At 45.3% G+C, this 72,089-nt stretch overlaps 1 protein-coding gene across 6 annotated transcripts; it reads left to right on the forward strand.

The window, feature by feature from the left end:
- The first annotated feature begins 9,344 nt into the window (after positions 1-9,344).
- On the forward strand, positions 9,345-27,307 carry LOC146517707 (uncharacterized). 6 transcript variants are annotated; one of them, XM_085163576.1, is made up of 10 exons: positions 9,345-9,640; positions 14,907-15,084; positions 17,333-17,583; positions 17,656-17,782; positions 19,355-19,448; positions 19,562-19,644; positions 23,012-23,172; positions 23,766-23,817; positions 24,531-24,615; positions 25,920-27,307. In XM_085163576.1, the coding sequence occupies exons 3-10, from the start codon at positions 17,336-17,338 to the stop codon at positions 26,279-26,281; spliced, it is 1,212 nt and encodes a 403-aa protein (XP_085019702.1). In that variant the 5' UTR covers positions 9,345-9,640; positions 14,907-15,084; positions 17,333-17,335; the 3' UTR covers positions 26,282-27,307. The 6 variants fall into 6 exon arrangements, with proteins under 6 accessions (XP_085019702.1, XP_085019704.1, XP_085019703.1 ...); XM_085163578.1 differs by lacking the exon at positions 14,907-15,084; XM_085163577.1 differs by lacking the exon at positions 9,345-9,640 and having other exon boundaries at positions 9,647-15,084.
- Positions 27,308-72,089: the final 44,782 nt, after the last annotated feature.

Raw genomic sequence — 72,089 nt, forward strand, 5'->3', positions numbered from 1 at the left:
AAATGTAGGGTAGGGTACAGTATTTCCATTGTGACATTTACTCTACCCGGAATGTTTTTTTGTTTGTCTTTTTAAAACCTTAGAATACTTCGATATACTAGATTTTTACCTAACAAAACAAACAAACAAAATAAAATGTTTCAGTCCAGTCACCATCAACCTATACAAGTCTTTGTTACGTGCAGGCTGTGTGCAGGCAGGAGTGGTAGCAGGAGGACCAAATGTGCAGACATTCGGAGGCGGAACGTGAACTCAAAAGGGCAACATAACTAGGAATACAAAATACACTTACGCAGACAGACCACACAGCTAGACCAGGGTAGATCGTGACACCGACAAACTGAAACACAGGGCTTAAATACATAGCGGGAGCAATCAGGGAATGAGTAACAGGAGGAAAACACAGCTGGGGCAAATCAGGCCTAACGAAACAGGGGAAGCAAAACCAGATACATTAACATCAGACATGGACCTTCAAAATAAAACAGGAAACAACACAGACTGAACTAAAGACACAGATTCACATGCAAGCACTGCAACAGAGGGAACCGAGACGTAAACCATAAGACAGAACACAGACAAAGAAACCAAAGACTAGAAATGATAAATAATATAATAAACTCAAACCTCTGGGTCAACGACCCAGGTATCCTAACAGTCTTAACATCAAGATGAGTTTTTGAACCAGATGATTTGAACTACACTTTTTAGCAATCTGTGAACACCATAGTCAGCCTGTCAGTCAGTGTGTCAGTCAGTCTGTGACTGGTTCCCAGAAGATTCATTTTGATAGGTTTTGTTTTGTTACTAATCCTCTTACTCAGTTGGTAGAAAGAGTCACCATGTAACAACAGAGTTGATTGTGCAAGTCAAAATATGGATGCAACCACTCTGATGTTACCTGCTGGTTTTTCGACTTGTGTTATGATCATGACTTTTGTAAAAGTATTCTGGAGCCAGAAGTGATATTATTTGAATGGGAAGGCAGAGTGCTAAGTTTTCAGCTACGCAGGCAAGCTTGGTTAAGAGGACTCTTTCATAAATTGTATAAGTGCAACACAAAGACACATGCTAAAATGTGCTAATAATAATAAGTTCTTTAACTTCACTTACAATAACTGAAGCATGTCTAGACCTCCATACTAAATAATGCCACTAAAAACGGTATGAAGATACAGACAGATGAAAGATGTTGCATGCTGTATGAGTGCATATAGGTATGGGGCTGTGCAAAAGTCTCAACACGTACCTTATTTATTTATATTTTTATTCAGTTCAGTTTACTCAGAAAGTAGAGTAAACTGAACTTAAGTACAAAAATGGTGAGAAAAAGGCAATTAACAGTGGAAGAGAGACAGACCATCATAACACTTATAAATGTTAGTCTGTTCTACAGAGAAATTACAAAGAAAGTCAAGGTGTCAGTGAGTACAGTTTCCTTCACCATCAAAAGGCACTCAGAAACAAACTCTGACAGGAAGAGGTCTGCAAGACTCAAAACCACAACTGAATCAGAGGACAAGTTTCTGAGAGTTAATGGCTTTGTGTGATTAGCGGCTCACAGGACAACAGCTTCAAACACAGCTTAATAGTGGTCGTAGTAAGCAAGTCTCAGTTTCAACTGTGAAGACAAGACTTCAAGCTGCAGGAAGGATGAGTTGCAGCAAGAATGCCATTGCGAAGGCATCAGAATAAGACAAAAAGGCTTGGCTGGGCCATGAAACACCACCATCGGACTACTGAAGACTGGAAGAAGGTATTATGGACTGATTAATCAAAATTTGAAATCTTCGGTTCATCATGCAGGATCTTTGTACGCCGTCGACTAGGTGAAAGGATGGTTCCACAGTGTGTGGCATCAACTGTCAAATATGCAGGAGGAAGTGTGATGGTGTGGGGCTGTTTGCTGGATCCATGTTTGGTGACTTTTACAGAGTGAGGCACCCTGAACCAAAACAGCTACCACAGCATTCTGCAGCACCATGCAGTACCCTCTGGTATGTGTCTAGTTGGCCAGGGGTTCATCATACAGATATGGGAAGAGGCTTCTGAAAAATATTTGATTTCTATTGTAAAAAGAATGTCACAAGTGTGTTCAGCTATTACAGTGGCTTGCAAAAGTATTCAGCCCCCTTGAACCTTTCCACATTTTGTCACATTACAGCCACAAACATGAATCAATTTTATTGGAATTCCACGTGAAAGACCAACACAAAGTGGTGTACACGTGAGAAGTGGAATGAAAATCATACATGATTCCAAACATTTTTTACAAATAAATAACTGAAAAGTGGGGTGTGCATATGTCACGGTCCTGGGTCGGTGACCCAGTGTTTTGAGTTTCTTGTGTCTCTGAGTTTTTGTATTATGACCTTAGTTCTCTTTGTTGCCCCAGTTTATTCTATAGTCTAGCGTCTTAGTTTGGCTTTCTTGTATTCTGTTTAGTTTTCTGAGTATTTAGTAGCTGCCCTCTGTGTCTCTTTGTTGTTGTTCTGTGTTTCTTAGTTGCTCTGTCTCCCCTAGTCAAGTCTGAATCTGTGCTACTTATTGTTTTACCTTAAAGATCTGTGTCTCATGTGAGTTCAATCCCGTTTCTAGTGAGTTTGTGTTTGGGTCCAATTCCTGCCTGCACACAGCCGAAACATGACAGCATAATTATTCAGCCCCCTGAGTCAATACTTTGTAGAACCACCTTTTGCTGCAATTACAGCTGCCAGTCTATTAGGGTATGTCTCTAACAGCTTTGCACATCTAGAGACTGAAATCTTTGCCCACTCTTTGCAAAACAGCTCCAGTTCAGTCAGATTAGATGGACAGCATTTGTGAACAGCAGTTTTCAAATCTTGCCACAGATTCTCGATTGGATTTAGATCTGGACTTTGACTGGGCCATTCTAACACATGGATATGTTTTGTTTTAAACCATCCCATTGTTGCCCTGGCTTTATGTTTAGGGTCGTTGTCCTGCTGGAAGGTGAAGCTCCCCCCCAGTCTCAAGTCTTTTGCAGACTCCAAGAGGTTTTCTTTCAAGATTGCCCTGTATCCATCTTCCCATCAACTCTGACCAGCTTCCCTGTCCCTGCTGAAGAGAAGCACCCCCAGAGCATGATGCTGCCACCACCATATTTGACAGTGGGGATGGTGTGTTCAGAGTGATGTGCAGTGTTAGTTTTCCACCACACATAATGTTTTGCATTTCGGCCAAAAAGTTCCATTTTGGTCTCATCTGACCAGAGCAGCTTCTTCCACATGTTTGCTGTGTCCCTGCAAACTGCAAACGGGACTTCTTATGGTTTTCTGTTAACAATGGCTTTCTTCTTGCCAGTCTTCCATAAAGGCCAACTTTGTGCAGTGCACTAATAGTTGTCCTATGGACAGATTCCCCACCTGAGCTGTCGATCTCTGCAGCTCGCCCAGAGTCACCATGGGCCTCTTGGCTGCATTTCTGATCAGCGCTCTCCTTGTTCAGCCTGTGAGTTTAGGTGGACGGCCTTGTCTTGGTAGGTTTACAGTTGTGCCATACTCCTTCCATTTCTGAATGATCGCTTGAACAGTGCTCCGTGGGATGTTCGAGGCTTGGGAAATCTTTTTGTAGCCAAAGCCTGCTTTAAATTTCTCAATAACTTTATCCCTGACCTGTCTGGTGTGTTCTTTGGACTTCATGGTGTTGTTGCTCCCAATATTCTCTTAGACAACCTCTGCTCACAGAGCAGCTGTATTTGTACTGACATTAGATTTCACACAGGTGCACTCTATTTAGTCATTAGCACTCATCAGGCAATGGTCGTGTCCAAATTCATGGGCTGCATCCTCCTGAGGACCCGGCCTTCGCGGTCTACGTGGGCTGGGTCCTCAGAAGGTCGGGTAGGCCGGGAGTAAACGGCCGGGGAAATTGGACGGTCTAGCCTTCTGATTAGCGTCACCGCTGTCTCGGTGGAGTTTAATAAACTCAGCCGTCTGCTCCTTGCTATCTAAAATATAACAGGACACTGGCGTAAATTCTCGACCGTCTCACACTTCTGTTTAATCAGTTTTCTGTTTGATGTTTATTCAGCTGTGTGAAAACCAAGGAGGCACCCACCCGAGGGATTAATAAAGTTTTATTTTATCTAATCTAATCTAATAACTTTAATCTCAGCCAAACCGATTTACTCATGAACAAACAAAACACCGAAAAAAGCCCAACAATAAAATTTTTAGGTTGTCTAAGTGACTTATATATTACGTTTAACCCGAGTAGCGAAACTCGCGGTGATCTGAAAATGATGTGCTGGGAGTTGTGCCGTTCTCGGGCGCATCAGTGACCCTCGAGCTCCCGGCTAGTTATCGAGCTGGTGGGTAGCAGACGTCTCCGAAAACGTCGAAGCACTTTTGCAAATATGCGATATCTTGATAAATCGAGCAGATATTTGATGTTTACACAGTTACTCTCTCGCCTGAAAATATGTTAAAAGTTTATTTTGTGACCCAGAAAGATTAGTAAGAGTAATTTTAAAACTTAATAGCGCCATTGTTGGAAACTGGAGTTTGGCTGGGCCACGCTATGAATTCTGGGATATGGTAGGCCACGAAGCATACACCCGACCCATCCTTCAAATTCGGGGAAAAGGAGGACGCATTTGTCGGCTGCATTCGGGGGAGTCTACGAATTTGGACAGCCTTCGGTGCGTCGCTGTGACGTAATCGGTCTACAAATGCGGCCTCAGGAGGATGCAGTCCATGAATTTGGACACGACCAATGTCTATGGGCAACTGACTGCACTCAGACCAAAGGGGGCTGAATAACTATGCACACCCCACTTTGCAGTTATTTATTTGTAAAAAATGTTTGGGATTATGTATGATTTTCGTTCCACTTCTCAAGTGTACACCACTTTGTGTTGGTCTTTCACGTGAAATTCCTATTAAATTGATTCATGTTTGTGGCTGTAATGTGACAAAATGTGGAAAAGTTCAAGGGGGCCGAATACTTTCGCAAGCCACTGTATATCTGAAAAAGTGGCTACTGTAGCAATCAGAATTATTGTCTGAAGGCCAAGAAAAATGCCCAACAGATTTATTTTTCCAAATGGATCATTACAGCTTTGCCATACTGGTCCACTGAATTGACCTTCATTATTATTTATACATAAAAAAACCTTTATGTATTTTTTTATTTTTTTATTTATTCATTTATTTTTAACTTTTAAGTTATTACAATCGGAACAGACATGTCTGGGGGATAGGAAGGGGAAAGATGTAGACAAGAGAAGTTCAAGAAAAAAAGAGGTAAAGAAGAGGAAAAGAAAAACAGAAGAGGGAAAGAGAGAAAAAATGCTGAAAATCAGCTGGATCACCTGCTGGAATGAAAAAGAAGAAAAAAAGCAAAAAGAGAACAACACAGTAGGGAGACCACAGCAACAACCTAGATAAGCATAATTAACAGTAAATAATAAATATTAAAGGTTACCTACCACCACGTAAGACTGACAATACACGGTATGCTTTGAGGCAGCAGCCAAGGAAGATAGTGTGTGTCTGTGAACACCTCTGTGTATGAGCGCACTATTCAAAAGGTTTCTCCATGTAACTATGTGATAGTGGGTGTGGGGAGCCGTAGCCCTTCCCCCAAGGACATGAAGCAGGCATGGAGGAGATCCAGGCCGCAGACATCTAAAGGCCCCCCGGAGCACGTGAGCCCAAGGACGGGGCTTTCGGAGAAGAAGCCACACCACCCTTCTGGAAAGAGCTGAGGAGACCCCCTGACAGGGCGTCACCCAGCAGCCACAGAGGGCTGCAGTGACGTGCCTGCAGGCTCCACCAGCAGCCAGTTGTGCCAGGGCAGACTGAGCCCCAGGCCCAAAGGCCCAAGGTCCGAGGGCCCCGCACCCCCTGGAAGGGGTCTGACCAAGCCACGGGCGCCAGCCCCGCCAAGCAGCCACTGGGAGTGAGCCAGTACAACCGGAGTTGATAGTGGACTTCCGGAGGTGCAGAGAAGTACACACACCCATCACCATCAACGACGCTGCTCTGGAGAGAGTGAGCAGCTTCTGGTTCCTTGGTGTACATTTGGCGGAGGATCTTACGTGGTCAGGACACATAAACAAAACAGTGAAAAAGGCGCAGCAGCGCCTCTTCTTTCTCAGGAGACTGAAAAGATTTGGCATGAGCCCCCGCATCCTCAGGACCTTCTATCGCTGTGCCATTGAGAGCATCCTCACTGGATGCATCACCACCTGGTATGGCAACAGCACCGCTTACAACCGCAAAGCTCTCCAGAGAGTATTGCGGTGTTCTGAACGGATAATTGGAGGTGAGCTTCCCTCCCTCCAGGACATCTACAGGAAGTGGTGCCTGAGGAAAGCGGGGAGGATCATCAAGGACTCCAATCCCCCCAGCCATCAACTGTTCAGACTACTTCCATCAGGAAGGAGGTTCTGCAGTATCAGGTCCCAAACCAGCAGACTGAGAGACAGCTTTTTCCATCAGGCCATCAGACTGCTGAACACTTCATAGACACCTCACCTTCACTTACCAGAACTTCAACATTATGCACTCCATAGTGTATATAAATGCCACTTGTTTTCCACATGTCCAACTGCCAAACTCTGTATATTTTATTTTATTGTTTATTCTATTTAATTTAAAATATATATATATATACACACACACACGTAGATATATATAGCTGAATTCTCACTGCAGAAAAGTAATTCTCACCACTCTTCTTGCAGTTTTCAAAACAGTTAAAGAATTTTCAGATCACAGAGTCATCTGTGAAAGAGACACTACAGCAATTAAAGTCTTTTTCACATTTAAAACATGAGTAGTTAGTCAGTCGCTTCAACTCTGTGCTGAATGAGTAAAAACCTATCACCACCCTTTAAAGACTTAGTCATCAATATGTTTATTTTCTTTTCAAAACCTTACTGACTTTGGAAAGAATTTTACAAAAACGTAGGCCTATTGTAATCATTTTTCAGAAACAAAAAATAAATATGAAGGATTTTTGTGAAACTTTACAAAATTGCTGAAATGGAGAAAAGCCAAATACTAGTGAAATTACACGAATCAGGAAAAGACAAAGAAAATACATACAGTCTGAGAACATAGCACCAACTACTGTATAGTCCAGTAAAGTCACGCAGCATACCTTCAGCAACCACTTTATTAGGTACACTTGTTCCACTGCAATGCAATGCTGGACAGTATTCAAGAAAGTGAGCGATCTAGAGCTGTGCCTGACAAAAGTACAAACTTTTCTGACTTTTCTGCTGTGAGCCAGTTGAGCCAAAGCGACATTACATGCTAAAAACAAAAGCACTGACTGAGGTGACAAGCTTCTCTGTGTTGCTAATAATAAAGTATGACCTACAAGAGTTCTATTCCTATTTCTCTCAAACAATGTCTAAATGACCTTGATAGCCTGCATTCATTTTATTTTTGTACATTCCGGCTTTGTTGTGCAGTGTGCATGTAGAATTGACTGAGCAATTGTCATTTAGTGGGAACTGTGTTCAAGGCTTTCTTTGACTGCACAGATGAATTTTTATTTCAGTTATGATGTGTGCCAACTGTATTGTCCTGTGACACAATGGGAATAATTGTTTACGCAGTATTATTATAGGAAATATCATAGGACGCAGAGGTCGTATAAGACATATTGATGTTTCATTTCCCATCCACTTGGATTCAGACACAAGCACAATTCTGGTGAGGTGAGTCATGTATGGAGCCAACAATTCCAGCTCAAGATGGTGGTTGTAGCTCAGGCGGTAGAGCAGGTCATCTACTGATCGGAAGGTTGGCTTCCCCTACTGTGCATGCCAAATATCCTTGGGCAAGATACTAACCCCAAATATCTCTTTGATGCATCCATCGGAGTATGAATGTGTGTGTGAATGTTAGTTAGAAAGCACTAAGAAAATGTGCTTGTGCGAATAGGGGTGAATGCACAAAGAGTGCTCAGAAGAGTAGAAAAGCGCTATATAAGAACCAGTCCATTTCCCAAATATATTCATGTACACCTAGAAATGTGTGTAAAGTCAAAGGTAGTCCTTTTTTGAGATATTTGAAACTTGGCATTCAGGAAGGTGTAAGGTTCTTTATTTGCCATTTGTGCATAAAACCAGCAGTCAAGGCACATTGGAATTTGTCTGCAGAGCTCCCTCAGTCATAGTAAGCATGTTAGAAAAATATAAAGAAATAAAGAAGACAAGACAATACTAATATAAATGATAAATCATAAATTACACCGCCCTTTACAAGAGGTGGCTCCGGAGGAGCTGGATGGAGTGAGTCCAGCAAACATCTCCCTATTTTATGCTGTATTTAAATTTCCCTGCTGCCAAGGAATGCTTTGGAAAAGAACAAAAGCTTTTAACACAGTTCTTGGACCACGAGATTTGCTTAATCACAAAGTATCTTGTACTGACACTCTACACCTCATCAGTGAGTCATGTTGGCTCCCTCCTTATCAAATGATTTCAGAGTTTGACAGAAAAGTGTACCTGTAGTTGTAACATGTCGGTGTTTTTTTTTAAATAAAGTAAATATGGAAAAACAAATATCATATATAAGTTAAAGCATTTAATTTTGGTAAGAGGCTTAAAGCCTCTCTTAAATGTAATGTATTTTGTTTTGATAGCTCAGTCACATTAAAGAGTGTTGTAGTGCCACCCAGTGGTCTTACCTGTAGTTACACCCTGTGCCAACTTCCTTAGTGCAGCTTACTGTGTGTTCATCAAGAGATATTTTTTATATTCTCAGTGCTTTGCTGATGTTTTAGTATTAAAAACATAACAATAGTTGCAAAAAAGAACAGAATTATCTCCTAACCTTATTTTACTAAACAAGCAAACAAACAATGATGACAAAAGCCACAAGAGCTACAGTTCTCAAAACAAAAACAAGTATCCATTAAAGTGATATACACATTAATATATCAACAATTATGATAGCCAGTTTTATCATTTACATGACTCTGCACTGTGAGTATTTGTGCTTATGCATATTAGATTTTAAAGCTTTTATACTGTGAGACCATTTAGAGCCAACCTGACTTCTGCTTTTTACTTTAGAATTTAAATTGTAGTTTAATACAAAACCCCCAGCAAAATACAACCCCACGTGTTACACACGAACATGTGGCTGTAGCTGGTCAAATTCAAACATAATCAGCGGATGTAGCAATTCTAATCTTCAAAATAAAATAGACGAATACTTAAGACCACATTCTCAACTTATTTAAACCTAACTATACAGTACAAATAAGGATACAATTCATACCATATCCATTTTTATGACGGCATTCTTAATGGAACTATTATTACAGCAATGGAACAATAAAATAGCATTTTATAAAATGTTATCCCAAAGCTAGGTTATCAAATGGGATAAAATGGGGAACGTTTGAATGCCTTAAACCTAAATCGCTAAGAGCCCCACAAGACTTATTCAATACCCCTGCTTTTTGTATTTACCTTTGAGAAGTTTGCACTAATTTACGTCCGTATGACTTCTCATTGTGTTCCAGTTCGTCGCAATGCTTTTAAACTGAAGGTACGTAACGGATACAGTGTCGCTCATTTCCCTGAAGTTACCTTGCGTGGTTCTCCGGGAGACTTTTTGCAACGTGGTTCTGGAGCTCCACAAGTAATCAGGTAGTAATATCGTTAAACTACTCGGTCCACTTTTTATAATCGAATTTGCTGTGGGAAGTTTCCGTTCTTCATACTGGTTTTTGACTGTAGTACCTCTGTGGGAGTTTAACGGGGCTAACGAATAGCACGTTAGCTATGTTTAGCTTCTGCATGTAAACAGTACACGTGTTTACATAAACAATACACTTATTTACGTGTGCAAACGTGTGTTTGGCTTGGTGTGGCCTCGAGGTTACTTTTGACCGTTGGTCACCTTTGTACTCCTGAAACTGACCAGATGCTGGTGTCATGGTTAGCACTGTTGACTTTGAATCCAGCGATCCGAGTTCACCTCTCCTGAGACCTCGGCCTCCATAATGCCGTTGTACATGTGCAATGACAATAAAGGGCTGTGTTATATAAGTGGACTTAGTTTTGCAGATAATTATTATTATGTTTTTTTATATATATAATTATCTGGGCAAACTAGTCACCTCATAGTGTGTCCGACTAGTTTTGCATTTGGCTAGGGTCAGTGTCAGTACTGGTAGCAGCAGGCAATACTTGGAACCTACACAGGTTTCACAGTCCAAGTCCTCCATCATGGAACATCAATATGTGTCTTTGCTGTGTCCCCCGGTAACGTCTCAAGAGCATGGAGGAAACTCCAGGAGACAGAGCTAGACAGGGCCGTAGAAGGTCCCTAACTAGTATCTGCTCCTTTGAGGAATGACAAATAATATGAGCACTGCCAGAGCAGTGACCTCCAGCAGGCCACTGGTGTGAATGTCTCTGACCAGACTGTCAGAAACCAGCCTCAAGAGGGTGGCCTCAGGGCCTGACATCCTCAAGTGGGTCCTGTGCTCAGTGTTTAGCACTGTGGAGCCCAGTTGGCATTTGCCGTAGAATACAAAATTAAGAATTTGCAGGTCCACTACTGGCACCCTGTGCTTTACCCCAAGCACACTTGAGAGACATAAAAGACTTTGGAGTAGTGATGTGCGATACCACTGATTTCCTTTCCGATCCGATACTAAGTAATATTCAGGGTGGTATCGACGATACTAATCTGATACCGATACTTTATACAAAAACGTATTTTATTTATTGTATCTCAAATTATAGCGTCATAATGATTACAGGACATCAGATTACTTGAGTTCATCATATAGAAATAAAAAAACTGAAGTTGTGCCCTATTTGAACACCTTGCCTGCCTGCAGCACTAAAGGACTCTCTGAGAGACATCTGTCTCGCCCCAGCAGCACCTGTCCCTCTCCTCCTCTTCAGTTCGGCTCAACATACGCGCCTCATATTCTGTGATATGATTTACTTTGAGTGTTTGACAAGGTTAGTGATGTTGCCACAACCATACATGCCAACCCTCCCGATTTTTCCGGGAGAATCCCGGAGCCACCATTCTCCCGAATTTCCACCTGGACAACAAAATTAAAAAACCATATCGCAGAATTCAAAGCACAGCCCAGCCAATTCCAGTTTCCAACAATGGCGGCAGCTACTTAGTTTTAATATTACTCTTATTTCTCTTTCTGGGTTGCAAAAAAAAACTTTTAACATATTTTCAGGTGAGAATGTAGCTGTGTAAACTTCAAATATCTGAGCGGATCGACACATCGTTTTCAAACCCCCGCGGTTTTTCACTACTCGGGTTAAACATGATATATAAGTCACTTTGATAACCTAAAAATGTTATTGTTTGGCTTTTTCAGTGTTTTATTTGTTCGTGATTAAATCGGTTTGGCTGAGATTAAAGTTATTAGATTAGATTAAATTAAATGTAACTTTATTAATCCCTTGGGCAGGTTCTTCCGGGGTTTTCACACAGCTGAATAAATGTCAAACAGAAAACTGATTAAGCAGAAGTGTGAGACGGTTGAGAGTTTACGCCAGCGCCCTGTTATATTTTAGATAGCAAGGAGCAGATGGCAGAGTTTCACTCCACCGAGGGAGCTTGTGACGTACTACCCGGCTTTCTTTAGACCACGAAGGCCGGGTCCTCAGGTGGAAGCAGCCTCTAAATTTGGACACCCCTGCTGTTTCCGGGCCAGCTAATAATAACGGTGAAATTTAACGTATTTTATCCGATAAATAAACACTGTAAAATGTATTTATCACCCCCCCCCCCCCCCCCCCCAACAGCCCTTTTGATTGTCTCCCTAATTCTGAGGTCTCAAGGTTGGGAAAGTATGGCCTCAACACCTCACTTTTTTTGCCATATGTATCGCAAACCACGTCTCAGCTGTTGGTGGAGGTAAAATACGTCCGCACAATTATGCTCAGCCATTGTTGTGAGTGCGCACGCCAACGGGCTGCGAGACATTTATACAGCCGTATTTCGCACATGACTATGAAAGGCGGTAGAGGAAGTAGTTCCTTTGAATGTAGACAATCCGAATGTTATAGTTTCTTTCCACTGTGTTCCTGTTAATGATAAACTACAAATTTACCCTAAATTACTAAAATATCGATATTTTAATGTGAGAATCGATTCTAGAACATAAATGACTGGTATTGGAGGAATCGATATTTCAGGATTGATCCGCACATCACTACTTTGAAGAAACCGTCAAGAACGTTATGGTGAGGAGGCCAATCCATGAAGGAACACACGGACCTCTGCAGGCTAGGGTTAGGGAATATGGCGTTATTTTTGTGCCACTATTCTGAGCGCACGTAAAAAAAAAAAAAATTGCAGGTGCAAGAGTTGCATTTTGAGGAGAAATTAATTTTGAGCGAAGAAAAGCTAAATTTGAGTGAACAAAATTCATTGCTGCGTGCAACTCTTGCACCTGCAAAAAAAATTTTTAACGTGCGCTCAGAATAGTGGCACAAAAATAACCCCATAAGGCAATGGCATGCTGACTGTTGTGGTCAGTGGTATCATTGTGAATTATACAAGTTAGTCAAACTTTCAGTTGAGCCACAGTAGTCATACACAGTGAGGATGTAACACTATTACAGGGTTTGTACGGGTGCTTGAAATCCTTGAAAGTGCTTGAATTTTAATGTTGTGTTTTCAAGGTTTGAAAAGTGCTTGAATTTCAGATGTGGTGCTTAAAAGTGCTTGAAAGTGTAACTGTATTTCATTCACCACAAATAACTATCTGATTGAATAGTTTTCTTATCAGATAGAGAAATAAAATGAGTCGCAAAATGTAGAGGCAAAATTTCCCCGCCTGGGCTGCCTTGTGCCTCAGTCTGTTTCAACGTGTGACCCCGCCCCTCCCTCGGACAGTCGGGGATGAGTGCGCTAACATACCTGTAGGTCGCTGTTTTAATGAGTATTTGATGGAAAACAACAATGGTGGAGTTTGCGCTCTCCAGTCGCATGATAGGTGAGTCCTAGTAAATAATTTTCCAGTACGTGTACTGTCAATAGAAAATTGTACTTAGTAGTCAGTATAATCTTTTAATAATATAAGTCTGCAAATGATAGAATACTGCATGATGACCCTTTTATGATTCAGACTGTTGTTATAGTTAACTGTGACCCGTTATGCAGGGAAGGAGCAGTACCTGCTAGATAAGAGCTTAACGAGCAGTTTCACTTCGTGCCAGGTAGAGAAGCATCTCCTGGCACACACACACCCACACACACACACACACATCCACATTCCAATGTAATAAACGAATGCACCTACTGTTGTATATAAATAAAGACCAGGGCAGTGGCAGAGCGCGAGTCCCGGAGCCCTCACTCTCGTGCAAGTGCTCTGTGACTGCCCTTGCATGCAAGTAAAACTGTGTGTCTCCACTCTCTGACTCTCAGCTGAAGAAGTGTTTAAGAATATATCTCTTGACATGTACGTTACACATGCTGTTTTTAAAAAAATATGATTATTATTTTGCTAGCTATCAAACTCGCTGGAGAAATGTTTGAAATGCACTGAGTGTGATGCAGTATGGCAGCGCTATTATGGAATATGCTGTGAACTTAGCTAACATTACTTAGCAGTGATATGAGTTACTAAACTCAAGTGAAACATTAGCCTGATACATCACTAGCTAACTTAAGGCTTTCTGATTAACCCTCTGGGGTCGACGGACCCAGAGTCTCCATTTCAACTTGGGTCGAACGTGCAGACTTCAAACTATATACCAGTGTTTAAATTGTGTTGATAGGCCACGTAAAACCGATGTTTTTTGTTTTTAATAAAACAGTGGCGTTTACTCTGGGAAGAAACTGTAAAAACTGTGCGCAAACATGCTTTGCTTGTGAGTGAAAAACAACAGTCATTGGAGAAAAAAGAAAAAAACACTCCTTCCCTACTGGTGGAAAAATGTACCATGTCGACCAATCAAAAAAATGATATAGCAACATGTGGCGTTTGGTTGTTTGGGAAGAGAGGGAAGTTTTAGGAGTGAGCGAGAGAAAGAGAGAGAGTGAGTTTTGATACATGAGAAATTTGTGAGGTTTACCGTGTTTGGAGTCTCAAGTTAGTGTGTTGTCTTGTGTAGTTAGTTTGTAGTGTAGTCGTTTTTTGTTTTGTGTGTCAGTTCTACTAGTGAATGTCACAGTTGCTGCAAAAAAGCCACCAAAGGCAGATTGCAGTGTAAACATGCCTGTGGTTTTTACAGTCAAAAATATCACTTTCTACTCGTATTTTAAATTTTGTCTGAATTTAGATAAATTGTGCTGATACAGTTTGTCAAAATGAGAAAATAACAGATTGGCAAGATAAACAGTTTTTAAAGTTGAAATATAGAGGCAAAATGAAAGTAGTCAAAAACGGCCAATTATATCCTGGACCCAAGCTTTTTGGAGTATTTGTAATGGTAATATGAGTGATCCATATGGTCACAAAGAATAGCCACTTGTTTCTGTGCTACCAAAGTTCCCTGGCTTTCATTCAAAATGTGTTTATCTTCAGCACCTGCACATTAAACTACTTAAAACTCATAAATGTCTTCAAGCTTACACTGAGGCCTGTGGGGCACAATCAGCCACTGAGACAGTACACACATTTATATATGTATTTGTATATGAATATTTCATACTTTAAGGCTGCCTGTTTATTTAAGGGAGATACAAAATACATTGGAATTGTACATAATAATATCACAGATGATAATTTAAATAGATTTTAAGTAGATGCTTGTGCATTCTTAAAGTCATATATGTTGAATTGAACTATGTTATCTGTTCAAAGCCTCCCAGTCAGTGCTGTTCTCCATGCCTGTCTGACTGCACATGATGTTATTAGCACAAACACTTTAAAGGTGATCATTTAGGACTTCAGAACTGTTATCTGTGACTCTGATCTAGGATCTGGCGCACTGATTCCTGACGCCGTGGGAAGCCAGCACCGAAGTCTGTCGACAGCCCTCTTAGACGAGGACAAAAGCCCCGGGACGTGAATTCGGGTCTGGGCCGGTGTTTATAGTCTGGTCCACGGCAGTGGGATTCAGTCTGACAATCCGAACCACCAGTGAGACGTCTGAGGGTGAGAAACCGTATTTTGGTATATAAAACTGCCGCAAAGGTTTAATAAAACGCGTGAAATAGGTTAGAAGTAGCCGCAATTACTTTGTAACAAATTATAAATTGCGCAAATGTCTATGTGTGTGTATGTGTCTGGAAGTAAGTTGATTTTACAGCACAATACGCTGCTGAACTACTTCTATTTTTGTTTTCTTTGCTTGAGGCTCATGTACTGGTGACAAAGGAGGACGGTTGAGTTTCATGTCATAAAACTGATACCGCTTCACTTTTAAGGTGAAGTCGAAGGCCGTATCAGTAAACCACTTTGAAGTCAAGCGTGCCAGTGACGGCCCAGCAAAATCTTTGACATGGGGAATAAGCAAGCAAAATTAACACCTGATGAGGAATGGTTAGAGAAGCAGCAAGCCACATGGCAACATGTGGCATTTGGTTGTTTGGGAAGAGAGGGAAGTCTTAGGAGTGAGCGAGAGAAAGAGAGAGAGTGAGTTTTGATACATGAGAAATCTGTGAGGTTTACCGTGTTTGGAGTCTCAAGTTAGTGTGTTGTCTTGTGTAGTTAGTTTGTAGTGTAGTCGTTGTTTTGTTTTGTGTGTCAGTTCTACTAATGAATGTCACAGTTGCTGCAAAAAAGCCACCAAAGGCAGATTACAGTGTAAACATGCTTGTGGTTTTTACAGTCAAATATCACTTTCTACTCGTATTTTAAATTTTGTCTGAATTTAGATAAATTGTGCTGATACAGTTTGTCAAAATGAGAAAATAACAGATTGGCAAGATAAACAGTTTTTAAAGTTGAAATATAGAGGCAAAATGAAAGTAGTCAAAAACGGCCAATTATATCCTGGACCACAGCTTTTTGGAGTATTTGAAATAATGGTAATATGAGTGATCCATATGGTCACAAAGAATAGCCACTTGTTTCTGTGCTACCAAAGTTCCCCGGCTTTCATTCAAAATGTGTTTATCTTCAGCACCTGCACATTAAACTACTTAAAACTCATAAATGTCTTCAAGCTCACACTGAGGCCTGTGGGGCACAATCAGCCACTGAGACAGTACACACATTTATATATGTATTTGTATATGAATATTTCATACTTTAAGGCTGCCTGTTTATTTAAGGGAGATACAAAATACATTGGAATTGTACATAATAATATCACAGATGATAATTTAAATAGATTTTAAGTAGATGCTTGTGCATTCTTAAAGTCGTATATGTTGAATTGAACTATGTTATCTGTTCAAAGCCTCTCAGTCAGTGCTGTTCTCCATGCCTGTCTGACTGCACATGATGTTATTAGCACAAACACTTTAAAGGTGATCATTTAGGACTTCAACAATAATACAGACAGCAATGTAGTTAGCAATAGAACAGTTTTATTGGGAATTAACTTAAAAAACAAACAAACAAACATCTGTCTCCTATTTTTTGTCACGCAGGAAAGAAGCATGAGAGCTGATGAGAAGACTTTTTTATTTCTTTTGGGGGGGGGGGGGGTTCAACAGGAGAAGAATATCTCTAACAAGTTGATTTGTTCACATTGTCACATCTTAATTTTTAAGTGAAATGTGCATTTTGAGTTTATACACTATGTATATAAGGCAACAGTTTCCTTTTGCAGTATTTTTGTGTGGTGCGTTTTTCTATTTCTTAACAAAAGGTGAACAAAGGTGTTTAAGTTCACCTAGGATGATTTGTTTTAATTTTCACATGGTCTTACTGAGGTGATGCGAATTGACAAATGCATTCTTTTGGGGGGGGGGGCATGTGCTGGAAAAGCTTGAAAAGGGACCTTGTAGGTGCTTAAAAAGTGCTTGAATTTGACCCTGAAAAAGGCGTATGAACCCTGCTATTAACAAAATATTTCTATATCAGTAAAGTTTTAGTAGCCAGTTATTATCCTAACCCCCAATTCGTTATTATCAGGTTGTATTTAAAACTTCTTGAAAAATCTTCAGCTGATCCAAAATGCTGCAGCGTACTGGCAGGGATTAGAAAGAGAGAGCGTACTGACTCCTCCTAATTATATCCCTGTTAAATCCAAAGTCAAATGTAAAATCCTGCTCCTCGCGTACATTGTCTTGAATGATCAGTCCCTGTCTTATTTTAAAGACCCTATAGTACCTTATCACCCCAATAGATGGTGATTTATCGTACCCAAACAAAGTGTCTTGAGGCAACAGTTGTTGTAGTTTGGGGCTGTATAAATAAAATGACAGTAACAGATTTTGAAACACATTTCAAGATAATGTTACAGATGGATGAGAACCTAACAGAGGGAAATGGACCGGCAGAAGCTGTAAAAGACGAGGATATGGAGGTTACAGTAACATCTCAACTAGAAGATGTCCTGGTGACCTCTGACAATGCTGAGATGGTGTCAAACACACAAACACCTTTAGAAGAAGAAAGGGCAGATGCACAAAGGCACTCAATAGCAGCAACCGTGTCTTTAGACACGCATAAGAGCGGCGAGGATTCTGAGGACTCGGACAGGTATGAAAACGCACAGCTGTCAGCGTGGTAAAACAAAGACGGGTGTCGCTAATGCTCTTTTCCTGTCCTCAGTGACAGCTCTTCCTCATCATCTTCATCCTTCTCTTCTCCCTCTGCACCTGCGGCTGAGGAAGAAGATGATGATGAAGGTTTCAGCCAACCAGCACCCATCAAAACGCGAGATGAGATTCTGCTCGAGGTCAGTCTGCAATCGTGTGTATGTGTGTTCTTGTTAAAACAGCGGTCCCTCTTTTACCGCGGGAGTTACGTTCTAAAAATAACCCACGATAGGTGAAATCTGCGAAGTAGCCAACTTCATTTTTCACAATTATTATAGATGTTTTAAGGCTGTAAAACCCCACACTATACACTTTATACACTTTTCTCAGACAGGCATGAAATTTTTCACACTTCGCTCTCAAAGTTCAAACCTTCATAGAAAAATAAGTTCAGTGTTATAGAATGAAACCAAAGGAACCAGCAGATGACGACGTTTCGTCAACATTCGTGTGTTTGTTGGGGATAAAACTTAAAAAACGTACAGTACAGCACTTCAGAGTCACACTGCTAGCAATCAAAGATTTATGTAAATTTGGCAAGCTGCACACATTCTGTACTGTACAGGAGACATGGCACGAGATTGATTGACAATGGTCTACAGCCAATCAGGATGCAGAACACAATGTGCTGGTTTTTTTTTTTAACAAAAAAAAAAAAGCATGCAAAATTGCACCAAAAAAAATCTGCGAAAGGTGAACCACATTATAGCGAGGGACCACTGTAGTCTAATATTAATTGTAACACTGAAGGGACTGTAATGGTTTGTGTTAGGGCTGGGCGATGTGACGAAAATCTAATAATAATAATAACTTTGGCTATATAACAATATACCATATAGTGCCTACTGATTCAAATTAACCATTCAACATGTTTTTTTGAATGATATGGTTGAAAATAACATTTGTTTCTGGAGGTTATTTAAATATAGATAAATCAAAAGACTTAACCTTTAAGTTTCAAAATGTACCTCAACAAAGTAAGAATTAAAGACAGCTAAGAGGGTACATTCGTTTGTACTTCACAGTGCAAATGGATAATGACCCAAAACACATCGCAACAGCAGCTCAGGTCTGTTTTTCAGTGGCAGGACAGAGCATGTTTTTCAGTTATTAAATGCAAAACTGAATCCAGAGAGACCCTCAAACGACAGAAACTGAACATAGGTGAAGTCGAGCCAGTCAAGGGGCAAAACACAGCATTGGGTCGTGCCCATGGGTTCTAGACTTACAAAGCACTTAAAAAGATTTTACTTGTTTGGATAAAATCCCTGCATTTATGATCAGTAATTACAATAAGAGGTAAATCTTTCATCATTTGCCTCACACGGTACACTTATCACGGGGAACTAGAGCTACATTAACCTCCCAAGCAGAGATGGCCTGTGTTATTGAAAATCTCAGAGGGAGCAACAGGATAATGAGTGACTCATTACTAAGTCTGATACCAACATTTTGGCAGAAATGCTTAATAAGAATTAAATGAATAAAAATTACTCATGGGAAGTAATAAAATGTCTAGATTTTATATGTGATTGTTCCTGTAATGATGACATGTGATGTGAAGTAAAAATACCAACAGCATTAATGAGCATTGTTAGTTATTACATTCCAACCAACAAGAACCACTATTAGGGGGGGGGGGGGGGGGGGGGGGTCCTGAATTCTGAACGCTGTTCAGCCTTATGTCTAAATGTCATGTTGTTTGTGTGCAGGAACTTCCGGCAGTGGAGGAAGTATGTATTACCTTACCAGAAGACGCAGAATTGCAGCCACTGGGCACCGTGTCGAATATTATACAGCAGCTTGGTAAATACAGGCACAGATTGTTTTAAGGCTACATTAGTGTCTACCAGAAGAAGAGCAGGAACAGTTTTGGCTTGTTTTTCAACTTTCTTTTACCACTGCTTCTGTCACTGCAGTTATTATCCAGTCCCTGAAAGACACACCCCCTCTTCATGATGGCAGCATTATCTTCAAGTCTGATCGGGAGGCTGCGGCCAAGGTAAGGATGCCAACAGAAGCTTCTCTTTTGTAGAATGCAATAAGTTGCCTGTGTGGTTTTAAGGCCTTTACACACTGGACGAGTAAAATGCGTGCAAACATTTTGTGCATTTAAAAATATTTTTCAGACTCAACTATTCTTAATGCAGCCGTTCACACCAAACACATAATTACACATGACGAATTTGCAGCAAGGCAGCACGGTGGTTAACACTGTTGCCGCAAGAAGGTCCTGAGTTCAATTCCACCATCAGGCCGGGGTCTTTCTGTGTGGAGTTTGCATGTTCTCCCCGTGTTTGCGTGGGTTCCCTCCGGGTACTCCGGCTTCCTCCCACCATCCAAAGACGTGCAGCTTGTGGGAATAGGTTAATTGGATAATCCAAATTGTCACTAGGTGTAAATGTGCGAATGAATGTGAGTGCGAATGGTTGTCTGTCCCTGTGTGTTGGCCCCGTGACAGACTGGCGACCTGTCCAGGGTGTACCCTGCCTCTCGCCCTATGACATCTGGGATAGGCTCCAGCGCCCCCTGCGACCCTGAAAAGGATAAGCGGAAGTGAATGGATGGATGGAATTTGCAGCATTTATTTTTACATCAGGTTTAATTTTTACGACGCTTCAGGTGCATATAAACACATATACATATACACACACTCACAACTTTGTCCAGTGCTGATGCAATCAAAGTGTTCAGTATGACGGAACATTTGATTGTTGTGTCACAGAACGGCTCATAATCGGCTCTCGGCTACCTCGGGTATGGTCCCGTCTCTGCTAACGAGCTCAAACTGCCTCACTGACATCCTGAAATATGTACAAAAGCGGCCGTGATACAGCTTCAACTCCTTGATCAAACCGTGAAATTATCCCTGCTTGAAAATGGGTTGAACCCAGAAACCTTTTTTTTTTTTTTTTTTTTTTTTTAAATTTTGTAGAATTAATTTTCTGCTAAAGCTCAGTGTGTATGTACACTACCAGTTAAAACTTTTAGTACACCCCGATTTTTTTTTCTTTTTTTTCTCTTTTTTTAATTGAAAATTTGCAGATGATGTTAGCTTCATCAGGTGGTGACCCAGCTTGCATTGGAGCAGTTTGTGGTCAAGTATGAAGCAGCGGGAGTTGGAATTAGCACCTTCAAGTTTGAGACCATGGCTCTCAGCCGGAAAAGGGTGGAATGCCTATTGCCCCAAGTGGAGGAGTTGATACATTACAGGTCAAAAGTTGCATGTAGAAAACCTCAATTTTTCCTTTTTTTTTTTTTTTTTTTTTTTTTAAATTTAAAATTATGCAGTTTAATGTCTCATTGCACTCTGAAATGAAAGCATAGTACAAATAAGAAGAAATCATGGAATCAATTCATAGACCAAAATGTATTCTAAACTTTTGACTCATCAAAGTAGTCACCTTGGGCAGATAGAACAGCTGAACACACCTGTGGCATTCTTTCTACAATAGGAATCAAATATTCTTCAGAAAGTTGTTCCCATATCTGTTGCAGAAGTTCCCATAAATGTGGACCTTGTAGGTTGCTTTGCTTTCACTCTTCTGTCCAGTTCATCCCAAACCAGCTCGATGGGTTTAAGTCTGGAGACTGTGCTGTCACTCCATGTTTTCAAGCTTAACATCTTGTTCTTTTTTCCTGAGGTAGGTCTGGTATAGCTTGGACTAGGGCTGTTCGATATAATGATATATATCGGATGACGATATAAAAACGTCTATCGTTTTATTTTACGCTATCGTTTGTTTCATGGTGTCGCAAAATAAACTGTTTACAGCAATATTTTCTCATCGTTTTGATGGTCACTGTAGTGGCTATATTAATTTCTTAAAGTTCTCTCTTTCTCTTATATTTAATATAACCACACTACGGACGGACAAGTGCCTATGTTTATGCGTTGTCGTTAGCAACAACGACGGTAAAACCATTGCGTGTCCGCTTGTTTATTTTCCACATAAACCTTTCACAATAAAGCTCAAGATCCTGTTGAGACTTTTCAAAATAAACTGAATCACGTAAAAGAGTATGCAGAGAGTTTATGGATGAGAAGCAAAAAAGAGCCGCCAGGTGCTAAAAAATAAACCTTAGACTCAAACGTTAGAACAGGCTTTTCCCTGCAGCACGCCGTGTAATACATACAAAGAAAACAGCGGCCATTACAACTTGTCTAAAAATGTATCGTTTCATGCATCGGTTAAAACACTCGACTCAAGGTACACAACGCCCAGCTGGAAACACTTCACGCAAGTTGAGCTGCCCGAGATTCACAGAATTTACAGAAAATGTTAAATGTTTGTGATTTATATCGTTATCGGGACGATAGATGTCTTATATCGGGATATGAGATTTTGGTCATATCGCACAGCCCTAGCTTATGTTTTGGGTGATTATCTTGCTGTAGGATGAACCCCTGACCAACTAGACACATACCAGAGGGTACTGCATGATGCTGCAGAATGCTGTGGTAGTGTTTTGGTTCCGGGTGCCTCAATCTGGTCACCGAACCTGGATCCAGCAAAACAGCCCCAGACCATCACACTTCCTCCTGCATGTTTGACAGTCGATGCCACACACGGTGGAACCATCCTTTCACCTACCCGACAGCGTACAAAGATCCTGCATGATGAACCGAAGATTTCAAATTTTGATTCATCAGTCCATAATACCTTCTTCCAGTCTTCAGTAGTCCGATGGTGGTGTGTCATTGCCCAGACAAGCCTCTTTGTCTTATTCTGATGCCTTCGCAATGGCATTCTTGCTTCAACTCATCCTCCCTGCAGCTTGAAGTCTTGTCTTCACAGTTGAAACTGAGACTTGCTTACTACGACCACTATTAAGCTGTGCTTGAAGCTGTTGTCCTGTGAGCCGCCAATCACACAAAGCCGTTAACTCTCAGAAACTTGTCCTCTGATTCAGTTGTGGTTTTGAGTCTTGCAGACCTCTTCCTGTCAGTTTGTTTCTGAGTGCCTTTTGATGGTGAAGAAAATTGTACACACTGACACCTTGACTTTCTTTGCAGATTCTCTGTAGGACAAACCAACATTTATAAGTGACATGATGGTGTGTCTCTCTTCCATTGTTAATAGTTTTATACAATACAGTTCAACTGATGCTCGGGAGGGTATGGTACCACAGTGTGTTCCAGCACTGCTTTTATGCAGACAGAAGGGGTTGGAAGTAATCCAGAAAAATAGGAATAGCTGTAGAAGCTTGATCAACCTCCATTGCTGCAGAACAACAAAATTGTTAACTGATTTTGTGTTTCCTGAAAAAGGCCTCTTTGTATAATCTGAAATGTACTTAATGTTTCAGTTTTGTAAAGGCCTTTACACACAATGATATGACAGTGTTGCACTGTTTCTTTGTTTCAGGTGTTTGAGGTATTTGGCCCGGTGTCCAGCCCGCTGTATGTTTTACGTTTTAATTCTGTGGACCAGATTATCAGTAAAGGGCTGAAAGAGGGTACTACCCTTTATTATGCACCAGCCATCAAGGAGTACACGGGATACATCCTCACACAGCAGCTAAGACTGTAAGTACACCATTAGCACCATAAGTGTTGGTCTCAGTACACTACTGATGTGGTTCTGTTGGTTCATAATCATGTCTTCTGATATGCACTGGAGAGTATGAAACGGCTGGTATGAGAGTCGGCACTTGCAATATGGTTCTTGCCAGAAGACCGCTCCCTCTGTGTTTGACAAGAGAGGCTGTCGCTCACCTACAGTGTCTCACTTTGTGAACCAAAATGGTCACAATATCAGCAGATGAGGTGATGAATGATAGAAATAAGTCATCAGGAGATGTAGCTCTGATGTTCATGAGCTCATCTCTGGTCTGAGAAGTTCTGGTTGTATGGCAGTTTATCAGAGTGCACTGAAACACAGAGCTGGCTGTCTCCGGCACCATCACGAAGGTCAAAATCTGCAATACAGTCACATTTGGATTCCTTTGCTTCCAATCCATTTCAGTGGTGTACAGGGGCATATAGATATTTAGTTTTCTGTGTTGACCGTGTGTAAGCTACTTTTGATTCGGTGAATGGAATCTGTTAGGCTAAGCTCATGTCTGTGTGTTTGTTTGTTTGTTTGTTTGTTATGTTCAAATGAAAATATTTGTGTGCAGATTACAGGGATCAGATGCATCCTGGAAAAATGACCAAGAACCGCCAGAAGAGGTATGTATCCAACAACGTCCATTGTTCATTCAGAGTCACATTCACACAGATGTTTTGGGTTTGCTGAGTGGATACTAGTGCTACTTGCTGCCCTACTCTTTGTGGACTTCTTTTTAAATTTGTTTTATCACTTTATTCTTGGCTTTGGTTGTTATACTCCATCATTGCATACCACAGTTTTGTTGAGGAGAAGGCCCCCCTTCTTAAAGATGGGAACCACCACCCCCGTCTGCCAGTCCAGAAATACTGCCCCTTATCTTCTCGCAGCATTGTAGAGGTTTGTCAACCAAGACAGCCCCACAACATCAAGAGCCTTGAGAAACTTCATCCACCCCAGGGGCCCTGCCACCAAGGAGTTGTTTAACTGCCCCAGTGTTGTCCCCCTCATCCCCAGAGTTGCTTCCTCTATGGAAGACGTGTCAGTGGGATTAAGGAAGTATTCCTTCCACCGGTTGACAATATCCTCAGTCGCCCAAACTATACACTGTGCATGTAGAGCACTTTTCCCCTCCCGAGTTGCTCCCACACTCGAGTTTTTGGTTCAGCCACTGCCCGAGCTGCTTTCCACTTGGTCTGTCCATACTCATCGGCTGCCTCCGAAGTCCCACAGACTAACCAATCCCGATAGGACTCCTCTTTCAGGATTCCTTCTTTATGACTTCTGTCACAGATTTTTATAATTAATATATTTTTCCTCTCTCTCCACCTATTAGGCTCTAGACTATAGTGATGATGAGAAAGAGCAGGAAGCAAAGAGGAAACTGAAAAATGCCAAAAGGAAGGACACTAGCCACACAGGTACTCCCATAAAAACACATCTCCAGTTCTTCTATGTGATGTATAGCATGGATAATGATATCAGCTGAAATTAGAATACTGTAGAACAGGGGTCGGCAACCTGCGGCTCCGGAGCCGCATGCGGCTCTTTAGTCCTTATAGTGCGGCTCCGCGTGGTTTGGGAAAATAAATTAGAAGTATTTAGCTGAAGTGTATTTTATTTATGTTAGTTATTTTTTTAACTTGTAGTTCTAAATTGGAAGATTGTTGTGACATTGTAATATAAAAATAAAATTATATTTTATTATTTTTTCATCGCTCAAAATAAACGTCACACTCGCGGAAGCCGGTGTACCCGCCAAAACGCCGTGCATTTATCGAGACTTTCAACCCCAGGTAGGCCAGTTATGGATCTTCGGATCCACATTGTCAGCAGCTATTCTCCACCGTGAACTATGTTAAAAACAAACACTGCTCACGCCTCACAGATGGCAGCTTACAGTCCTGCGTAAAGATGAAAGTACAGCCCCATTGTAAACATATCACGGCAGACCCGACGATGTTTCCATGAACATGCTTTTCAGCATCTCTTTATTGACCACTTTTCACACACTGTTGCTGTACGCATACAGCCAGCTGTAGCTTTTCAGCTCACAGCCCGACACACACCAACACAACAGCACAGATAGCACAGACGTTAAGGCGGCGAGGTGTGATTGCGGGTGCCGCTCAGGTGCGTCAGCCTGCCCTGCAGCGGTGCTGCAGACCGCACCCGGCCACACACATTAACCAGGTAAAATACATATTTAGACAGAATTTTGCAAATATCTATTTTTCATTTTTTTGCAGCATAGTGCTTTTTTTTCCAATTATTTTTTTAAAAGTCAGGTCGAGGCTCCAAAAGCCCAAAGGGAATATAACAGTTTTTGTTTGCTACATGGATCATTTTAGTTCAGCGTCTTTCCTTTTGTTATATTTCTTTAAGAGTTCAAAATGTGTTAATTACATAAATAAAATGTAATTTTCTCTGTAGCAGTTCATGGATTTCATAAGCAACACACCTTAGTTGTCCACACAAAGCATAAAAGTGAAAAACAATATATACAGTATTATCTTAATTTTAGATGTGAAAAAGTATTTGCAGCTCCCAGTGTTTTCTTTTGCGTGGAAACCGAGTCCAAATGGCTCTTTGGGTCTTAAAGGTTGCTGACCCCTGCTATAGAAGCACAAGTTTATATGCAGGTTTTGAAGACTAAAGTGTTACAAATAGAAGGTGATACCATCCATCTTTAAATACCATTTCTTGTTTTCCCCCTCTTCTCTAGACAATCGTACTCAGAACCCTTCGCAGCGGCAACATAAGCATGATGGAAGGGGCTTCCCACCAATACATACAAGGCCTTCTTTCCACCACCAGTACTCATTTAGACAGACAGAGCCACCACCAGGACACACAAATTTCCCCCCTATGTTCATCCCTACTCCCTGTCCTTATCCTCCACCTCCTCACCATTTTCCTCCCTCTAACTTCCCTCTCTATCCCCCCCCTCCCCCTCCTCCTCCTCCATCTTTCTTCAATCCTGCTTTCTCCACTCCTTTCTGGCTGCCAAACTCTGCCCCCTTTTCTGACTTTCCCCGCCCTCCCCCTCCCCCTCCCCCTCCTCCTCCACCTCCTCCACCTCAGTGACAACTTGCAAAAACTATCAGCAGTGTCTTGTCTCTGATTGTAAAATAAAACATACTTAATGTAGGTGATAGAGTTGTGTACTTTGCCACTTTTATGTCTGTTATTTGTGACACAACCACATGCATTGTGTTTACCATCCTGTAAGATCATGAAAGATCACATCACATGAAAATGATATTTTTATATTCTAAAAAAAATCTGCCATTAATTTTCAAGCAGGGGCCAAAAAGCAAACTGGTATACTCTGAAACGCAGCATGTTTTCATCATCAGCAACTTTCTTTAGTCTTTCCATGTTGTTAGACAGATGGTGGACTAAACAGGAACTTAACTGACTAGCTGCAGCTCGTTTTAGTGTCAAAGAGCTGCGTAAAGCTGCATGTATACTGAAATTGCTCAGATTAAGCACTTTATTTCAGGACTTTTTTTAAAAGCTTGTATTTTTAATGCAAACCTCATTTTACTTGAAATGGAAAAATGAACATTTTATTATTAGAGTGCGATCAGCTCAGTGTGATGATGATTATTAATAAACATTGCAAAAATACTGTCGAATTGTGCTTTGGTCATTTTATTTTCCAGCCTATTGTTGACTATATGAAGACACTGATACTGCTGTTATAGTGCTTCCACGCATACTACATTTAACAACAGTGGATGTATAACTTTATAGTATTTCGAACCTTTGTTTGGGGAAGTTTTGTTGAACTAGACCTGAAAATTTAATTCAATACCCCAGCTTTAGTGGATGTGTGAGAAGACATTAACATGACTTAAATTCTGTGATGTGTGCACTATTCCTGGTACACGCATTACATGAAGCCACAGGAAAAATTGCATATGTTTTTAGATTCTGATCAAAAAAGAACTAAACACAAACCTCTGCAGAAAAAGAGAAAAGTAACTTCACATATCTATGTCTATAGTTTTTTTTTATTGTTCCTTATGTGTACTCTGTTCCATCAAACCCCGCCTAAAGCAATTTTGTCAGTTAGTGGAAAAACCTAAGCCAGTATAGTAGGAATAAGCCAGTGCAAGTGGCAGTAGCCGTTTTCAAGACGCTTTCATTTCTGGGGAGCTGGCAAGCCATCTTTATATACACTTTACGGTTCAGACTGAAACACAGGTTAAACCTCACTACTGTCTGTTTTTGTTCTAGATACAAGATGTAATCATAACCTTTAGGGACTACACCCATTCATCAAAAAAATTCAAAGTTGTTCTACCGTGTTATGTTGCCATTGTGCCTTAGTAAACCTGGTTCATTAAAGCACGTTGTTGGATTGAGCAGAGTGAGCGCGTATGCTGTCCGCTTCACTCCATGGCCTGTGGTGAAATGTGCTGTGCTCATTGAGGAGGCTGGAGGTCTCAACACTGAAGTTTACTCACACTATCCTGTGGAACACAAACTTGGGGTGATCAGGATCCTGCAACACCAGGCAGAAAATGTTTCCTAGAAGTCTGAAAGGAAAGAAAAGCAACACATATGAATAAAACTCTTACAACACCTGGTTATCACAACTGAGCCTTCGTCAAGTCAAGTGAAGGTGCACGGTTAGAAACCAACTGCAACAGAAGGACAGGATCAGCAGGAAAGAGAAAGAGCAGGAAGCAAAGAGGAAACTGAAAAATGCCAAAAAGAAGGACAATAGCCACACAGGTACTCCCATAAAAACACATCTCCAGTTCTTCTATGTGATGTATAGCATGGATATGTCTGTGAAGCTTCTTCAGTTCAGGAACTGAAGAAGCTTCTCGGATGAGAGGTGAAACGTCTTCAAGCAACTTAAAGAAGTCCAGACGCTTTTCTTTGCAAGCTCCTTTGACTATAGCATGGATAATGATATCAGCTGAAATTAGAATACTGTAGAACAGGGGTCAGCAACCTCTGATCAGAAGATTGGAGGTTTGAATCCAGTGAACGGCTACCCTGTGGTACTCGTGAGCACTTGTGGTACTTGGATGAACCTTGGATACTTCGGATGAAAAATCAACATCAATTCAATGTCGTCTTGCTATCTGGGTACACACTACTCCTGGGGTGCTGGATTGGTGGCTGCCCACTGTTTCACTGGGTTAAATGCAGAGGGTAATTTCCCTATGGGACTTAAAGTATACAGAACAACATTGTCATCTCTTATCCATCAGGTTTATTGAGATAATTTTCTCCAAGCACGACATCCCAGTTCACTTCAGACCCAGACAAAACTCACAAACGCAAACATAAACTCAGCACATGCTGTGTAAAAAAAAAAAAATAAAATATGCCAGTTACATATTTCATCACATCATAACTGTACACCACTCTGACACAGAAAAATCAATGACAAATAATCAGTTCCAATTCTAAAGATCAAAGTCCCATTTCAACAACAATAGAATCAACTTGCAGTTATCAACAATATTTAAACTTTAACAGGTCTCTGATGCATCATTTCAATCAACCTGGAAACAGGCTTAAGTAACCGTCCCACTCTCGATCTAGCACGGGTCCCCACCTTCCCGCTAACATCAGTCGGGTCTGCGTTGGGTGGAACAACTGTGGCTGAGACATTGTCCTGATCACCGTCAGTAATGGCTGCCAACTCCAAAACAGAGGAGGCTGCAACTGGGGCCACAGACATAAGCAGGTCAGAATGTTGACCACCAGAGGTGGCATCTACCTGCTCCTCAGTGTCAACAGGGGGAACATTGGTACAGGCAAGCTCTTGATCCACAATGCTGCCTTCTGGTTGAGTAACCTCTGTCATCAGTGAGTCGCTGGACACTGCAGACGGTAAGTCAGACACCCAAGCTCTCGTTCTGTATTCAGCCGTGCCCACTGATGAGTTGCAGACAGCTTCTCCATCGCATCCAACCATCAGTGAGCCAGACTCAGAAAGCTCATCTCCATCATCTTGAACTGAAGCACCACTGAGGGGGAGGAAGTTCACTGGCATTATCAGATTGCGATGCACAACTTTCACTTGCCCCGTGGAATCATCCATCAGCTTAAAGGTATGACTCTCATCATTTTTGTCAAAAACTGTATAGACAACACTCTCCCAGCGATCAGCAAGTTTTCTTTTGCCACGTCCCTTTTTGTTGGCCAAAAGGACACGATCACCAATCACTACTGGGGCTCCTCGCACCTTCCGGTTGTAGAAGTCTGTGTGATGCTTCAAATTTTTGCGTGCCACCTCCTGTGCCAAATCCATGGCCTCTTTGAGGTCTCTCCTCAATGTCTGGACATATCAATCATAGTTCATGATGTCTTGGTGCTCAATAACAGAGCCAAAGATCACATCAATCGGCAGTCTTGGCACTCTGCCAAACATCAGCAGAAATGGCGCATAGCCAGTTGTCTCATGGACTGTACAGTTATAGGCGAATGTGAGAGCTTTCAGTGCATCAGGCCACCTTTGCTTGGCTCTCGGGGGTAATGCACGAATCATGTTGCCCAAGGTACGGTTCATCCTCTCGCAGGAGCCGTTTCCCATCGGATGGTATGGGGTCGTGTGAGACTTCTGGACACCTGCGACATTCAATAGCTCGGCAATAAGCACACTCTCAAAATTAGCTCCCTGATCCGAGTGAAGGCGTTTTGGGAAGCCGTAGATGCAGAAGTAGTTATGCCAGAGTTGGTGTGCTACCGCCTTAGCAGACTGATTGGGGCATAGAAAGGCCTGAGCCATCTTAGTAAAGTGGTCTGTGACCACAAGCACATCCACTGATTTGTTCGCCGAATCCTCCGCAGACCAAAAATCTATGCAGACCAGTTCAAGGGGCTCTGATGTTCTGATGTTCTCCAAAGGTGCTCTCGCCTCTGGCTCAGGCGACTTGCTAACAACACACCTTCTGCAGCACCGTACATACTCTGACACATGTTTGGCCATACCAGGCCAGTAGAATCTATGCCTGGCCAGATAAAGTGTTCTTTGTTGTCCTTGGTGACCGGCTTCATCATGGACGCCTTTCAGTACAGCGAGATGCAAGGTTGGCGGAACAACATACAGATAAGTCTTTGTCTTTGTGATGGGATTCTTGGAGACTCGATACAGCACACCATCTCTCACAGTTAACTTGTCCCAAGCCCTTAGAAGTCTCTTCGTGTCAACCGGTTCACTTGCCCGCTCCCTCCTTGAGGGTCTCCGTCCCCTTTCCACATAGGAGATCACTCTGCACAACACATCATCACGCCGCTGGTGTCCCACTAGGTCATCATGCGAGAAGGGTTCAGAGTCAGACTGGTTTGGCGTAAGCACAGTCTGCGAGCATTGGGGCAGAAGGAGAGCATGTGGCCACACCCTGGACTCATGTTCACAATGGGCCTGGAAGACAGCTCCCACCTCAGAAGATGTCAGCATTCCTGTCTGTGCAACAGCCGTGCACTGCGAAACAACAGGCTGGTCATTGCTTGAGGCCTTATCAGCTGAGTGAACAGTCCATCTGAAGGCCTCCTGAACCCCACCAGTGGCGACTGCCTCTGCTTCTGCCAGAAGTTCCTTATATGGAACCCTTATCAACCGGTGTGAGGCCCTGGATGCATGCTCACATGCATCCAGTCTTGGCTTAGAAAGTATGTAAGTGAGAGGGTTATTATCCGTCCATACGGTAAACTGATGACCCCTCAACCAGTGATGGAACTTGTCGCACACTGCCCACTTCAATGCAAAGAACTCCAGCCTATGCGCTGGGTACTTGGACTGTGCATGATTGAGTGTCTTACTGGCAAAGGCGATCGGTCTTGATGTAGAAGCCCCAGCAGGAACTTGCGACAACACAGCACCAAGGCCACTGCTGGAGGCATCAACAGAGAGCAAAAAGGGCTCCTCAAAATTAGGATGGGCCAGGAGCACTTGATCCAACAATGCCTGCTTCAGCTCATTGAAAGCTGCCCTGCATTCATCCGTCCAGTCCTCCTCACACAGCTTTGTACGCACCAGCCGGTGCTTTCACCGTGAACCACGAGGGCCTTTATCCCCAGATGTCAGCCGAAACAGAGGTTTTGCGATGGATGAGCAGTTCTCAATAAATTGCTGGTAGAACATTACCATCCCCAAAAATGAGCGGACCTTCTGTTGGGATGGTACACTCGAACCCTCTTCCATAAGGTCTGCCTCTGCAAGGGATGTAATGGATGCTATTTTGTCAGGGTCTGACTGTATCCCATCAGCATTTACAATGTGCCCCAGGAATTTCACAGACTGTCTCAGAAAATGGCACTTCTTTGGAGCCAACTTAAGGTTGTGAACCTGGAGTCTCTGGAACACCATATGCAAGCGCTCCAGTGCCAATTCTTCTGTCGGGGCAAAAACCAGAACATCGTCAAGATAACACAGCACACTGAGGAAGTTCTGATCCCCAAAAATGCCTAGCATCATTCTCATGAAGGTGGCCGGACTGTTGCACAGTCCTTGTGGCATACGATTATATTCGTACAACCCAAATGGAGACGTAAATGCCGTGTACTTACGGTCCTCCTCATGCACCTCCACATTATAATAACCCGAAGTCAAGTCCATTGTGGAGAACAATCCATTCCCTCCCAAAGCAGCCAGTGCGTCAGCTGGATGCGGGAGTGGGTGAGCATCTTTGACAGTTCTAGCATTAAGCCAGCGAAAGTCGTTACAGATTCTCAACTCACCGGACTTCTTCCAAACTAAGACCTGGGGTGATGCAAACTCACTGCAAGACTTCCGAATTATTTCCCGTTCCTCCATGTCATTCAGAGCCTGTCTTAGTTTTTCATAATGAGTTGGCGGCACACGTCGGCATGGCAACCGGAATGGCTTGTCGTCCACAACTCGAATTTGGTGTAGGCAGCCGTTAGCCTTGCCACAATCCAGCTTGTCTCTCGAGAAGATAGACTCAAACTGGGCTATAAGGCCAACCAGTTTTTCTTTGTCAGCCGGCGAAACTGCACATGAATCAATGTCGATATCAGACAGCCCCAGATTTTGCAGCACTGCATGTAAGGGGCTACAACCACTTGTCACCTCCTGTGAGGGTGAATCATCTGGCAGAGTGGAAACATCAGTAACTAGACTCTGCTCATCATGGCACCAAGCTGAGCCAGTAGACTGTTGCATGTTCTGTTGCCAGTAGGAGCCAGTGGGGCTGAAGTTCTCCACTGCTGCACAGGGGGACACGTCAGCCAACTTCATGTTCCGTTTCAGTGTTATCGGCTTGTCAAAGGGGTTCAGCACTTTCACAGGAAGCCACCCATCACTGTTTAGATGCGCTACAGTTCTCCCAACCATAACTGACCTCGGTCCAGACCTTGACCCGGTGGGCTCTACAACTACAGCACTGCCCACTTCCCCATTATTCATTAGCTGCAGCCTGCCCCAAATAAGGTGTTCTGTCAAGGGCTCTAATGTTACAGCTCTCTTCAGCTTGACAGTTCCGATCTTATCACCAACATGCCCTGGGGCCACCACTCCTGACATTGAACTCAGCAGATTTTTATTAGGCTGTTCTTCAGCACTCAGGGTCTTGCTGCATTCCTCTCCTAAATGTCCCTCTTTCCTCAGGCGATTACCCAGATACCTCATTAGGTTGCTGCCCAAAATGAGGTCCTCACTCTGCCCTGCAATCACCAACATTGGCACAACAACTTTACAGCCATACATCTCCACCGTAATGTCACACACACCTGATGGAACGGTCCTCGAACCACCACCGCCAATCAGGACGACATCCGTGGGTTGCAAGGTGGGGGTCTGCAGCACTGCATGATGTAATAGTTCGGGCATCATATTGGTGCTGAGGGTGCAGGCCATAGAGCCACTGTCAAGCATGGCTTTAACAGACACTTTGCCACCCAGGGTCACATTTTCATAGAACAGCTCATCATGCTGTTTTAGTCTGTGTGTGTTCTGAAGAATGGGTCTCCGGCCTAGCTGGCGCTCCTCACAAACAGTGTGTAATACAGATTCTAAATCATCAAAATCATCCTCTTTGGGGGCGATTTCAGGCCTAACACTTGCCCCCTCCACATGTAGGCCATCTAGTTTCCCAGCTGCTGGGTGGCTGATTCAGGCCCCCTCACTCTGACAGACACGGCCCTGGGGCATTGAGCCCGTGTGTGGTCGCCAGCATGGCAGATGAAACACAGCTGATGGGCTCTACAGTGGTGATATGTAGAGTGTTCAGTGTCACCACAAATCATGCAAGGCACAATTTTGTGTGTTTGGTTCCGGGGGACCCTTACATCATCCTTAGCAGGCAGTTTTGCTTGTCGAGGCTGCCCCTCCAGGACTTTCTCTAACAGGGCTATCACATGATCAAGACGATCAGTAGGTGGTTTTGCATGAAGGTCAGTAAGTGATGCTGGGGTAGAGGTTGGTGATGGTACAATACACTTAATGTTGCCTGTCGCCTGCTGCACATTAGGACTCACCTCCTGTTGCTGAAAACTCAAGGCACTGACTGCACTAAACTGAGGGGTGCACTTCCGGTCCTTGCCATGCTCCAGCAATTTCTCGTGCACCTCAGCAATCGTCCACTGCTGCAGGGGCTTGCACTTGAAAATAAGAGACAGTTCTGAGTCTGGGCAGTGACGGATAAACATAGCAGCCAGCTCTTTTGTCAGATATGCAAAGGACTTATTTTGTCTCTTCAGACAGTCTTCTGTCACCTCCATGGCTCTGTTCAACCTGAGCCAGTAATCAAACGGTGTTTCACCTGAGTTGGGTAGTGTTGCATAAAAGTCAGCTAAAGGCATGCTTGAACAGGCAGTGTCACTGAAGTGCTGCTTTAAGATCTCAAAAATGGGCTCTGGGCCCCTCTCAAGACACACAGATGGCTTACTACGTATGCCCACCTTGACTATTTCTCGTGCCCTCCCCAGCAGTTTACTTAGCACATCATCAGCTTGTTCAGCAACTGGTACCCCTCTTTTCTTAAAAAAAGTCATCATCATTTCCTCCCATTCCTGAACACTGCGTGTATCACAGCCATCTCCTCTAAAACACACAGGTTCTTTAACATCAGACTTTACAATCACATTCAATAGTGAGGGTTCTGATAACACATTATTGGCAGACCCAACAACACTGTTTCCCACTCCAGAGCCCAACCGAGATTCAAGACAAGAAGCAATGCTTTCCCCAATAGAAAACCCAATTTGCATTGCAATCTCTGCATAAAGGTTCTCTTTTGTGGGACTGGTTTCTGATCTAGTATTTTGTAGATCATCACAGTTCACATCAATAGGGTTTTCATTTAACTCAGCAAGGACAGGCTTAGGTGTGGATGAAACTGGGGCTGTCAGCAACCTTGATCTGCCTCTGCCAAATGAATGCAGAGGGGTAAAACCAACTGCCCCCCTTCCCCTGCCAAAACTGGGAAAATCTGCCATGGCTCAGCAATGTGTCTCTCCCTTTTTTTTTTATCTCCAAAAAAAAACAAAACACAGAGCCCCACCCCGATGTCTCTAAAGAACGCAGAAAATGGCGGGACTAAGAAAAGCCAGTCTCCCGCGACTTTTCCACCTTCCAGGAAGTAGACGACTCCGTTGCGGTCGCAGGATTGCAGGAGCTTGGGTCACGGCACCAGTGTAACCGGTTTCTGCTTCATCCCGCTGCAACAGTTCGGCCCAAACAGACTCCTCGACTCTGCGTTGTGTTGTTTTTTAAAAAGACAAGGAGTCTCTGATCGCTCGTTGCCACTTTATTCCTTGAATGGAAACAACGGTTTTGTATCAGTGCAAATGGCTCGCCACACACCGCTCCGCACAGCACACTCTCGTATGGCTACGGCAGACTGGCCGCGATTACTGCAGCAATATTACAATTTTTAATATACAATAAAATAACAGCAATAACAAATGATGTACCTGAATGGAAACAACGGTTTTGTATCAGTGCAAATGGCTCGCCACACACCGCTCCGCACAGCACACTACGGCAGAACATTCAATTAGCATTCCGCTTTAGCATACAGTTTTACACAGTAATAAACAAATGAAAAGTACATAAAACTGGTGTTGGACATGTGTCCACTAAGCACTTATTACACTCGGTGCCCATCAACTAATCAACCATGTTTTATGTGTCTGTACTACTTAGCTATATCGTGTGCGGAACAATACAACTCACCTCTCGTATGGCTACGGCAGACTGGCAGCGATTATTGCAGCCAGCCTCACCTAACCAGCCACGCCGAGAGGGGGGGCGGTGTTTCCCCATGACACTGACATTTGTGGCAAGTGGAATAATACCACATAAACACTGTTACATTCGCACTCATTTCAAACTTTACGTTGCACGCTCACCTACCTTGCGTTTGCACCTTTTGTCCACACATAAACTGCGTTGTATTATTTATTTATTAGTTTTTCGCCTCTCACTGCTTAAGCCATTAATCTTTCTAGAATTGTTTTTTTAAACAGATGTGACCTCACAAAAGATATTAACTATGCTGTCAGACCTGACGAGAGCTGTTAACGAACTCCGTGAGGAGGTCAGAGCCATCCGCCATCCCTGCTGCAATGAATCGGTAGATGCTGGGGTACTGCCTCTGGATTTGCCCTTGCACAACATTGAGGAGCTAAACAATGCAGAGGCAGCTCTTCAATCATAAGAGGCAAATAAGGCAATGGTAAGTATATAAAGGTTATGTACACTTTGTAACTATAAAGTGTAATAGCTGTCAGATGTGATTTAAATACATAACAACGGCCTGTTGATTAAACACACAAGCACTTGCATACACATTTAAGACATGAGACACGCTAATTCCATCTCTTAAAATGTGTCTATAGGTGAGACGCTTTGCCTTGATTGGAGGGACCACACTGGAGGTGCGAGTCCGCTGTGTAATGGCTTATGCCATTACAAATGAGCTGGCCTCGGTACTCAACTGGGCAGGGAAAAAACCAAGGACCAGACAAAGCAAAAAATGGCTTTTAAAGATACAGCGCTCTGCAAATGCATATTTGGTAAGTTTTACCGTTTTTTTTTTTGCTATATTACTTTGTCTTTCTTAATAACAAGACTTTCATGTCCGGTTAATCTGGAGATGGAGTCGTTGGTCTTTGGCTTGTTTAGTCCTCGGGTTGTAGTTTGTACAGCCCGAGGACCCCATGTTTATTTTGTTTTAAAGGATACACGGCACACCATGCTAAGACTTATCACTTTTTCCGCTCATAGCTCTTTGGGAATCAAATGCGGCAGCTTGCAGATTTACGCCTGGTGACTTTCATGTTTATCAGCCTAGGAGTTTACATACTTTCTCCCCGCTGAACACAGTTAACAAGAGCTTATTCATGTGCTCTAATTCACTTTTTGTGTGTGTGTGTGTGTGTGTGTGTGTGTTTGTATTTTTGGCCTGACGCAGCAGTTAGGGGCAAACTCTATGTCCGAGTTTGTCTTTGCACAAGCAGTGCAGAAATGGCTTCGATACGCCCCAGATCGTTTGGGTGGCGCAGGACGCACGTCATGCATCCCCATCCCGGAGTAAAAAATTACAAACTTCTGTGAAATGTAAATAGGAAACTGTCTTTTAATAAAGTATTTAGCAAACGAAACATGCCTATTGACCTTTTTTGTTTATTTTTTCTCTCTGTTACATCACATGCAATGCTTTCTTATTTTAGGACATTTAATGTTGTTTCAACATTAAAAAAGGGTGCAAGAGTGACATTAGGTCAACTTCACACTTCAACGTTGATTCAATGACATGGCCTGATATTGACTCAACATTGTTTCAATGTTTCCTTGCTATCTGGGTATTGATTACAGGGTGGTGTTTACCTGTATAAAGGGAAGCCGGGTTTTTGTTGGATCATTCCTCCCGAGCTTCTGGTGCGGTACAGCAGTAAATGCTGGCCTATTGGTTAATTTACCGATACGATCGGATTGTGTGACTGCTACAGCGCGGCTGTTTCTCTTTTCTTTACTCCAGCCGTGGTGGAGAGACGCGTGAGTTGTGTCCCAGTGGACGCAACTTCACCAGTCTTGGGGGTTTGATTGCTGCTGCACCCTCTCAGGGACCAACTGCCTGATTTTAAGCAAAGAGTTGAGACGCCTGCCTAGCTGCTGTCTTGTCTTGCCCTGTTTTATCTTGTGTTCCGACCTGTTGGCCGTCCAGTTTTGTTCCTGTTGCTGGCCTCGCCTCACCCCTGGGGGCTTTGGGTCTCACGCTAAGCCCCTTTTTGGACTATCGTTTCACTCCAGCTTTCGCGGCTGGTTGGGGCGATCTTCAGCTGCATATTGGGCTGGTGTTACAAAAACTGGTACTGCCTCTCCCTTTCCCTCTCCCAGTTGTGGAGAGCTGCGCGAGACTGAATAGGGCTACGGACAATCGGAACCAGCACCAGCTGTGGGCTGGCTCACAGAGTACGAGTATTTCCAATCTGTGCTCTGTGGTGTGTATGTGGGTGTGTTTTATTGCAGATCTCCGTTTTTCTTTTAATTTCTTTAAGGCTCTCTCGTATGTAGAGAGCCTTTTTATGTCCCATATGTTTTTATCCTTTTTAATGTGTATATCTTGTGCTTTTATTTCAGCGAACTGAGGATTATTTTTTTAATAAATAAAATTGTGTTAATATTTGAGCCGGACTCAGTGTGCATCCCTGAACCTGTGCAAACGTTGTTTTAATTACATTTCATTTCTAAAGTTCATATTTCCTGGGGGCTAGAATTCCCCCCCAGGTGGCGTTGTCATTTTATTATTTCTTTTATAACCCCACCGACCACTTGGTCACACTTGCAAAAGCATTTGGCCCCCTTGAACTTTTCCACATTTTCTCACATTACAGCCACAAACATGAATCAATTTTATTGGAATTCCACATGAAAGACCAACACAAAGTAGTGTACACTTGAGAAGTGGAACGAAAATCATACATGATTCCAAACATTTTTTACAAATAAATAACTGAAAAGAGGGGTGTGCATAATTATTGAGCCCTCTGAGTCAATACTTTGTAGAACCACCTTTTGCTGCAATTACAGCTGCCAGTCTTTTAGGGTATGTCTCTACCAGCTTTGCACATCTAGAGACTGAAATCCTTGCCCATTCTTCTTTGCAAAACAGCTCCATCTCAGCCAGATTAGATGGACAGCATTTGTGAACAGTAGTTTTCAGATCTTCCCAGAGATTCTCGATTGGATTTAGATCAGGACTCTGACTGGGCCATTCTAACACATGGATATGTTTTGTTTTAAACCATTCCATTGTTGCCCTGGATTTATGTTTAGGGTCGTTGTCCTGCTGGAAGGTGAACCTCCGCCCCAGTCTTAAGTCTTTTGCAGACTCCAAGAGGTTTTTTTCCAAGATTGCCCTGTATTTGGCTCCATCCATCTTGAAATGTTTTAGTGATTGGTTGACATACCTCTACAATTCTTCCCAGTCAAAGAACACTGCTCTTCACCCTTGCGAGGATATTTGAGGGTACATGGAAGTTTCCCCAACCAGTAAACATGAGTTTTGTGGACTTAGAGAAGGCATTTAACCGTGTCACTTTGAGTTTCAGGATGTTGGGGTATCTTTCCCATTGTTAAGAGGCATTCGGACCTTATACAACCCATTGCAAGAGCTTGGTTGGCTTATTGCTTATTGGCACAATAAGTGGGTGTTGGACACTGCCACGGCTTCCCAATTCTATTCATAATGGTTTTGGACAGAATTTCTAGGCGTAACCAAGTCGTTATCCAAATGGTCTGCTTTTTGCAGACAATGTGATTCTGTTGGTTTCATCATGTGGTTGCCACCAGCGGGCCTGGGAGGAGTTCGCAGCCACGTGAAGTGGCGGGTATGAGAATCAGCACCTCGAAGTCTGTGGCCATGGTCTTCAGTGGAAAATGTGGAAGAAAACGGATGAATAGATGAACAATGATAGTGCAGCAAAAACACACAGCTTATAAAACACATTGAAATCTGTGATTAGACTCCTTCCGTTCTAACTAAATACCTTTCTCTCTTAAATGTCAACCCTGCCTCCTCTGATAAGAAAAAATGGAGTCCAAAGCCAATTTGGACTAGTTTTCAGGTGATGGTGGGTCCTCTGACGTTACTTGCTGGAGTTTCTAACTGTGGGCCCCCAGGATTGAATCTCCTTTGTTTTTAGCACATTCTCACATCTTCAAGTCTTTGCTTGATTTTATGTGGTAGAGCTACTGCAGTGGGGTGTAGTTTGAATACAGGATGAATGAGTGACCAAGAATGTAATAACGAAGAAAGTTGTCTACTGACAACTGTATAAAACCAAAACTATGCACAATATTTGAATTTATTTTTGAGATATATTTTTTCCTATATGAAGTCATTCTTTTTTTAACAAAACTCAAAACACAGCCTAATGAATCTTTCAGTCATTTCAAGTACTGGCCACTTCACCACTTGATTCTATAAATTGACACTTTGTGCTGGGGCCAGTAGCTTATGGCCATGCCACCCTGAGCACGCCTCATCTGATCTCCAGAAGCTGTAGGGTTGCCCTTGGTTAGTACTTGAAAAGCAGACTGCCTGGCAATACCAACTGCTCCAAGCTTTTGCTTTTTATGTCATTGAACTGCTTTTGATACAGAGAAGGGTGTTGAAAGGCCCAAAGCAGCTGCCGATTAGTGAGTGCACATTAACGACATTCCTTTGGCTAAGTTTACAGCAATGGCTTGTGCTTCCGGGTGAGGCAATTCCCACCACACCAGGGCCTGTACTGCTGGCTAAGGCCATCTAAAACACACTAGGGCCTGTGCTGCCTGCTGAGGCCATTTACAACACACCAGGGCTTGTGGTGCTTACTTTTTCCATGTACAACACACCAGGGCTTGTACTGCTAGGAAAAAACAATTGAGCCACACCAGGCATTCTACTCCTGGCATAGGCCAACTACAACACACCAGGGCTTTTGCTTCTGGCGGGTGCCAACTAAAACACACCAGGGCCTGTGCTGGTGGCTGAGGCCATCTACAAAACACCAGGGCCTGTGCTGGTGGCTAAGGCCATCTACATTACACCAGGTCTAGCCACAATAAATGGCTTATGCCCATCTACATTTCACCACCACAGGCCCTGGTGAAATGTAGATGGCCTTAGCCAGCAACATACACCCTGGTGAAATGTAGTTGGCCTCAGCCAGTAACACAGGTTCTGGTGAAATGTAGTTGGCCTCAGACTGCTGTACAGGCCTTGGTGTGGTGAAGATGGCCTCACAGGGAGCACAGGCCCTGGTGTAATGTGTATGGCATCAGCCAGCAATGCAGGCTCTGGTGAAATGTAGATGGCATCAGCCGGCAACATACGCACTGGTGAAATGTAGCACAGGCCCTTTGGATGGGCTAATAGAACAACACTGGTCATGGTGAAATACGGATGGTATTGGTAAGCACCACAGGCCCTGGTGTAATGTGAATGTCCTCAGCCAACACCACAGGCCCTGGTGTAATGTGGATGGCCTTAGCTAACACCACTGGCCCTGGTGAAATGTGCATGATATCGGCCAGCACCACAGGCCCTAATGTGGATGGCATCAATGAGCAGCAGATGCCCTGGTGGGGTGAAGATGGCCTCACAGGAAGCACTGTCCCTGGTGTAATGTGGATGGTAGAAGAAGCATCACAGTCCCTGGTGAAATGTGGATGGCCTCAGCCAACAACAGTGGCACTGGTGAAATGTGGATGGTATTGGCCAGCACCACAGGCCCTGGTGTAATGTGAATGTCCTCTGCCAACACCACTGGCAGTGGTGTAATGCGGATGGCCTCAGCCAACAACAGTGGCCCTGGTGAAATGTGGATGGTATTGGCCAGCACCACAGGCCCTGGTGTAATGTGCCCTGTGCTGGTGCCTGAGGCCATCTTCAAAAATCCAGAGCATGTGCTGCTGGTTAAATGCTTATCTTATCTTAGTCTTTGGGTTAGGGTATTAGGTAAGCATGCAGGTACCGTTAACTCTGTAGTTCAATTGTAGGGTTGTGTTCGGATCTTCAGGTACTGGCCACCACACCAGGGCCTGTGCTGCTTGCTTTTTTCCAAGTACAACACACCAGGGCTTGTGCTACCTTCTGAGGCCATCTCCACCACACCAGGGCTTGTACTGCTAGCAAAAACCAATTGAGCCAAACCAGGCATTCTGCTACTGGCATAGGCCAACTACAACACACCAGAGCCTTTGCTTCTGGCTAATGCAAACTACAACATAACAGGACCTGTTACCACAGGTTCTGGTGAAATGTAGTTGGCGTCAGATTGCTGTACAGGCCCTGGTGTGTTCTGAGGCCATCAACAACACACCAGGGCTTGTGCTGCTTGCTTTTTCCATGTAAAACCCACCAGGGCTTGTGCTACCTTCCTAGGCCATCTCCACCACACCAGGGCTTGTACTGCTAGGAAAAACCGATTGAGCCACACCAGTCATTCTGCTCCTGGCATAGGCCAACTAGAAAACACCAGGACCTGTGCTGGTGGATGAGGCCATCTACAACAGACCAGGGCTTGTGCTGCTTGCTTTTCCATGTACAACACACCAGGGATTGTGCTACCTTCTGTGGCCATCTCTACCACACCAGGGCTTGTACTGTTAGGAAAAACCAATTGAGCCACACCAGGATTTCTGCTCCTGGCATAGGCCAAATAAAACACACCAGGGCTTTTGTTTCTGGCGGGTGCCAACTAGAACACACCACGGCCTGTGCTGGTGGCTGAAGCAATCTACAACACAGCAGGGCCTGTGCTGACTGCTGACGCCATCTCCACCACACCAGGGCTTGTACTGCTAGGAAAAACCGATTGAGCCACACCAGTCATTCTGCTCCTGGCATAGGCCAACTAGAAAACACCAGGACCTGTGCTGGTGGATGAGGCCATCTACAACAGACCAGGGCTTGTGCTGCTTGCTTTTCCATGTACAACACACCAGGGATTGTGCTACCTTCTGTGGCCATCTCTACCACACCAGGGCTTGTACTGTTAGGAAAAACCAATTGAGCCACACCAGGATTTCTGCTCCTGGCATAGGCCAAATAAAACACACCAGGGCTTTTGTTTCTGGCGGGTGCCAACTAGAACACACCACGGCCTGTGCTGGTGGCTGAAGCAATCTACAACACAGCAGGGCCTGTGCTGACTGCTGACGCCATCTCCACCACACCAGGGCTTGTAGTGCTAGGAAAAACCTATTGAGCCACACCAGGCATTCTGCTCCTGGCATAGGCCAACTAGAACACACCAGGACCTGTGCTGGTGGCTGAGGCAATCTACAACAGACCAGGGCTTGTGCTGCTTGCTTTTTCCATGTACAACAGACCAGGGCTTGTGCTACCTTCCTCGGCCATCTCCACCACACCAGGGCTTGTACTGCTAAGAAAAACCTATTGAGCCACACCAGGCATTCTGCTCCTGGCATAGGCCAACTACAACACAAAAGGGCTTTTACTGTTGGCTGAGGCCATCTACAACACACCAGGTTTATCCACAAGAAATGGCTTATGCCCATCTACATTTCACCACCACAGGCCCTGGTGAAATGTAGATGGCCTTAGCCAGCAACATACAACCTGGTAAAATGTAGTTGGCCTCAGCCAGTAACACAGGTTCTGGTGAAATGTAGTTGGCCTCAGACAGCTGAGGCCATCTCCACCACACCGGGCCTTGTACTGCTAGCAAAAACCAATTGAGCCACGCCAGGCCTTCTGCTCCTGACATAGGCAAACTACAACACACTAGGGCTTTTGCTTCTGGCTGATGCCAACTAGAACACACCAGGGCCTGTGCTGGTGGCTGAAGCCATCTCCACCACTCCAGGGCTTGTACTGCTAGGAAAAACCTATTGAGCCACACCAGGCATTCTGCTCCTGGCATAGGCCAACTAGAACACACCAGGACCTGTGCTGGTGTCTGAGGCAATCTGCAACTGACCAGGGCTTGTGCTTCTAGCTTTTTCCATGTACAACACACCAGAGCTTGTGCTACCTTCCTTGGCCATCTCCACCACACCCGGGATTGTACTGCTAGGAAAAATCAATTGAGCCACACCAGGCATTCTGCTCCTGGCATAGGTCAACTACAACACACCAGGGCTTTTGCTTCTGACGGGTGCAAACTAGAACACACCAGGGCCTGTGCTGTTGGCTGAGGCCATCTACAACACACCAGGTCTAGCCACAATAAATGGCTTATGCCCATCTACATTTCACCACCACAGGCCCTGGTGAAATGTAGATGGCCTTAGCCAGCAACATACACCGTGGTAAAATGTAGTTGGCCTCAGCCAGTAACACAGGTTCTGGTGAAATGTAGTTGGCCTCAGACAGCTGTGGCCATCTCCACCACGCCAGGGCTTGTACTGCTAGCAAAAACCAATTGAGCTACACCAGGCATTCTGCTCCTGGCATAGGCCAACTAAAACACACCAGGACCTGTGCTGGTGGCTAAGGCCATCTACAACAGACTAGGGCTTGGGCTGCTTGCTTTTTCCATGTACAACAGACAAAGGCTTGTGCTACCTTCCTAGGACATCTCCCCCACACCAGGGCTTGTACTGCTAGGAAAAAGCTATTGAGCCACACCAGGCATTCTGCTCCTGGCATAGGCCAACTAGAACACACCAGGAACTGTGCTGGAGGCTGAGGCCATCTACAACAGACCAGGGCTTGTGCTGGTTGCTTTTTCCATGTACAACACACCAGGGCATGTGTTACCTTCCTCGGCCATCACCACACCAGGGCTTGAACTGCTAGGAAAAACCTATTGAGCCACACCAGTCATTCTGCTCCTGGCATAGGCCAACTACAACACACCAGGACCTGTGCTGGTGGCTGATGACATCTACAACACACCAGGTCTATCCACAATAAATGTCTTATGCCCATCTACATTTCACCACCACAGGCCCTGGTGAAATGTAGATGGCCTTAGCCAGCAACATACACCCTGGTAAAATGTAGTTGGCCTCAGCCAGTAACACAGGTTCTGGTGAAATGTAGTTGACCTCAGACAGCTGAGGCCATCTCCACCACACCAGGGCTTGTACTGCTAGCAAAAACCAATTGAGCCATTTCTGCTCCTGACATAGGCAAACTACAAGACACTAGGGCTTTTGCTTCTGGCTGATGCCAACTAGAACACACCAGGGCCTGTGCTGGTTGCTGAAGCAATCTACAACACAGCAGGGCCTGTGCTGACTGCTGACGCCATCTCCACCACACCAGGGCTTGTAGTGCTAGGAAAAACCTATTGAGCCACACCAGGCATTCTGCTCCTGGCATAGGCTAACTAGAACACACCAGGACCTGTGCTGGTGGCTGAGGCAATCTACAACAGACCAGGGCTTGTGCTGCTTGCTTTTTCCATGTACAACAGACCAGGGCTTGTGCTACCTTCCTCGGCCATCTCCACCAAACCAGGGCTTGTACTGCTAAGAAAAACCTATTGAGCCACACCAGGCATTCTGCTCCTGGCATAGGCCAACTACGACACACCAGGGCTTTTGCTTCTGACAGGTGCAAACTAGAACACACCAGGGCCTGTGCTGTTGGCTGAGGCCATCTACAACACACCAGGTCTAGCCACAATAAATGGCTTATGCCCATCTACATTTCACCACCACAGGCCCTGGTGAAATATAGATGGCCTTAGCCAGCAACATACACCGTGGTAAAATGTAGTTGGCCTCAGCCAGTAACACAGGTTCTGGTGAAATGTAGTTGGCCTCAGACAGCTGTAGCCATCTCCACCACGCCAGGGCTTGTACTGCTAGCAAAAACCAATTGAGTTACACCAGGCATTCTGCTCCTGGCATAGGCCAACTAAAACACACCAGGACCTGTGCTGGTGGCTAAGGCCATCTACAACAGACCAGGGCTTGAGCTGCTTGCTTTTCCATGTACAACAGACCAAGGCTTGTGCTACCTTCCTAGGACATCTCCCCCACACCAGGGCTTGTACTGCTAGGAAAAAGCTATTGAGCCACACCAGGCATTCTGCTCCTGGCATAGGCCAACTAGAACACACCAGGAACTGTGCTGGAGGCTGAGGCCATCTACAACAGACCAGGGCTTGTGCTGGTTGCTTTTTCCATGTACAACACACCAGGGCATGTGTTACCTTCCTAGGCCATCACCACACCAGGGCTTGTACTGCAAGGAAAACCTATTGAGCCACACCAGGCATTCTGCTCCTGGCATAGGCCAACTACAACACACCCGACCTGTGCTGGTGGCTGATGACATCTACAACACACCAGGTCTATCCACAATAAATGTCTTATGCCCATCTACATTTCACCACCACAGGCCCTGGTGAAATGTAGATGGCCTTAGCCAGCAACATACACCCTGGTAAAATGTCGTTGGCCTCAGCCAGTAACACAGGTTCTGTTGAAATGTAGTTGACCTCAGACAGCTGAGGCCATCTCCACCACACCAGGGCTTTTACTGCTAGCAAAAACCAATTGAGCCTCTTCTGCTCCTGACATAGGCAAACTACAACACACTAGGGCTTTTGCTTCTGGCTGATGCCAACTAGAACACACCAGGGCCTGTGCTGGTTGCTGAAGCCATCTATAACACAGCAGGGCCTTTGCTGACTGCTGACGCCATCTCCACCACACCAGGGCTTGTACTGCTAGGAAAAACCTATTGAGCCACACACCGGGCATTCTGCTCCTGGCATACGACAACTAGAACACACCAGGACCTGTGCTGGTGGCTGAGGCAATCTACAACAGACCAGGGCTTGTGCTGGTTGCTTTTTCCATTTACAACAGACCAGGGCTTTTGCTACCTTCCTAGGCCATCACCACACCAGGGCTTGTACTGCTAGGAAAAACCTATTGAGCCACACCAGGCATTCTGCTCCTGGCATATGCCAACTAGAACACACCAGGACCTGTGCTGGTGGCTGAGGCAATCTACAACAGACCAGGGCTTGTGCTGCTTGCTTTTTCCATGTACAACAGACCAGGGCTTGTGCTACCTTCCTCGGCCATCTCCACCAAACCAGGGCTTGTACTGCTAAGAAAAACCTATTGAGCCACACCAGGCATTCTGCTCCTGGCATAGGCCAACTACAACACACCAGGGCTTTTGCTGTTGGCTGAGGCCATCTACAACACACAGGTTTAGCCACAAGAAATGTTTATACCCATCTACATTTCACCACCACAGGCCCTGGTGAAATGTAGATGGCCTTAGCCAGCAACATACAACCTGGTAAAATGTAGTTGGCCTCAGCCAGTAACACAGGTTCTGGTGAAATGTAGTTGGCCTCAGACAGCTGAGGCCATCTCCACCACACCGGGCCTTGTACTGCTAGCAAAAACCAATTGAGCCACACCAGGCCTTCTGCTCCTGACATAGGCAAACTAAAACACACTAGGGCTTTTGCTTCTGGCTGATGCCAACTAGAACACACCAGGGCCTGTGCTGGTTGCTGAAGCCATCTATAACACAGCAGGGCCTTTGCTGACTGCTGACGCCATCTCCACCACACCAGGGCTTGTACTGCTAGCAAAAACCAATTGAGCCTCTTCTGCTCCTGACATAGGCAAACTACAACACACTAGGGCTTTTGCTTCTGGCTGATGCCAACTAGAACACACCAGGGCCTGTGCTGGTTGCTGAAGCCATCTATAACACAGCAGGGCCTTTGCTGACTGCTGACGCCATCTCCACCACACCAGGGCTTGTACTGCTAGGAAAAACCTATTGAGCCACACCAGGTATTCTGCTCCTGGCATAGGCCAACTAGAATACACCAGGACCTATGCTGGTGGCTGAGGCCATCTACAACAGACCAGGGCTTGTGCTGCTTGCTTTTTCCATGTACAACACACACCAGGGCTTGTGCTACCTTCCTATGCCATCACCACACCAGGGCTTGTACTGGTCGGAAAAACCTATTGAGCCACACCAGGCATTCTGCTCCTGGCATAGGCCAAGTAGAACACACCAGGACCTGTGCTGGTGGCTGAGGCAATCTACAACAGACCAGGGCTTGTGCTGCTTGCTTTTTCCATGTACAACAGACCAGGGATTGTGCTACCTTCCTAGGCCATCTCCACCACACAAGGGCTTTTACTGCTAGGAAAAACCTATTAGCCACACCAGGCATTCTGCTCCTGGCATAGGCCAACTACAACACACCAGGGCTTTTACTTCTGGCGGGTGCCAACTAGAACACACCAGGGCTTGTACTGCTTGCTTTTTCCATGTAAAACACACCAGGGCTTGTGCTACCTTCTGTGGCCATCTCCACCACACCAGGTTTTTTACTGCTAGGAAAAACCTATTGAGCCACACCAGGCATTGTGCTCCTGGCATATGCCAACTGGCATAGGCAAACTACAACACACCAGGGCTTTTGCTTCTGGCGGGTGCCAATTAGAACACACCAGCGCCTGTGCAGTTGGCTGAGGCCATCTACAACACACCAGGTCTTCCTACAATAAATGGCTTATGCCCATCTACATTTCACCACCACAGGCCCTGGTGAAATGTAGATGGCCTTAGCCAGCAACATACACCCTGGTAAAATGTAGTTGGCCTCAGCCAGTAACACAGGTTCTGGTGAAATGTAGTTGGCCTCAGACAGCTGAGACCATGTCCACCACGCCAGGGCTTGTACTGCTTGCTTTTTCCATGTACAACACACCAGGACTTGTGCTACCTTCTGTGGCCATCTCCACCACACCAGGGCTTGTACTGCTAGGAAAAACCTATTGAGCCACACCAGGCATTCTGCTCCTGGCATATGCCACTGGCATAGGCCAACTACAACACACCAGGGCTTTTGCTTCTGGCGGGTGCCAACTAGAACACACCAGGGCCTGTGCTGGTGGCTGATGCCATCTACAACACACCAGGTCTAGCAACAATAAATGGCTTATGCCCATCTACATTTCACCACCACAGGCCCTGGTGAAATGTAGATGGCCTTAGCCAGCAACATAAACCCTGGTAAAATGAAGGTGGCCTCAGCCAGTAACACAGGATCTGGTGAAATGTATTTGGCCTCAGACAGCTGAGGCCATCTCCACCACACCAGGGCTTGTAGTGCTAGAATAAACCAATTGAGCCACACTAGGCCTTCTGCTCCTGACATAGGCTAACTACAACACACTAGGGCTTTTGCTTCTGGCTGATGCCAACTAGAACACACCAGGGCCTGTGCTGGTGGCTGAAGCCTTCTATAACACAGCAGGGCCTGTGCTGACTGCTGACGCCATCTCCACCACACCAGGGCTTGTACTGCTAGGAAAAACCTATTGAGCCACACTAGGCATTCTGCTCCTGACATATGCCAACTGGCATGGCCAACTACAACACACCAGGGCTTTTGCTTCTGGCGGGTGCCAACTAGAACACACCAGGGCCTGTGCTGTTGGCTGATGACATCTACAACACACCAGGGCTTGTGCTGCTTGCTTTTTCCATGTACATCACACCAGGGCTTGTGCTAACTTCTGTGGCCATCTCCACCACACCAGGGCTTGTACTGCTAGCAAAAACCAATTGAGCCACACCAGGCCTTCTGCTCCTGACATAGGCTAACTACAACACACTAGGGCTTTTGCTTCTGGCTGATGCCAACTAGAACACACCAGGGCCTGTGCTGGTGGCTGAAGCCTTCTATAACACAGCAGGGCCTGTGCTGACTGCTGACGCCATCTCCACCACACAAGGGCTTGTACTGCTAGGAAAAACCTATTGAGCCACACCAGGCATTCTTCTCCTGGCATAGGCCAACTGGCATAGGCCAACTACAACACACCAGGGCTTTTGCCTTTGAATGAGGTCATCTACAACACACCAGGTCTAGCCACACTAAATGGCTAATGCCCATCTACATTTCACCACCACAGGCCCTGGTGAAATGTAGATGGCCTTAGCCAGCAACATACACCCTGGTAAAATGTAGTTGGCCTCAGCCAGTAACACAGGTTCTCGTGAAATGTTGTTGGCCTCAGACAGCTGAGGCCATCTCCACCACACCAGGGCTTGTACTGCTAGCAAAAACCAATTGAGCCACACCAGGCCTTCTGCTCCTGGCATAGGCCAACTAGAACACACCAGGACCTGTGCTGGTGGCTGAGGCAATCTACAACAGACCAGGGCTTGTGCTGCTTGCTTTTTCCATGTACAACAGACCAGGGCTTGTGCTACCTTCCTCGGCCATCTCCACCACACCAGGGCTTGTACTGCTAAGAAAAACCTATTGAGCCACACCAGGCATTCTGCTCCTGGCATAGGCCAACTACAACACAAAAGGGCTTTTACTGTTGGCTGAGGCCATCTACAACACACCAGGTTTATCCACAAGAAATGGCTTATGCCCATCTACATTTCACCACCACAGGCCCTGGTGAAATGTAGATGGCCTTAGCCAGCAACATACAACCTGGTAAAATGTAGTTGGCCTCAGCCAGTAACACAGGTTCTGGTGAAATGTAGTTGGCCTCAGACAGCTGAGGCCATCTCCACCACACCGGGCCTTGTACTGCTAGCAAAAACCAATTGAGCCACGCCAGGCCTTCTGCTCCTGACATAGGCAAACTACAACACACTAGGGCTTTTGCTTCTGGCTGATGCCAACTAGAACACACCAGGGCCTGTGCTGGTGGCTGAAGCCATCTCCACCACTCCAGGGCTTGTACTGCTAGGAAAAACCTATTGAGCCACACCAGGCATTCTGCTCCTGGCATAGGCCAACTAGAACACACCAGGACCTGTGCTGGTGTCTGAGGCAATCTGCAACTGACCAGGGCTTGTGCTTCTAGCTTTTTCCATGTACAACACACCAGAGCTTGTGCTACCTTCCTTGGCCATCTCCACCACACCCGGGATTGTACTGCTAGGAAAAATCAATTGAGCCACACCAGGCATTCTGCTCCTGGCATAGGTCAACTACAACACACCAGGGCTTTTGCTTCTGACGGGTGCAAACTAGAACACACCAGGGCCTGTGCTGTTGGCTGAGGCCATCTACAACACACCAGGTCTAGCCACAATAAATGGCTTATGCCCATCTACATTTCACCACCACAGGCCCTGGTGAAATGTAGATGGCCTTAGCCAGCAACATACACCGTGGTAAAATGTAGTTGGCCTCAGCCAGTAACACAGGTTCTGGTGAAATGTAGTTGGCCTCAGACAGCTGTGGCCATCTCCACCACGCCAGGGCTTGTACTGCTAGCAAAAACCAATTGAGCTACACCAGGCATTCTGCTCCTGGCATAGGCCAACTAAAACACACCAGGACCTGTGCTGGTGGCTAAGGCCATCTACAACAGACTAGGGCTTGGGCTGCTTGCTTTTTCCATGTACAACAGACAAAGGCTTGTGCTACCTTCCTAGGACATCTCCCCCACACCAGGGCTTGTACTGCTAGGAAAAAGCTATTGAGCCACACCAGGCATTCTGCTCCTGGCATAGGCCAACTAGAACACACCAGGAACTGTGCTGGAGGCTGAGGCCATCTACAACAGACCAGGGCTTGTGCTGGTTGCTTTTTCCATGTACAACACACCAGGGCATGTGTTACCTTCCTCGGCCATCACCACACCAGGGCTTGAACTGCTAGGAAAAACCTATTGAGCCACACCAGTCATTCTGCTCCTGGCATAGGCCAACTACAACACACCAGGACCTGTGCTGGTGGCTGATGACATCTACAACACACCAGGTCTATCCACAATAAATGTCTTATGCCCATCTACATTTCACCACCACAGGCCCTGGTGAAATGTAGATGGCCTTAGCCAGCAACATACACCCTGGTAAAATGTAGTTGGCCTCAGCCAGTAACACAGGTTCTGGTGAAATGTAGTTGACCTCAGACAGCTGAGGCCATCTCCACCACACCAGGGCTTGTACTGCTAGCAAAAACCAATTGAGCCATTTCTGCTCCTGACATAGGCAAACTACAAGACACTAGGGCTTTTGCTTCTGGCTGATGCCAACTAGAACACACCAGGGCCTGTGCTGGTTGCTGAAGCAATCTACAACACAGCAGGGCCTGTGCTGACTGCTGACGCCATCTCCACCACACCAGGGCTTGTAGTGCTAGGAAAAACCTATTGAGCCACACCAGGCATTCTGCTCCTGGCATAGGCTAACTAGAACACACCAGGACCTGTGCTGGTGGCTGAGGCAATCTACAACAGACCAGGGCTTGTGCTGCTTGCTTTTTCCATGTACAACAGACCAGGGCTTGTGCTACCTTCCTCGGCCATCTCCACCAAACCAGGGCTTGTACTGCTAAGAAAAACCTATTGAGCCACACCAGGCATTCTGCTCCTGGCATAGGCCAACTACGACACACCAGGGCTTTTGCTTCTGACAGGTGCAAACTAGAACACACCAGGGCCTGTGCTGTTGGCTGAGGCCATCTACAACACACCAGGTCTAGCCACAATAAATGGCTTATGCCCATCTACATTTCACCACCACAGGCCCTGGTGAAATATAGATGGCCTTAGCCAGCAACATACACCGTGGTAAAATGTAGTTGGCCTCAGCCAGTAACACAGGTTCTGGTGAAATGTAGTTGGCCTCAGACAGCTGTAGCCATCTCCACCACGCCAGGGCTTGTACTGCTAGCAAAAACCAATTGAGTTACACCAGGCATTCTGCTCCTGGCATAGGCCAACTAAAACACACCAGGACCTGTGCTGGTGGCTAAGGCCATCTACAACAGACCAGGGCTTGAGCTGCTTGCTTTTTCCATGTACAACAGACCAAGGCTTGTGCTACCTTCCTAGGACATCTCCCCCACACCAGGGCTTGTACTGCTAGGAAAAAGCTATTGAGCCACACCAGGCATTCTGCTCCTGGCATAGGCCAACTAGAACACACCAGGAACTGTGCTGGAGGCTGAGGCCATCTACAACAGACCAGGGCTTGTGCTGGTTGCTTTTTCCATGTACAACACACCAGGGCATGTGTTACCTTCCTAGGCCATCACCACACCAGGGCTTGTACTGCAAGGAAAAACCTATTGAGCCACACCAGGCATTCTGCTCCTGGCATAGGCCAACTACAACACACCCGACCTGTGCTGGTGGCTGATGACATCTACAACACACCAGGTCTATCCACAATAAATGTCTTATGCCCATCTACATTTCACCACCACAGGCCCTGGTGAAATGTAGATGGCCTTAGCCAGCAACATACACCCTGGTAAAATGTCGTTGGCCTCAGCCAGTAACACAGGTTCTGTTGAAATGTAGTTGACCTCAGACAGCTGAGGCCATCTCCACCACACCAGGGCTTTTACTGCTAGCAAAAACCAATTGAGCCTCTTCTGCTCCTGACATAGGCAAACTACAACACACTAGGGCTTTTGCTTCTGGCTGATGCCAACTAGAACACACCAGGGCCTGTGCTGGTTGCTGAAGCCATCTATAACACAGCAGGGCCTTTGCTGACTGCTGACGCCATCTCCACCACACCAGGGCTTGTACTGCTAGGAAAAACCTATTGAGCCACACACCGGGCATTCTGCTCCTGGCATACGACAACTAGAACACACCAGGACCTGTGCTGGTGGCTGAGGCAATCTACAACAGACCAGGGCTTGTGCTGGTTGCTTTTTCCATTTACAACAGACCAGGGCTTTTGCTACCTTCCTAGGCCATCACCACACCAGGGCTTGTACTGCTAGGAAAAACCTATTGAGCCACACCAGGCATTCTGCTCCTGGCATATGCCAACTAGAACACACCAGGACCTGTGCTGGTGGCTGAGGCAATCTACAACAGACCAGGGCTTGTGCTGCTTGCTTTTTCCATGTACAACAGACCAGGGCTTGTGCTACCTTCCTCGGCCATCTCCACCAAACCAGGGCTTGTACTGCTAAGAAAAACCTATTGAGCCACACCAGGCATTCTGCTCCTGGCATAGGCCAACTACAACACACCAGGGCTTTTGCTGTTGGCTGAGGCCATCTACAACACACCAGGTTTAGCCACAAGAAATGTTTATACCCATCTACATTTCACCACCACAGGCCCTGGTGAAATGTAGATGGCCTTAGCCAGCAACATACAACCTGGTAAAATGTAGTTGGCCTCAGCCAGTAACACAGGTTCTGGTGAAATGTAGTTGGCCTCAGACAGCTGAGGCCATCTCCACCACACCGGGCCTTGTACTGCTAGCAAAAACCAATTGAGCCACACCAGGCCTTCTGCTCCTGACATAGGCAAACTAAAACACACTAGGGCTTTTGCTTCTGGCTGATGCCAACTAGAACACACCAGGGCCTGTGCTGGTTGCTGAAGCCATCTATAACACAGCAGGGCCTTTGCTGACTGCTGACGCCATCTCCACCACACCAGGGCTTGTACTGCTAGCAAAAACCAATTGAGCCTCTTCTGCTCCTGACATAGGCAAACTACAACACACTAGGGCTTTTGCTTCTGGCTGATGCCAACTAGAACACACCAGGGCCTGTGCTGGTTGCTGAAGCCATCTATAACACAGCAGGGCCTTTGCTGACTGCTGACGCCATCTCCACCACACCAGGGCTTGTACTGCTAGGAAAAACCTATTGAGCCACACCAGGTATTCTGCTCCTGGCATAGGCCAACTAGAATACACCAGGACCTATGCTGGTGGCTGAGGCCATCTACAACAGACCAGGGCTTGTGCTGCTTGCTTTTTCCATGTACAACACACCAGGGCTTGTGCTACCTTCCTATGCCATCACCACACCAGGGCTTGTACTGGTCGGAAAAACCTATTGAGCCACACCAGGCATTCTGCTCCTGGCATAGGCCAAGTAGAACACACCAGGACCTGTGCTGGTGGCTGAGGCAATCTACAACAGACCAGGGCTTGTGCTGCTTGCTTTTTCCATGTACAACAGACCAGGGATTGTGCTACCTTCCTAGGCCATCTCCACCACACAAGGGCTTTTACTGCTAGGAAAAACCTATTAGCCACACCAGGCATTCTGCTCCTGGCATAGGCCAACTACAACACACCAGGGCTTTTACTTCTGGCGGGTGCCAACTAGAACACACCAGGGCTTGTACTGCTTGCTTTTTCCATGTAAAACACACCAGGGCTTGTGCTACCTTCTGTGGCCATCTCCACCACACCAGGTTTTTTACTGCTAGGAAAAACCTATTGAGCCACACCAGGCATTGTGCTCCTGGCATATGCCAACTGGCATAGGCAAACTACAACACACCAGGGCTTTTGCTTCTGGCGGGTGCCAATTAGAACACACCAGCGCCTGTGCAGTTGGCTGAGGCCATCTACAACACACCAGGTCTTCCTACAATAAATGGCTTATGCCCATCTACATTTCACCACCACAGGCCCTGGTGAAATGTAGATGGCCTTAGCCAGCAACATACACCCTGGTAAAATGTAGTTGGCCTCAGCCAGTAACACAGGTTCTGGTGAAATGTAGTTGGCCTCAGACAGCTGAGACCATGTCCACCACGCCAGGGCTTGTACTGCTTGCTTTTTCCATGTACAACACACCAGGACTTGTGCTACCTTCTGTGGCCATCTCCACCACACCAGGGCTTGTACTGCTAGGAAAAACCTATTGAGCCACACCAGGCATTCTGCTCCTGGCATATGCCAACTGGCATAGGCCAACTACAACACACCAGGGCTTTTGCTTCTGGCGGGTGCCAACTAGAACACACCAGGGCCTGTGCTGGTGGCTGATGCCATCTACAACACACCAGGTCTAGCAACAATAAATGGCTTATGCCCATCTACATTTCACCACCACAGGCCCTGGTGAAATGTAGATGGCCTTAGCCAGCAACATAAACCCTGGTAAAATGAAGGTGGCCTCAGCCAGTAACACAGGATCTGGTGAAATGTATTTGGCCTCAGACAGCTGAGGCCATCTCCACCACACCAGGGCTTGTAGTGCTAGAATAAACCAATTGAGCCACACTAGGCCTTCTGCTCCTGACATAGGCTAACTACAACACACTAGGGCTTTTGCTTCTGGCTGATGCCAACTAGAACACACCAGGGCCTGTGCTGGTGGCTGAAGCCTTCTATAACACAGCAGGGCCTGTGCTGACTGCTGACGCCATCTCCACCACACCAGGGCTTGTACTGCTAGGAAAAACCTATTGAGCCACACTAGGCATTCTGCTCCTGACATATGCCAACTGGCATGGCCAACTACAACACACCAGGGCTTTTGCTTCTGGCGGGTGCCAACTAGAACACACCAGGGCCTGTGCTGTTGGCTGATGACATCTACAACACACCAGGGCTTGTGCTGCTTGCTTTTTCCATGTACAACACACCAGGGCTTGTGCTAACTTCTGTGGCCATCTCCACCACACCAGGGCTTGTACTGCTAGGAAAAACCAATTGAGCCACACCAGGCCTTCTGCTCCTGACATAGGCTAACTACAACACACTAGGGCTTTTGCTTCTGGCTGATGCCAACTAGAACACACCAGGGCCTGTGCTGGTGGCTGAAGCCTTCTATAACACAGCAGGGCCTGTGCTGACTGCTGACGCCATCTCCACCACACAAGGGCTTGTACTGCTAGGAAAAACCTATTGAGCCACACCAGGCATTCTTCTCCTGGCATAGGCCAACTGGCATAGGCCAACTACAACACACCAGGGCTTTTGCCTTTGAATGAGGTCATCTACAACACACCAGGTCTAGCCACACTAAATGGCTAATGCCCATCTACATTTCACCACCACAGGCCCTGGTGAAATGTAGATGGCCTTAGCCAGCAACATACACCCTGGTAAAATGTAGTTGGCCTCAGCCAGTAACACAGGTTCTCGTGAAATGTTGTTGGCCTCAGACAGCTGAGGCCATCTCCACCACACCAGGGCTTGTACTGCTAGCAAAAACCAATTGAGCCACACCAGGCCTTCTGCTCCTGACATAGGCAAACTAAAACACACTAGGGCTTTTGCTTCTGGCTGATGCCAACTAGAACACACCAGGGCCTGTGCTGGTGGCTGAAGCCATCTATAACACAGCAGGGCCTTGTACTGCTTGCTTTTTCCATGTACAACACACCAGGGCTTGTGCTACCTTCTGTGGCCATCTCCACCACACCAGGGCTTCTACTGCTAGGAAAAACCTATTGAGCCACACCAGGCATTCTGCTCCTGGCATATGCCAACTGGCATAGGACATCAGCCAGCACTAGCAAAAACCTATTGAGCCACACCAGGCATTCTGCTCCTGGCATAGGCCATCTACAACACACCAGGGATTTTGCTTCTGGCGGGTGCCAACTAGAACACACCAGGGCCTTTGCTGTTAGCTGAGGCCATCTACAACACACCAGGTTTAGCCACAATAAATGGCTTATGCCCATCTACATTTCACCACCACAGGCCCTCGTTAAATGTAGATGGCCTTAGCCAGCAACATACACCCTGGTAAAATGTAGTTGGCCTCAGCCAGTAACACAGGTTCTGGTGAAATGTAGTTGGCCTCAGACAGCTGAGGCCATCTCCACAACACCAGGGCTTGTACTGCTTGCTTTTTCCATGTACAACACACCTGGTGTGGTGGCCATCTCCACCACACCAGGGCTTGTACTGCTAGGAAAAACCAATGGAGCCACACCAGGCATTCTGCTCCTGACATAGGCCAACTACAACACACCAGGGCTTTTGTTTCTGGCTGGTGCCAACTAGAACACACCAGGGACTGTGCAGTTGGCTGAGGCCATCTATAACACACCAGGTCTAGCTACAATAAATGGCTTTTGCCCATCTACATTTCACCACCACAGGCCCTGGTGAAATGTAGATGGCCTTAACCAGCAACATACACCCTGGTAAAATGTAGTTGGCCTCAGACAGCTGAGACCATCTATAACACACCAGGGCTTGTGCTACCTTCTGTGGCCATCTACACCACACCAGGGCTTGTACTGCTAGGAAAAACCTATTGAGCCACACCAGGCATTCTACTCCTGGCATATGCCAACTGGCATAGGAGATCAGCCAGCACTAGCAAAAACCTATTGAGCCACACCAGGCATTCTGCTCCTGGCATAGGCCAACTACAACACACCAGGGCCTTTGCTGTTAGCTGAGGCCATCTACAACACACCAGGTTTAGCCACAAGAAATGGCTTATGCCCATCTACATTTCACCACCACAGGCCCTCGTTAAATGTAGATGGCCTTAGCCAGCAACATACACCCTGGTAAAATGTAGTTGGCCTCAGCAAGTAACACAGATTCTTGTGAATTGTAGTTGGCCTAAGAAAGCTGAGGCCATCTCCACCACACCAGGGCTTGTACTGCTAGCAAAAACCAATTGAGCCACACCAGGCCTTCTTCTCCTGACTTAAGAAAACTACAACACACTAGGGCTTTTGCTTCTGGCTGATGCCACCTAGAACACACCAGGGCCTGTGCTGGTGGCTGAAGCCATCTATAACACAGCAGGGCCTGAGCTGACTGCTGACGCCATCTCCACCACACCAGGGCTTGTACTGCTAGGAAAAACCTATTGAGCCACACCAGGCATTCTGCTCCTGGCATAGGCCAACTACAACACACCAGGGCTTTTGCTTGTGGCGGGTGCCAACTAGAACACACCAGGGCCTGTGCTGTTGGCTGAGGCCATGTACAACAAACCAGGTTTAGCCACAATAAATGACTTATGCCCATCTACATTTCACCACCACAGGCCCTGGTGAAATAACCTATTGAGCCACACCAGCATTGTGCTCCTGGCATAGGCCAACTAGAACACACCAGGACCTGTGCTGGTGGCTGAGGCAATCTACAACAGACCAGGGCTTGTGCTGCTTTCTTTTTCCATGTACAACAGACCAGGGCTTGTGCTACCCTCCAACTACAAAACACCAGGGCTTTTGCTTCTGGCGGGTGCCAACTAGAACACACCAGGTTTAGCCACAATAAATGGCTTATACCCATCTACATTTCACCACCACAGGCCCTGGTGAAATGTAGATGGCCTTAACCAGCAACATACACCCTGGTAAAATGTAGTTGGCCTAAGCCAGTAACACAGGTTCTGCTAAAATGTAGTTGGCCTCAGACAGCTGAGGCCATCTCCACCACACCAGGGCTTGTACTGCCTGCTTTTTCCATGTACAACACACCAGGGCTTGTGCTACCTTCTGTGGCCATCTCCACCACACCAGGGCTTGTACTGCTAGGAAAAACCAATGGAGCCACACCAGGCATTCTGTTCCTGGCATATGTCAACTGGCATAGGCCAACTACAACACACCAGGGCTTTTGCTTCTGGCGGGTGCCAACTAGAACACACCAGGGCCTGTGCTGTTTGCTGATGCCATCTACAACACACCAGGTTTAGCCACAATAAATGGCTTATGCCCATCTACATTTCACCACCACAGGCCCTGGTGAAATGTACATGGCCTTATCCAGCAACATTCACCCTGGTAAAATGTAGTTGGCCTCAGCCAGTAACACAGGTTCTGGTGAAATGTAGTTGGCCTCAGACAGCTGAGGCCAACTCCACCACACCAGGGCTTGTACTGCTAGCAAAAACCAATTGAGTTACACCAGGCATTCTGCTCCTGGCATAGGCCAACTAAAACACACCAGGACCTGTGCTGGTGGCTAAGGCCATCTACAACAGACCAGGGCTTGAGCTGCTTGCTTTTTCCATGTACAACAGACCATGGCTTGTGCTACCTTCCTAGGACATCTCCCCCACACCAGGGCTTGTACTGCTAGGAAAAACCTATTGAGCCACACCAGGCATTCTGCTCCTGGCATAGGCCAACGAGAACACACCAGGAACTGTGCTGGAGGCCGAGGCCATCTACAACAGACCAGGGCTTGTGCTGGTTGCTTTTTCCATGTACAACAGACCAGGGCTTTTGCTACCTTCCTAGGCCATCACCACACCAGGGCTTGTACTGCAAGGAAAAACCTATTGAGCCACACCAGGCATTCTGCTCCTGGCATAGGCCAACTACAACACACCAGGACCTGTGCTGGTGGCTGATGACACCAGGTCTATCCACATTAAATGTCTTATGCCCATCTACATTTCACCACCACAGGCCCTGGTGAAATGTAGATGGCCTTAGCCAGCAACATACACCCTGGTAAAATGTAGTTGGCCTCAGCCAGTAACACAGGTTCTCTTGAAATGTAGTTGACCTCAGACAGCTGAGGCCATCTCCACCACACCAGGGCTTGTACTGCTAGCAAAAACCAATTGAGCCTCTTCTGCTCCTGACATAGGCAAACTACAACACACTAGGGCTTTTGCTTCTGGCTGATGCCAACTAGAACACACCAGGGCCTGTGCTGGTTGCTGAAGCCATCTATAACACAGCAGGGCCTGTGCTGACTGCTGACGCCATCTCCACCACACCAGGGCTTGTACTGCTAGCAAAAACCAATTGAGCCTCTTCTGCTCCTGCCATAGGCAAACTACAACACACTAGGGCTTTTGCTTCTGGCTGATGCCAACTAGAACACACCAGGGCCTGTGCTGGTTGCTGAAGCCATCTATAACACAGCAGGGCCTTTGCTGACTGCTGACGCCATCTCCACCACACCAGGGCTTGTACTGCTAGGAAAAACCTATTGAGCCACACCAGGTATTCTGCTCCTGGCATAGGCCAACTAGAATACACCAGGACCTGTGCTGGTGGCTGAGGCCATCTACAACAGACCAGGGCTTGTGCTGCTTGCTTTTTCCATGTACAACACACCAGGGCTTGTGCTACCTTCCTATGCCATCACCACACCAGGGCTTGTACTGGTCGGAAAAACCTATTGAGCCACACCAGGCATTCTGCTCCTGGCATAGGCCAAGTAGAACACACCAGGACCTGTGCTGGTGGCTGAGGAAATCTACAACAGACCAGGGCTTGTGCTGCTTGCTTTTTCCATGTACAACAGACCAGGGATTGTGCTACCTTCCTAGGCCATCTCCACCACACAAGGGCTTTTACTGCTAGGAAAAACCTATTGAGCCACACCAGGTATTCTGCTCCTGGCATAGGCCAACTACAACACACCAGGGCTTTTACTTCTGGCGGGTGCCAACTAGAACACACCAGGGCCTTTGCTGTTGGCTGAGGCCATCTACAACACACCAGGTTTAGCCACAATAAATGGCTTATGCCCATCTACATTTCAGCACCACAGGCCCTGGTGAAATGTAGATGGCCTTAGCCAGCAACATACACCCTGGTAAAATGTAGTTGGCCTCAGCCAGTAACACAGGTTCTGGTGAAATGTAGTTGGCCTCAGACAGCTGAGGCCATCTCCACCACACCAGGGCTTGTACTGCTTGCTTTTTCCATGTAAAACACACCAGGGCTTGTGCTACCTTCTGTGGCCATCTCCACCACACCAGGTTTTTTACTGCTAGGAAAAACCTATTGAGCCACACCAGGCATTGTGCTCCTGGCATATGCCAACTGGCATAGGCCAACTACAACACACCAGGGCTTTTGCTTCTGGCGGGTGCCAATTAGAACACACCAGCGCCTGTGCAGTTGGCTGAGGCCATCTACAACACACCAGGTCTTCCTACAATAAATGGCTTATGCCCATCTACATTTCACCACCACAGGCCCATGTGAAATGTAGATGGCCTTAGCCAGCAACATACACCCTGGTAAAATGTAGTTGGCCTCAGCCAGTAACACAGGTTCTGGTGTGGTGGAAATGGCCACAGAAGTTAGCACAAGCCCTGGTGTGTTGTACATGGAAAAAGCAAGCAGCACAAGCCCTGGTGTGTTGTAGATGTCATCAGCCAGCAACATACACCCTGGCAAAATGTAGTTGGCCTCAGCCAGTAACACAGGTTCTCGTGAAATGTAGTTGACCTCAGACAGCTGAGGCCATCTCCACCACACCAGGGCTTGTACTGCTAGCAAAAACCAATTGAGCCACACCAGGCCTTCTGCTCCTGACATAGGCAAACTAAAACACACTAGGGCTTTTGCTTCTGGCTGATGCCAACTAGAACACACCAGGGCCTGTGCTGGTGGCTGAAGCCATCTATAACACAGCAGGGCCTTGTACTGCTTGCTTTTTCCATGTACAACACACCAGGGCTTGTGCTACCTTCTGTGGCCATCTCCACCACACCAGGGCTTCTACTGCTAGGAAAAACCTATTGAGCCACACCAGGCATTCTGCTCCTGGCATATGCCAACTGGCATAGGACATCAGCCAGCACTAGCAAAAACCTATTGAGCCACACCAGGCATTCTGCTCCTGGCATAGGCCATCTACAACACACCAGGGCTTTTGCTTCTGGCGGGTGCCAACTAGAACACACCAGGGCCTGTGCTGGTGGCTGATGCCATCTTAAACACACCAGGTCTAGCAACAATAAATGGCTTATGCCCATCTACATTTCACCACCACAGGCCCTGGTGAAATGTAGATGGCCTTAGCCAGCAACATAAACCCTGGTAAAATGAAGGTGGCCTCAGCCAGTAACACAGGATCTGGTGATCCTGTGCTGACTGCTGACGCCATCTCCACCACACCAGGGCTTGTACTGCTAGGAAAAACCTATTGAGCCACACCAGGCATTCTGCTCCTGACATATGCCAACTGGCATGGCCAACTACAACACACCAGGGCTTTTGCTTCTGGCGGGTGCCAACTAGAACACACCAGGGCCTGTGCTGGTGGCTGATGCCATCTTAAACACACCAGGTCTAGCAACAATAAATGGCTTATGCCCATCTACATTTCACCACCACAGGCCCTGGTGAAATGTAGATGGCCTTAGCCAGCAACATAAACCCTGGTAAAATGTAGGTGGCCTCAGCCAGTAACACAGGTTCTGGTGAAATGTATTTGGCCTCAGACAGCTGAGGCCATCTCCACCACACCAGGGCTTGTAGTGCTAGCAAAAACCAATTGAGCCACACTAGGCCTTCTGCTCCTGACATAGGCTAACTACAACACACTAGGGCTTTTGCTTCTGGCTGATGCCAACTAGAACACACCAGGGCCTGTGCTGGTGGCTGAAGCCTTCTATAACACAGCAGGGCTTGTGCTGACTGCTGACGCCATCTCCACCACACAAGGGCTTGTACTGCTAGGAAAAACCTATTGAGCCACACCAGGCATTCTTCTCCTGGCATAGGCCAACTGGCATAGGCCAACTACAACACACCAGGGCTTTTGCCTTTGAATGAGGTCATCTACAACACACCAGGTCTAGCCACAATAAATGGCTAATGCCCATCTACATTTCACCACCACAGGCTCTGGTGAAATGTTGATGGCCTTAGCCAGCAACATACACCCTGGTAAAATGTAGTTGGCCTCAGCCAGTAACACAGGTTCTCGTGAAATGTTGTTGGCCTCAGACAGCTGAGGCCATCTCAGTGGCCATCTCAGTACTGCTAGGAAAAACCTATTGAGCCACACCAGGCATTCTGCTCCTGGCATATGCCAACTGGCATAGGAGATCAGCCAGCACTAGCAAAAACCTATTGAGCCACACCAGGCATTCTGCTCCTGGCATAGGCCAACTACAACACACCAGGGCCTTTGCTGTTAGCTGAGGCCATCTACAACACACCAGGTTTAGCCACAAGAAATGGCTTATGCCCATCTACATTTCACCACCACAGGCCCTCGTTAAATGTAGATGGCCTTAGCCAGCAACATACACCCTGGTAAAATGTAGTTGGCCTCAGCCAGTAACACAGATTCTTGTGAATTGTAGTTGGCCTAAGAAAGCTGAGGCCATCTCCACCACACCAGGGCTTGTACTGCTAGCAAAAACCAATTGAGCCACACCAGGCCTTCTTCTCCTGACTTAAGAAAACTACAACACACTAGGGCTTTTGCTTCTGGCTGATGCCACCTAGAACACACCAGGGCCTGTGCTGGTGGCTGAAGCCATCTATAACACAGCAGGGCCTGAGCTGACTGCTGACGCCATCTCCACCACACCAGGGCTTGTACTGCTAGGAAAAACCTATTGAGCCACACCAGGCATTCTGCTCCTGGCATAGGCCAACTACAACACACCAGGGCTTTTGCTTGTGGCGGGTGCCAACTAGAACACACCAGGGCCTGTGCTCTTGGCTGAGGCCATGTACAACAAACCAGGTTTAGCCACAATAAATGACTTATGCCCATCTACATTTCACCACCACAGGCCCTGGTGAAATATAGATGGCCTTAGCCAGCAACATACACCCTGGTAAAATGTAGTTGGCCTCAGCCAGTAACACAGGTTCTGGTGAAATGTAGTTGGCCTCAGACAGCTGAGGCCATCTCCACCACACCAGGGCTTGTACTGCTAGCAAAAACCAATTGAGCCACACCAGGCCTTCCTCTCCTGACATAGGCAAACTAAAACACACTAGGGCTTTTGCTTCTGGCTGATGCCAACTAGAACACACCAGGGCCTGTGCTGTTGGCTGAAGCCATCTATAACACAGCAGGGCCTGTGCTGACTGCTGATGCCATCTCCACCACACCAGGGCTTGTACTGCTAGGAAAAAACCTATTGAGCCACACCAGGCATTGTGCTCCTGGCATAGGCCAACTAGAACACACCAGGACCTGTGCTGGTGGCTGAGGCAATCTACAACAGACCAGGGCTTGTGCTGCTTTCTTTTTCCATGTACAACAGACCAGGGCTTGTGCTACCCTCCAACTACAAAACACCAGGGCTTTTGCTTCTGGCGGGTGCCAACTAGAACACACCAGGTTTAGCCACAATAAATGGCTTATACCCATCTACATTTCACCACCACAGGCCCTGGTGAAATGTAGATGGCCTTAACCAGCAACATACAACCTGGTAAAATGTAGTTGGCCTAAGCCAGTAACACAGGTTCTGCTAAAATGTAGTTGGCCTCAGACAGCTGAGGCCATCTCCACCACACCAGGGCTTGTACTGCCTGCTTTTTCCATGTACAACACACCAGGGCTTGTGCTACCTTCTGTGGCCATCTCCACCACACCAGGGCTTGTACTGCTAGGAAAAACCAATGGAGCCACACCAGGCATTCTGTTCCTGGCATATGTCAACTGGCATAGGCCAACTACAACACACCAGGGCTTTTGCTTCTGGCGGGTGCCAACTAGAACACACCAGGGCCTGTGCTGTTTGCTGATGCCATCTACAACACACCAGGTTTAGCCACAATAAATGGCTTATGCCCATCTACATTTCACCACCACAGGCCCTGGTGAAATGTACATGGCCTTATCCAGCAACATTCACCCTGGTAAAATGTAGTTGGCCTCAGCCAGTAACACAGGTTCTGGTGAAATGTAGTTGGCCTCAGACAGCTGAGGCCAACTCCACCACACCAGGGCTTGTACTGCTAGCAAAAACCAATTGAGCCACACCAGACAAGTAGTCCTGCAGAGCGGGAGCGAAGTGCTCTAATAGGGTGATATGGTACTACAAGGTCATTAAGATAAGACTGGACCTGATTATTTAAGACCTTGTATGTGAGGAGCAGGATTTTGAATTCAATTCTGGATTTAACAGGAAGCCAATGAAGGGAAGCCAAAACAGGAGAAATATGCTCTCTCTTTCTAGTCCCTGTCAGTACTCTTGCTGCAGCATTTTGGATTAGCTGAAGGCTTTTCAGTGAGTTTTTTGGACATCCTGATAATAATGAATTGCAGTAGTCCAGCCTGGAAGTAATAAATGCATGAACTAGTTTTTCAGCGTCACTCTGAGACAGGATATTTCTAATTTTAGAGATGTTGCACAAATGGAAGAACGCAGTCATACATATTTGTTTAATATGTGCGTTGAAGGACATATCCTGGTCAAAAATGACTCCAAGGTTCCTCACAGTGTTACTGGAGGCCAAGGTAATGCTATCCAGAGTAAGAATCTGGTTAGATACCATATTTCTAAGCTTTTCAGCGCCGAGTACAATGACCTCAGTTTTATCTGAGTTAAGAAGCAGAAAGTTAGTGGCCATCCAAGTCTTTATGTCTTTAAGACATTCCTGCAGTTTAACTAATTGGTGTGTGTTATCTGGCTTCATGGACAGATAGAGCTGGGTGTCATCTGCATAGCAGTGAAAATGTATGCTATGTCTTCTAATGATGCTGCCTAGGGGAAGCATGTATAATGTAAACAGAATTGGTCCTAGCACTGAACCCTGTGGAACTCCATAATTAACCTCAGTGTGTGAAGAGGACTCTCCATTTACATGCACAAATTGGAGTCTATTAGATAGATATGATACAAACCACTGCAGTGCAATACCTGTAATACCTACAGCATGTTCTAATCGCTCTAACAGGATATTATGGTCAACAGTATCGAATGCTGCACTAAGGTCTAGCAGGACAAGCACAATTCAATTCAATTCAATTCAATTCAATTCAATTTTATTTATATAGCGCCAAATCACAACAAATGTCGCCTCAAGGCGCTTCATAGATACAGAGAAAAGCCCAACAATCATATGACCCCCTATGAGCAAGCACTTTGGCGACAGTGGGAAGGAAAAACTCCCTTTTAACAGGAAGAAACCTCCGGCAGAACCAGGCTCAGGGAGGGGCGGCCATCTGCTGCGACCGGTTGGGGTGAGAGAAGGAAGACAGGATAAAGACATGCTGTGGAAGAGAGACAGAGATTAATAACAGATACGATTCAATACAGAGAGGTCTGTTAATACATAGTGAGTGAGAAAGGTGACTGGAAAGGAAAAACTCAATGCATCATGGGAATCCCCCGGCAGCCTACATCTATTGCAGCATAACTAAGGGAGGATTCAGGGTCACCTGGTCCAGCCCTAACTATATGCTTTAGCGAAAAGGAAGGTTTTAAGCCTAATCTTAAAAGTAGAGATAGTGTCTGTCTCCTGAATCCAAACTGGAAGCTGGTTCCACAGAAGAGGGGCCTGAAAACTGAAGGCTCTCCCTCCCATTCTACTTTTAAATACTCTAGGAACAACAAGTAGGCCTGCAGAGCGGGAGCGAAGTGCTCTAATAGGGTGATATGGTACTACAAGGTCATTAAGATAAGATGGGGCCTGATTATTTAAGACCTTGTATGTGAGGAGCAGGATTTTGAATTCAATTCTGGATTTAACAGGAAGCCAATGAAGGGAAGCCAAAACAGGAGAAATATGCTCTCTCCTTCTAGTCCCTGTCAGTACTCTTGCTGCAGCATTTTGGATTAACTGAAGGCTTTTCAGTGAGTTTTTTGGACATCCTGATAATAATGAATTGCAGTAGTCTAGCCTGGAAGTAATAAATGCATGAACTAGTTTTTCAGCGTCACTCTGAGACAGGATATTTCTAATTTTAGAGATGTTGCGCAAATGGAAGAACGCAGTCTTACATATTTGTTTAATATGTGCGTTGAAGGACATATCCTGGTCAAAAATGACTCCAAGGTTCCTCACAGTGTTACTGGAGGCCAAGGTAATGCCATCCAGAGTAAGAATCTGGTTAGATACCATATTTCTAAGCTTTTCAGCGCCGAGTACAATGACCTCAGTTTTATCTGAGTTAAGAAGCAGAAAGTTAGTGGCCATCCAAGTCTTTATGTCTTTAAGACATTCCTGCAGTTTAACTAATTGGTGTGTGTTATCTGGCTTCATGGACAGATAGAGCTGGGTGTCATCTGCATAGCAGTGAAAATGTATGCTATGTCTTCTAATGATGCTGCCTAGGGGAAGCATGTATAATGTAAACAGAATTGGTCCTAGCACTGAACCCTGTGGAACTCCATAATTAACCTCAGTGTGTGAAGAGGACTCTCCATTTACATGCACAAATTGGAGTCTATTAGATAGATATGATACAAACCACTGCAGTGCAATACCTGTAATACCTACAGCATGTTCTAATCGCTCTAATAGAATATTATGGTCAACAGTATCGAATGCTGCACTAAGGTCAAGAAGGACAAGCACAGAGATGAGTCCACTGTCAGAGGCCATAAGAAGATCATTTGTAACCTTCAATAAAGCTGTTTCTGTGCTGTGATGAACTCTGAAACCTGACTGAAACTCTTCAAATAAACCATTCCTCTGCAGATGATCTGTTAGCTGTTTGACAACTACTCTTTCAAGGATTTTTGATATGAAAGGAAGGTTGGAGATTGGCCTATAATTAGCTAAGACTGCTGGGTCTAGAGATGGCTTTTTGAGTAAAGGTTTAACTGCAGCCACCTTGAAGGCCTGTGGTACATAGCCGATTATTAGAGATAGGTTGATCATATATAAGATCGAAGAATTAATCAATGGCAGGACTTCTTTGAGCAGTTTTGTAGGAATGGGGTCTAAAAGACACGTTGATGGTTTGGAGGAAGTAATTATTGAAGTTAACTCAGAAAGATCGATTGGAAAAAAAGAGTCTAACTTAACATCAATGGAACTAAGAGTAGCTGTAGATAATATTACATCTGTGGGATGATTATTGGTAATTTTTTCTCTAATGATAAAAATTTTATTTGTGAAGAAGTTCATGAAGTCATCACTAGTTAACGTTAAAGGGATGGTTGGCTCAACAGAGCTCTGACTTTTTGTCAGCCTGGCTACAGTGCTGAAGAGAAACCTGGGGTTGTTCTTATTTTCTTCAATCAGTGATGAGTAGTAAGCTGTTCTGGCTTTGCGGAGGGCTTTCTTATAAAGCAACAAACTATTTCTCCAGGCTAAATGATGATCCTCTAAATTTGTGACACGCCATTTCCTCTCCAGATTACGAGTCATCTGCTTTAGGGTACGTGTTTGAGAATTATACCACGGGGTCAGGTACTTCTGATTAGAGACCTTAGTTTTCACTGGAGCTACAGTATCCAGAGTCGTACGTAGTGAGGAGGTGAAATTATTAACAAGATAATCGACCTCTGTTGGGGTAGCGTTCAGATAGCTGCTCTGCTCTGTGTTGGTACAGGGCATTGACGATGATAACAGTGGCTGGATTATATTCTTAAACTTAGTTACAGCGCTTTCAGAAAGACATCTACTTTGATAAAGTCCACTCTCCACTGCTGCGTAATCAATTATTGTAAATGTAAATGTTATCAAGAAATGATCAGACAGGAGAGGGTTTTCAGGAAACACTGTTAAATGTTCAGTTTCTATGCCATATGTTAAAACAAGATCTAGAGTGTGATTAAAGTGGTGGGTGGGTTCTTTTACATTTTGAGAGAAACGTTTTGCTTCTGGTGGGTGCCAACTACAACACACCAGGGCCTGTGCTGTTGGCTGATGCCATCTACAACACACAAGGTCTAGCCACAATAAATGGCTTATCCCCATCCACATTTCACCACCACAGGCCCTGGTGAAATGTAGATGGCCTTAGCCAGAATCATACACCCTGTTAAAATGTAGTTGGCCTCAGCCAGTAACACAGGTTCTGGTGAAATGTAGTTGGCCTCAGACAGCTGAGGCCATCTCCACCACACCAGGGCTTGTGCTACCTTCTGTGGCCATCTCCACCACACCAGGTTTTTTACTGCTAGGAAAAACCTATTGAGCCACACCAGGACTTCTGCTCCTGACATAGGCAAACTACAACACACTAGGGCTTTTGCTTCTGGCTGATGCCAACTAGAACACACCAGGGCTTGTACTACTAGGAAAAACCTATTGAGCCACACCAGGCATTCTGCTCCTGGCATAGGCCAACTAGAACACACCAGGACCTGTGCTGGTGGCTGAGGCCATCTACAACAGACCAGGGCTTGTGCTGCTTGCTTTTTCCATGTACAACAGACCAGGGCTTGTGCTACCTTCCTAGGCCATCTCCACGAGACCAGGGCTTGTACTGCTAGGAAAAAACTATTGAGCCAAACCAGGCATTCTGCTCCTGGCATAGGTCAACTAGAACACACCAGGACCTGTGCTGGTGGCTGAGGCCATCTACAACACACCAGGGCTTTTGCCGCTTGCTTTTTCCATGTAAAACACACCAGGGCTTGTGCTACCTTCCTAGGCCATCTCCACCACACCAGGGCTTGTACTGCTAGCAAAAACCAATTGAGCCAAAGCAGGCATTCTACTCCTGGCATATGAAAACTGGTATAGACCAACTACAACACACCAGGGCTTTTGATAGAAGACTCACACACATATTTATGGCTTTATCCTATAGAATTCAATATTCCCGTGTTGGACAAAAAGTTTTTGCAGCTGTTTGAGCTAAGATTTTCAAGTTATTCACATAATGAAAACCTATACTTTGTTTCGGGCGAGTTCCCCATTCAAATGCATGTAATCGTAGGAAACGCACTGTCTTGACGAAATAAAGCGTTTTTGTACAACTTCATATAAATAGCTGTAAGTCTTGATAGAAGAAGCATACACACATATTTAAGGCGTTATCTTATACAGTTCAAGATCCCCGTGCTGGACAAACAGGTTTTGAAGCTGTTTGAGCCAAGATTTTCAAGTTATTCACATAATGAACACCTATACTTTGTTTCGGGCGAGTTCCCCATTCAAATGCATGTAATCGTAGGAAACGCACTGTCTTGACGAAATAAAGAGTTTTTGGACAACTTCATATAAATAGCTGTAAGTCTTGATAGAAGAAGCATACACACATATTTACGGCGTTATCTTATACAGTTCAAGATCCCCGTGCTGGGCTAACAGGTTTTGAAGCTGTTTGAGCTAAGATTTTCAAGTTATTCACATAATGAAAACCTATACTTTGTTTCGGGCGAGTTCCCCATTCAAATGCATGTAATCGTAGGAAACGCACTGTCTTGACGAAATAAAGCGTTTTTGTACAACTTCATATAAATAGCTGTAAGTTTTGATAAAAGACTCAGACAAATATATTTACGGCGTTATCTTTTAGAATTCAATATCCATCCCCGTGCTGGGCAAACAGGTTTTGAAGCTGTTTGAGCTAAGATTTTCAAGTTATTCACATAATGAAAACCTATACTTTGTTTCGGCCGAATTCCCCCATTCAAATGCATGTAATCGTAGGAAACGGAGTGTCTTGACGAAATAAAGCGTTTTTGTACAAACTCATATAAATAGCTGTAAGTTTTGATAGAAGAAGCAAAGACACATATTTGTGGCTTTCTCTTATACAATTCAAGATCCTCGTGCTGGGCAAACAGGTTTTGAAGCTGTTTGAGCTAAGATTTTCAAGATATTCACATAATGAAAACCTATACTTTGTTTCGGCCGAATTCCCCCATTCAAATGCATGTAATCGTAGGAAACGCACTGTCTTGACGAAATAAAGCGTTTTTGTACAAACTCATATAAATAGCTGTAAGTTTTGATAGAAGAAGCATACACACATATTTACGGCGTCATATTTTAGAATTCAATATCCATCCCCGTGCTGGGCAAACAGGTTTTGAAGCTGTTTGAGCTAAGATTTTCAAGTTATTCACATAATGAAAACCTATACTTTGTTTTGGGCGAATTGCCCCTATTCAAATGCATGTAATCGTAGGAAACGCACTGTCTTGACGAAATAAAGCGTTTTTGTACAAACTCATATAAATAGCTGTAAGTCTTGATAGAAGAAGCATACACACATATTTACGGCGTTATATTTTAGAATTCAATATCCATCCCCGTGCTGGGCAAACAGGTTTTGAAGCTGTTTGAGCTAAGATTTTCAAGTTATTCACATAATGAAAACCTATACTTTGTTTTGGGCGAATTGCCCCTATTCAAATGCATGTAATCGTAGGAAACGCACTGTCTTGACGAAATAAAGCCTTTTTGTACAAACTCATATAAATAGCTGTAAGTTTTGATAGAAGAAGCATAGACACATATTTGTGGCTTTCTCTTATACAATTCAAGATCCTCGTGCTGGGCAAAAAGGTTTTGAATCTGTTTGAGCTAAGATTTTCAAGTTATTCACATAATGAAAACCTATACTTTGTTTCGGCTGAATTCCCCCATTTAAATGCATGTAATCGTAGGAAACGCACTGTCTTGACGAAATAAAGCGTTTTTGTACAACTTCATATAAATAGCTGTAAGTCTTGATAGAAGAAGCATACACACATATTTACGGCGTTATATTTTAGAATTCAATATCCATCCCCGTGCTGGGCAAACAGGTTTTGAAGCTGTTTGAGCTAAGATTTTCAAGTTATTCACATAATGAAAACCTATACTTTGTTTCGGGCGAAATGCCCCATTCAAATGCATGTAATCGTATGAAACGCACTGTCTTGACGAAATAAAGGGTTTTTGTACAAACTCATATAAATAGCTGTAAGTTTTGATAGAAGACACAGACACACATATTTACGGCGTTCTCTTATACAATTCAATATCCCCGTGCTGGGCAAACAGGTTTTGAAGCTGTTTGAGCTAAGATTTTCAAGTTATTCACATAATGAAAACCTATACTTTGTTTCGGGCGAATTCCCCCATTCAAATGCATGTAATCGTAGGAAACGCACTGTCTTGACGAAATAAAGGGTTTTTGTACAACTTCATATAAATAGCTGTAAGTTTTGATAGAAGAAGCATAGACACATATTTGTGGCTTTCTCTTATACAATTCAAGATCCTCGTGCTGGGCAAACAGGTTTTGAAGCTGTTTGAGCTAAGATTTTCAAGTTATTCACATAATGAAAACCTATACTTTGTTTCGGCTGAATTCCCCCATTCAAATGCATGTAATCGTAGGAAACGCACTGTCTTGACGAAATAAAGCGTTTTTGTACAACTTCATATAAATAGCTGTAAGTTTTGATAGACGACTCAGACACACATATTTACGGCGTTATCTTATAGAATTCAATATCCATCCCCGTGCTGGGATAACAGGTTTTGAAGCTGTTTGAGCTAAGATTTTCAAGTTATTCACATAATGAAAACCTATACTTTGTTTCGGGCGAGTTCCCCATTCAAATGCATGTAATCGTAGGAAACGCACTGTCTTGACGAAATAAAGCGTTTTTGTACAACTTCATATAAATA

Source organism: Neolamprologus multifasciatus, chromosome 6 (assembly GCF_963576455.1).
Source record: "Neolamprologus multifasciatus chromosome 6, fNeoMul1.2, whole genome shotgun sequence".
NCBI lineage: Eukaryota > Metazoa > Chordata > Actinopteri > Cichliformes > Cichlidae > Neolamprologus > Neolamprologus multifasciatus.

Excerpts from the sequence above, each read along its gene's own strand:
- LOC146517707 (XM_085163574.1), top strand. The coding sequence starts at position 17,228 with ATGGTGATTTATCGTACCCAAACAAAGTGTCTTGAGGCAACAGTTGTT. Across the intron at positions 17,584-17,655 it reads GATTCTGAGGACTCGGACAG|TGACAGCTCTTCCTCATCAT; the intron begins GTATGAAAACGC and ends TCCTGTCCTCAG. Across the intron at positions 23,818-24,530 it reads ACCAAGAACCGCCAGAAGAG|GCTCTAGACTATAGTGATGA; the intron begins GTATGTATCCAA and ends TCCACCTATTAG.